General features: G+C 37.9%; 1 protein-coding gene and 2 pseudogenes across 1 annotated transcript; all 3 read left to right on the top strand.

Annotated features, from left to right (window-relative positions):
- The first annotated feature begins 27,507 nt into the window (after nucleotides 1-27,507).
- LOC109459662 (plastin-3 pseudogene) lies at nucleotides 27,508-29,567 on the top strand (annotated as a pseudogene).
- Nucleotides 29,568-32,269: 2,702 nt separating this feature from the next.
- Nucleotides 32,270-32,663, top strand: LOC148759024 (peptidyl-prolyl cis-trans isomerase A pseudogene; annotated as a pseudogene).
- Nucleotides 32,664-56,731: 24,068 nt separating this feature from the next.
- On the top strand, nucleotides 56,732-69,343 carry CLEC4E (C-type lectin domain family 4 member E). The gene is made up of 6 exons (XM_019754335.3): nucleotides 56,732-56,978; nucleotides 64,419-64,511; nucleotides 65,139-65,228; nucleotides 66,405-66,556; nucleotides 67,199-67,314; nucleotides 68,312-69,343. Exons 1-6 carry the CDS (start codon nucleotides 56,942-56,944, stop codon nucleotides 68,475-68,477), a joined length of 654 nt encoding a protein of 217 aa, XP_019609894.1. The 5' UTR covers nucleotides 56,732-56,941; the 3' UTR covers nucleotides 68,478-69,343.
- The last annotated feature ends 2,746 nt before the right edge of the window (nucleotides 69,344-72,089 follow it).

The raw sequence follows: 72,089 nt of genomic DNA on the forward strand, positions 1-72,089 counted from the left end.
GGACTCATTCCTGGTATGCAAGGTTGGTTCAATATCTGCAAATCAATTAATGTGATACACCATATTAACAAAATAAAAAATAAAAATCATATGGTTATATCAGTTGATGCAGAAAAAGTATTTGGCAAAATACAGCAGCCATTTATGATAAAAACTCTTAGCAAAGCAGGATAGAGAGATCATATCTCAACATCATAAAGGCCATATATGATAAACCCACAGCTAATATCATACTCAATGGGGAAAGTTAAATCATTCCCCCTAAGATCAGGAACAAGATAAATTTGCCCACTGTCTTCACTTTTATTTAACATAGTCTTGGAAGTTCTAGCCACAGGAATCAGACAAGAAAAAGAAATAAAAGGCATCCAAATAGGTAAGGAGTAAGTACAAGTGTCATTATATGCAGATGACATGATAGTATATATACAGAACCTTAAAGAAACCACCAAAAAACTATTAGAACTGATAAATGAATTTAGTTAAGTAGCAGGATACAAAATTAATATTCAGAAATCAATTGCATTTGTATACACCAATAGTAAATTATCAGAAGGAGAAATTAAGAAAACAGTCCCATTTACAATTGCTTCAAAAACAATAAAATACCTAGGAATAAATTTAACCAAAGTAAAAGAACTGTACTCAGAAAATTATAAGACACTGAAGAGAGAAATCAGAGAATATACAAATAAATGGAAACATAACATGCTCATGGATAGGAAGAATTAATATAGTTAAAATGTCCATACTGCCTAAGGCAATATATAGATTCAGCACAATTCCTATCAAAATACCAGACACATTTTTCACAGAAATAGAACATATAACCCTAAAATTTATATGAAAACATAAAAAACAAAAAACAAAATAGCCATGCAAATCATGAGAAATAAGAACAAAGTGGGAGGTATCACGCTACCTGACATCAAAGCATACGACAAGGTTATAGTAATCAACACAGCATGGTATTGGCATAAAACCAGACACATAGATCAATGGAACAGACTAGAGAGCCCAGAAATAAATCCATTCCTATATGGTCATTTAATCTATGACAATGGAAGCAATAATTTACACTGGGGTAAAGACAGTCTGTTCAATAATGGTGCTGGGAAAGCTGGACTGACACATGCAAAAAAAAATGAAATTGGACCACCTCCTTACACCATTTACGAGATCAAATTCAAAATGGATTAAAGACTTAAATATAAGACCCAAAACCATAAAATTACTGGAAGAAAATATAGGGAGTGTATTTGCAGACATTACCCTTAGTAGTATTTTTACTGATGTATCTCCTCAGGCAAGGGAAGTAAAAGAAAAAATAAACATATGTGATTTCATCAAACTAAAAAGCTTTTTCACAGCAAAGGAAACAATCAATAAAACAAAAAGGCATCCTACTGAATGGGAGAAGATATTTGTCACTGGTACATCTGATAAGGGGTTAATAGCCAAAACTTGTAAAACACTCATTCAACTCAACACAAAAAAACAAACAACCCAATTAAAAAATGGGCAGAGAACTTGAAGAGACATTTTCCTAAAGAGGACATACAGATGGCAAACAGACATGAAAAAATGCTCAACCTCACTAATCATTAGAGAAATGCAAATAAAAACCACAATGAGATACTCCCCCCAGGTCAGAATGGCTATTATCAATCAACGAATCAACAAACAGCAAGTACTGGCGAGGCTGTGGAGAAAAGGGATCCCTCGTGCACTGCTGGTGCTGGTGGGATTGCAGATTGGTGCAGCCACTATGGAAATCAGTATGGAGGTATCTCAAAAAACTGGAAATGGAAGTAGCCAGCAATTCCACTCTTAGGTATTTATCCAGAGAAATAAAAGATGCTAATTCAAAACCATATATGCACCCCTATGTTTATTGCAGCACTATTCACAATTGCCAAGACATGAAAATAACCGAAATGCCCATCAGTAGACGACTGGATTAACAAACTGTGGTACATTTATACAATGGAGTATTACTTGGCTATAAAGAAGAATGAAATCTTACCATTTGGAATAATATGGATGGACCTAGAGAACATTGTACTAAGTGAAATAAGTCAGACAGAGAAGGACAAATACCATATGATCTCACTTATATGTAGAATCTAAAGAATAAAATAAATGAACAAACTAATCAGAAACAGTCTCAGAGATATAGAGAAAAAACTGATCATTGCTAGATGGGAGGAAGTGGGAATGAGGAAGAAGGGGAAGGAATTAGAAAGCACAAATTGATAACTACAATATTGCCACGGAGATATGAAAGACAGTTTGGGGAGTATAATCAATAATGTTGTAAAGATTTTGTGTGGTATCCAGTGGACACTTGTCTTACTAGGGAGACTGCATCATGAATGGTGTAGATGCCTACTCACTGCAGTGTACACCTGAAGCTGAAGCTGAATGATAATGAATGTCAACTATAATTTAATATATATATATATATATATATATATATATATATATATATATATATATATATATATATACATTGTATATATACTATATGTATATTATATACATATATATACACATAGATAGATAGATAGATAGATAGATAGATAGATAGATAGATATGGTCACAGGATGTGGAGTATAGCATAAGGAATAGTCAGTGGAATTATAACAGCTATATACAATGTCAGAGGGGTAGTAGATTGGGGGAGGGGGTTTATTACTTTGTGAGGGGTATAAATGTCTAACTATTAAAATGTTTTGTACACCTGAAACTAAAAAAAAAAAAGTATGTTGTTTAATCGCCACATAATTGTGGTTTTTCCTGCTTTCTTCTTGCAGTTGATATCCAATTTCAAAGCCTTATGATCAAAGAATATTTTTGGTATGATTTCAATCTTCTTAAATTTGCTGAGACTAGTTTTATGTCCCAATGTATGGTCTATCCTTGAGAATGTTGCATGTACACTAGAAAAGAATGTATAGTCTGATGTTCTAGGAGGAAGTGCTCTATAAATGTCAATTATGTCCATTTCATCTAATGAAATTCATACATTCTTATTTAGCAACTCTGCTGCTTCATAACTTTTCTCTGTCTTGGATTTTCTTTTTTCTTTTTTTATTCTCTGGGTCCTTCCTTAAGTTACTCTTTTATGTTCCCTTTTGATGCACCCTATCCTCTTATGCACCTCCACCTTCTCTCTCTTTCAAATAGGTCATGCTCCTGTTAAGTTTATAACACATCTTGAATTTATTCTATACAGCTTGTTTACAACTTTCTTCACTCTTCCAGACATATAAAAACTTGATTTACTAGTGAAGGTAACTTGTTTCCTGTATCCTTTCTCTGTAGCCTTAGACCGTTCCAAGATGCGAGAGATGAGAATGAGTTGACCTTGTCCTATATTGGTAATCATCCATATTATTCCTACCTTATAGTAATGCTATTAAGGTTAAATAAGGCAGTGATTATAAGTGCTTACTACACAGTCTGAGACAGATTAGATAGGCATTAAAATGTAGCTCCGGTTGTTTGCTATGGAGTAAGATGGGAGAGATTGAGCTCAATATGAATATTTCATGCTACTAATACTCACTCAAATTTTGTTTTCTTCCCACTTCATACATTGGGTTCAAAGACCTATGGTTGAGCTATAAAAAATAATAATGCTAATTCTCTGAAAAAGGATTCAAATTAAGTTTTGCAACATAAATAATGAAAAACATATAAACTTTGAAAAAATTTTTATTAAATTTATTGGGTGACATTGGTTACTTAAGTTACATAGGTTTCAAGTGTACACCTCTATAACATATCATCTATATATTGCATTGTGTGTTAACCACCCAGAGTCAGTTCTCATTCCATTGTTATATATTTGACCTCCTTTTCCCTCTTCCATCCTCACCTCTTACTCTCTAGTAACCACAAAACTCTTGTCTGTGTCTGTGAGTTTCGTTTCTTTGTTTGTCTTGTTCTTTGCTACTCTCAGTTTCATATCCCACATATGAGTAAAACACATGGTTCTTGACTTTTTCTGTCAACTTATTTCGCTTAGCATAATAATCTCAAGATCCATCCATGTTGTCACAAATGGCAGTTTCAGTTTTATGGCCAAGTAATATTCCATTGTATATCTGTACCACATCTTCTTTATCCAATCATCTATCAAAGGGTACTTCAGTTGTTTCCATGTCTTGGCCTCTGAGAATAATGCAGCAATGAACATAGGGTTACATATATTTTTACAGATAAATGACTTCAGATTTTTCGGGTACATACCCAAAAGAGGAATTTCTGGGTCATATGGTAATTCTGTTAATTTTTTGAGGAAGCTCCATACTGTTTTCCCAGAAATAAACCCACATATATATAGGGAAATAATTACTAACAAAGGAGGCAAAAACATACAATGGAGAAAAGAAAGCCCTTTAAATGAATTGTGGTGGGAAAATAGGAAAGCCATGTGCAAAAGAATGAAACTAGCCTGGTATCTATCACCATACACCAAAATTAACTCAAAACAGATCAAAGACCTAAATATAAGACCTGAAACAATAAATTGCATGGAAGAAAAACTCGGTACTAAACTTGTGCACCTTGGTCTTAGAGAGGATTTTATGAATTTGACCTCAAAGGCAAGGGAAGTAAAAGCTAAATGAATGGGACTATATCAAACTAAAAAGCTTCTGCACAGCAAAAGAAACCATCAACAAAACCAAGAGGTAACCAACCAAATGGGAGAAGATATTTGCAAAAAATACCTCCACTAAGGAGCTAATACCCAAAATACATAAAGAACTCATACAACTCAACAACAAAAAAACAAACAATCTAATTTTAAAAATGGGCAGAGGACATAAACAGATACTTCTGTCAAGAAGATATACAAACAGCTTATATGAACAGATACTTCTGTCAAGAAGATATACAAACAGATATATGAAAAGATGCTCAACCTCACCAGCCATTAGGGAAATGCAAATCAAAACCACAATGAGATACTACCTCACACCTGTTAGAATGACTATTATCAACAAGACAGTAATGACAAGTGCAGGAGAAGCTGTGAAGTAAAAGGAAATCTCATCCACTACTGCTGGAAACGTACTCATAAATTGGTACAGCCACTGTGGAAAACAGTATGGAGGTTCTTCAAAACATTAAGTATAGAATTACCATACAATTCAACAATTCCTCTTTTGGGTATCTACCCAAAAAATCTGAAAACATTTATCTGTAAAGATATATGTACCCCTATGTTCATTGCAACATATTCACAGTGGCCAAGACATGGAAACAACCAAAGTGTCCTTTAATAGATGATTGGATAAAGATGTGGTACATATATGCAATGGAGTATTATTCTGCAATAAGGAAAGATGAAATACTGCCATTTGCGACAACATGGATGGATCTTGAGATTATCATGCTAAGTGAAATAAGTCATACAGAAAAAGTTGAGAACCATATGACTTCACTCATATGTGGGATACAAAACTGAAAGTAACAAATGAACAAGACAAACAAAGAAGCAAAAATTCATAGACACAGATAACAGTTTAGTGGTTACCAGAGGGTAAAAGGGGAGGTAGGAGAGGGAAAAAGGGGTCAAACATACAGTGACAGAAGATTTGATTTGGGGTGGTGAACACACAATGCAATATATAGATGATGTATTATAGAATTTTACAACAATTAAAACCTACATAATTGTATTAACCAATGTCACCTCAATAAATTTAATAAAAAACTGTATCCATGATACATAAAGAACTCTCATAACTCAATTTTTAAAAAAATATTCTTGTTTTGATTTAGATGACAATTACTTGAGTGTGTTCATACTATGAAATTTATGGAATTGAAAAATGTGACATTTGTACTTTGTGTACCTTTTGTATACATTTAGACTTCAAAGATAAATCCAAAGCGTACTAATAATGTACTCAAGAAATTAGAAAAATAATTTTAAATAAGCTAAAACATAGGAGAACATGCTGGGAATATTTCAGTCTGAATGCGTCCTGTCTCCCCTCTAATTTAAATTTCAAAGTGTTCCCCTCTCCCAAGTTGAGCAGCAGCTAAAATTACCAGTCACCAGTCCAGTAGGTCCTTCGCAGAACAAGTAAAGCTTCAGGCTCTGTAGGAATCCTCATAGAGAATGCTTGGCTTTCCAGTAACTGTGACCAAGGGTGAATGGAAAGCCCTGCTCTCTGCAGTTTTGTTTCTCGGGCTTCCAATGTTGCTGGTGGCTTTTTTCAGAAGCAGACATTGAGACAAAGTTAAAGGGGCAAAATATTTATTAGGGATTAGTACCTTTGAAAGGAAGCAGAGGGGTATGAATGTGAGAAAACAGGATGGAATAAAGGAAGAAGTTGAACTGTGACACAGGCCCCAAAATGTCTCAACCATCTTGGTAGGAAAGGAGAGAACAAGTTTTGATTATCAGAGTAGTGTAATAATAAAATGTCCTGATAATGTCTTTAATTTATAGGAGGAAAATGAATTATAGAAAACACAGAGGTCACAATAAATGTATTGAATAATGCACTCTACACCACCAGATCTGTAATTAAAGGCAAGAACTGCCTCATTCATTTTTCTATATTCAGAACTGTGCTTAATGCTCAAAACATATGTGAATTAATGAGAAATTCAAATGAGCAGCAGAATGCTATGCAAATAAAAAATTTAAGCTGCTCTCCCAGTAGAACGCAACTATATATATATATATATATATATATATATATATATATATATATATATATCCGTCCATCTTGACTGGTTAATAAGAAAGAGCTTTTGAAACTGAGGGTAAAGGGGGTCAAATATATGGTGATGGAAGGAGAACTGACTCTGGGTGGTGAACACACAATGGGATTTATAGATGATGTAATACAAAATTGTACACCTGAAATCTATGTAACTTTACTAACAATTGTCATCCCAAGAAACTTTAATTTAAAAAAAAGAATTGTACACTTGAAACCTATGTAGTTTTGTGGACCATTGTCACCCCAATAAATTATAATTTAAAAAGAAAGAAGTTACTAACTTTTCTAAATGAAAAAAAAAAGACACTGGTGGTGTGCTTTGGAAAAGTTGGCTTTAGAAAGAGCCTAAAATGACATTAGTAAGTTCAATAAAACCATCTCAGATAGGTACATCTCACAGAGAAGTGATGAAGACTTAGCTTTAAGTGCTTATACTCAGATATCTATGAGAGTTCTATGACAGTTGGAACTGCACTGTTGGCTGGAGTGGGTTGGTTAACACAGGTTGGTACATAAATTATAAAAAGAAGTAAATGATACTGAGAGTTGGTGATGAGAGCAAATAGGATAGAAAGCTATGCAGAGGGATTAATAAACAAACTGGGATGAGGAAGAGAGACTGATAAGGGAAAATTAGAAGGGCTAGTAAACGAAAAAATAAGAATTATTATTAAATGAGTGTATTTCTTTTAAACACTCTAGTAAACTTTCTTTGAATTCTCATCTTACCTAAGATAACTGAGTACCCTTGCAGAGAGCACCTATTAAGAGAGCAACAGGCTCTGTATAAATACAGCTATTCTTTCCTCCTGATGTTACTCTGCTTATGTCTTTCTAGATTCCAAGATGGCTGACAATATCAGATTTTAGGGTGTGGTGCCTGCCATACTGAAGATGAGCAAAGACCCCACAAACTTCTACATAGGGCGAACACTGTGGTTCAGTTTTACTTTTCTTTATATTTCAGTTGTATATGTAGTACAAATCACATGGCTTGATTTGGCCAAAGACTTCCAGTGCCATGGGAATATTTCCAAAGCCTGTCTAGCAGAGTGCTATGAGAATCATTTCACTAGGCCTATTCTAGGAGTTTGGTATGTGATTGGCTTTGTCTTTCCCTCCATCTTTTTTGTGATGGAGTTTTTTGTCTCTCAGAGTGTGCACAATCAAACCAAGATGTTTAAAAAGCAATCTTTGGAAGAGAAGCCCAGTGACACTGACAACAAAGAAGACCATATAGAGACAAAGGAAGACAAAATTTTCGACGTATCTCACAAAAAGTCCCTTTTGGCAATGTATCTTGTCTACTTTCTTGTACAGTTGGCCGTACAGGTGATCTTCTTGGTTATTCTTATTCACTGTCACCTACCACTGATTAAAAAACCCATTTGGTGCAGTACTCACATGTGTCAAGGACCTTACAGATGTGTAGTAATGGGGACACAGGAAAAGACGATGTCCATCATACTTCTAGCTACACTCTCAGTGGTTATCATGACTTTCTGTATTATGTTCTTCCTGTACACCATTAATGCATACCTAGCCACAGGACCTAACCTGTCTAAGAGATACAGAGGCTTTATAAAATCCTGACAGTAGCCCGGATGATCATCACTGATTGCAAAATATGGAATGGATGCAAAAGAGGCCCATTAGTGGTCTTATATTGAAGCAGTACATACTTTATTATTATTTTATGTTCCCAGAACCTTCATATCTTAGAAAAATAAACCTTGGAACTATGACAAGCCTGCTTTCTTCTCATATGGGTAATCACTTTATTTCATAAAGAAAAAATTGGTGTAGGTTTCAAATATTTTAAAGTGTTTTGATATCTTATCACAATGAAATTTTAAAGGCTATTTTTTCCCATTTAGCTGATTACTGACTTAAGATTAAGAGAATTTACATAATGAGAATTTTAGAGGGATGGATACAGTGGAAAATTACAGATAACCAAACATTATAGCTTCTTTAGTATATTAGCATAGTAGCTACTACTATTGACAGTGTTCATAAAATAATATCTTCTAGGCTTTCCTACTTAAGTAAACCTCAATACATATGTTTCAAAGAAGGTTAATATCAAATATTTTGTATAAGTAGAGAAGATAAATGAGTAAGAAAAAGGGAACTAGTATGTTCTCAGAACTTCAAAAGGAATGATTGAGTTTCAGATATGTATTAAGGACAGGGAAAGGAAAAAACAAGCAGCAAATACATTACATCTGTTTCCCTTTGGCACTTTATTTCGTTATTACCAACTTCTAGCTTAGTTTCATCAAGCTGAACTAATATATGTAGAAATGACTAAAATTTGAGAAGCCAATTCTTCATAGAACAACTGAATATTCTACATTGGCAAAAGACTTAAATTGTAAATGCAGCCATAGCTGCTGATAGTGGGGATGTGGATACATTTGGGGGCCAGAGGTATTTCATATGGATGTTCAAAGAGCAAGAGAAGTGGTACATTATGAACCAGGATGGCTCATCACAAAAGAAACAGTAACTTAAAATGTGAGATTAAATGATATTGTATAGATATATGTATTTATAGAGTCAGACATTGACAAGCAGTACTAGAATGGCTGCCTGAGAATCCCTTTTAACATGTTTTGAATTCCATCCAGAATCAACGAAGTGAATTGGCAGGATTAACTTCTGGTGATTGCTGTGCTCCTTCCTCAAGCTCCTCCTCTCATGCTAACAATAGAGTATGTTTTAGGTCCCAGATGTCTATAATTTGTGACACAGCAATAGAGGAGGCAAGAAAAATTATCTCCATGGCTAATTTCAGAAATATCTAGATATCTTCTCTTGTAGAAATTAAACACTTATCATGTTATAAATTTGCCATGTGTAGGTAAATTCTCTTCAGGTCTAATATTTATCTAATTTTCTCCATCATCACTCTCACTCCTTACTATTACATGATTGTATCTCACTTGGATTTTAATAATAGCTGCCTAATGTTGACCCCTCCCATTCTCCACATTTTTGCCACCGGTTTTCTGTGACAAACCTCACTTTGCCATCTCCATGTTTTGGTTCCTCATTCCTCTAAGAAAAAGCTTAAACTCTATTAATAATATTTACCAAACCCTATTTTGTTAAATCCCTATTAAGCAATCCAGTCTCACTCTTGACCATGACTTCCCAACACTCCACATTTCATGCTCCACCCAACTGTTAGAGTGTCTTTTACATACAATGTTCTCTTTGATCTCTCAGCCTTCACACAGTGCTCTCCTTTCAACTTCAATAATTTTCAGAACAGCAGCTCACTTCAACTCTCTTCGTCTAACTTCTACTGAGGACCTAGTTCTTAGTTTAAATGTCACTACCTGCAGAAGGACTTCCTTGCTTTATCAAATCTCAATTAAGAGGTTTTATTCTGTACTTTTACCTAATTATAGCACTTACAACAATGCCTGTTGTTTGCCTTTATCACCCATTAAGATACAACCTCTTCACAGTAGAGGAATATATCTAATTTGCTTCCTACTTTATACCCAAGACTAAAACACATCATATATGTTGAATAAGTGTTTATGGTAAAAATTCTTAAATGAAACATAACTGCTGCCCATATAATAAAATTAACTTTAGAAAACCATTATATCATTTAGAGAAGTATTAGGAGGTAAAGCAATTTTTTTAAGTTCCATATATCCATTTAGAATATTAATTGAGATCTTAGAAGCCAAGTTACACTTATATGGCATGGAAAGGGACACACAAGGTTGGACAATTAAATTTGAGAACTTGTTGCAATGATGTTGCTAACCTTTTTTGATATCAGAGGGATTATTCATTATGAATTTGCACCAACTGGACAAACAGTTAACCAAGTTTACTATTTGGAAGTGCTGAAAAAGTTGTATGAAAAAGTTAGACAACCTGAACTTTTCACCAACAATTCATGGTTCTTGCATTACAACAATACACCAGCTCACACAGCACTGTCTGTGAGGGAGTTTTTAGCCAGTAAACAAATAACTATATTGGAACACCCTCCCTGCTCACCTGACCTGGCCCCCAATGACTTCTTTCCTTACCCAAATATAAAGGAAATATTGAAAGAAGACATTTTGATGACATTCAGGACATTAAGTGTAGTCCAATGACAGCTCTGATGACCATTCCAGAAAAAGAGTTCCAAAATTGCTTTAAAGGCTGGACTAGGCGCTGGCATCAGTGCATAGCTTCCCAAGGGGAGTACTTCAAAGGTGACCATAGTGATATTCAGCAATGAGGTATATAACACTTTTTTCTAGGATGAGTTTGCGAACTTAATTGTTCAACCTCATATTGCATTATGTGGTCAAATATATGGTGATGGAAGGAGAACTGACTCTGGGTGGTGAGTATGGACATTTTAGCAATAATAATCTTTCTATCCGTGAGCATGGCATATCCTTCCATTTATCTTTGTCTTCCTTTCTATCTTCACTGTCCTACAGATTTCTGAGTACTGGTCATTTATCTCCTTGGTTAAATTTGTCCCTAGGTATTTTATTCTTTTTGATGCACGTGTAAGTGGGATTTTTAAAAAATGTTCTATGTCTGATATTTTGTTATTGGTGTATAATATTGCAGCAAGTTTCCAAGTATTTAGTTTTTACCCTGCTACATCACTGAATTTATTTATCAGGTATAGTAGTTTTTTGGTGGACTCTTTAGGGTTCTCTCTGTATAGTACAATGTCATAGTACAAAACTTTAAGTAATTGAAGTTTTACTTCTTCGTTCCCAATTTGAATGCCTGTTATTTATCTATTTTTTTTCTTGTCTGATTGTATGGCTAGGACTTCCACTACTATGTTGAATAAAAGTGGTGAAAATGGACATGCATGTCTTGTTCCTGATTTTAAGGAAAATGCTTTTAGATTTTCACTGCTGAGTATGATGTTACCTGTAGGTTTCTCATATATAGCCTTTATTATGTTGAGGTATGTTTCCTCTATTCCCACTTTGCTGAGAGTTTTATCATTAATGGATGCTGGATTTGGTCAAACATTTGTCTGCATCTGTTGATATGACCATGATTTTTATTCTTCATTTTATTTATGTGGTGCATCACATTAATTGGTCTGCAGGTATTGAACCAAACTTGCATCCCCAAAATAAATCACACTTGCTCATGGTGTATATTTTTAAATTATTGCTGAATTTGGTTTGTAATATTTTGTTGAGGATTTCTGCATCTGTGTTCATCAGGCATATAATTGGCATATAATTTTCTTTTTTTGTAACGTCTTTGTCTGGTTTTAGAACCAGGGTAATGCTGACCTTGTAAAATTAGATAGGAGCTTTACTTCCTCTTCAATTTTTTTGGAATAGTTTAAGAAGAATAGGTGTTAATTCATTGAATGTTTGGTAAAATTTGCCTGTGAAGCCATCTTGTTCAGGGCTTTTTTTTGTTGTTGGGAGTTTTTTTGATAAGTGGCTTGATTTTTGTGTTTTTTTATTAGTAGTTATCAGTCTGTTCAGATTATCTGTTTCTTTTTTATTCAGTCTTGGAAGATTTTCTGTTTCTTGAAATTTATTCATTTCTTCCAAATTGCCCAATTTGTTAGCATATAATTGTTCACAATATTTTCTTATAATTATTTGTATTTCTGTGGTGTCAGTTGTGACCTCTGTTCCACTTCTGATTTTATTTATTTGGGTCCTCTCTCATTTTTTTCTTGATGAGTCTGGATAAAGGTTTATCAATTTTGTTTATCTTTTCTAAAAACCAGCTCTTAGTGTCATTGATCTTTTCTATTGTTTTTCCTTAGATTCTGTTTCATTTATTTCTGCTCTGATTATTATTATTTCCATTCATCTATTCACTTTGGGCTGTGTTTGTTCTTCTTTATCCAGTTTCTTTAGGTGTAAGTTTGATTTTTTATTGTTTCTTGAAGTAGGCCTGTACTGCTATGAATTTCCCTCTTAGAACTGCTTTTGCTGTGTTCCATAGATTTTGGGTCATGTGTTTTCATTTTCATTTGTCTGAAGGTAACTTTTGATTTCTTCCTTGATCTCATTGTTAACTTGGTCATTGTTTAATAGTATGTTATTTAGCCTCCATATGTTTGGGTGTTTTTCAGGGTTTTTTTTTCTTTTTCTTGTAATTGATTTCTAATTTCATACCACTATGGCTGGAGAAGTTTGATATATCAGTCTTCTTAAGTTTATTGAGACTTGTTTTGTGGCCTAACATATGGTTTCTCTTGGAAAAATGTTCCATGTGCATTTGCAAAAAATGTATATTCTACTGCTTTGGGGTGAAATGTTTTAAAAATATCAATTAAGCCCACCTGGTCTAATATCACATTTAAGGCCACTGTTTTCTTATTGATTTTGTCTGAATGATCTATCCACTGATCATCAGGTGTTCAAGCCCCCTACTACTACTATGTAACTTTCTATCTGCCCCTTTATGTCTGTCAATATTTGCTTTATGTGTTTATGTACTCCAATGTTGGGTGTGTAAATGTTTACAAGAGTTCTATCCTCTTGTTGGACTGATCCCTTGTCATAAAAAGTCCTTCTCTTTCTCTTGTTATAGCCTTTGTTTTACAGTCTATTTTGCCTTATATAAGTATTGCTACTCCAGATTTTTTTTTATTTCCATTTGCATAAAATATCTTTTTCCATCCCTTTACTTTCAGTCTATTTGCGTCTTTCAATCTGAAGTGAGTTTCTAATAGGCAGCACATGTATAAAGTCTTGTTTTCTTATCCATTCAGCCATCCTACTGCTTTTGATTGGAACATTTAATCCATTTATATTTAAAGTGATTATTGATAGGTATATAGTTATTACCATTTTATTATTTATGGTTTTTATTTTCTTTTTCTTCTTTTTAAAGAAGTCCCTTTAACACTTCTTGTAGTACTGGTTTTGTGGTTATGAACTCTTTTAGCTTTTTCTTGTCTGAGGAGCTCTTTATCCCTCCTTTGATTCTAAATGATAGCCTTGCTGGATAGAGTAATCTTGATCATAGGTCCTTACTTTTCATCACTTTGAATATTTTATGCCAATCCCTTCTGGCCTGCAAAGTTTCTGTTGAGAAATCAGCTGGCAGTCTTATGGGAGCTCCCTTGTAGATAACTGTTTTTCTCTTGCTGTTTTTAAGATTCTTTTTTTTTTTTTTTTAACTTTTTGCATTTCAATTATGATTTGTCTTGGTGTGAGGCTCATTGAGTTCGTCTTGTTTGAGACTCTGCACTTCCTGAACTTGTATGTCTATTTCCTTCACCAGGTTAGGGAAGTTCTCATCATTATTTCTTCAAATAGGTTTTCAATACCTTGCTCTCTCTTCTCTTTCTGGTACTCTTATGATGTAAATATTGGTATGCTTGATGTCCCTTAAACTATCCTCATTTTTTTTGGGGGGGGGGCATTCTTTTTCCTTTTTGCTGTTCTGATCGGGTATTTTCTGCTACCTTGTCTTCCAAATCACTGATTTGATCCTCTGCTTCATGTAATCTGTTGTTCATTTCCCCTAACATATTCTTCATTTCAGTTATTGTAGTCTGCATTTATGACATTTTTTTTATAGTTTCTATCTCTTTGTTGAAATTCTCACTGAGTTCATCTAGTCTTCTGCTAAGTTCACTGAGCATTCCTATAACCAGTGTTTTGAACTCTGTATCTGGTAGGTTGCTTGCCTCCATTTCATTTAGGTTTCTTTCTTTTCCTTTCCTCTCCTCTCCTCTCCTCTCCTCTCCTCTCCCTTCCCTTCCCTTCCCTTCCCTTCCCTTCCCTTCCCTTCCCTTCCCTTCCCTTCCCTTCCTTTTTCCTTCCTTCCTTCCTTCCTTCCTTCCTTCCTTCCTTCCTTCCTTCCTTCCTTCCTTCTTTCTTTCTTTCTTTCTTTCTTTCTTTCTTTCTTTCTTGTATGTGTTCTGTCTTGTTCTTTCATTTGTGACATGTTTCTTTGTCTCCTCGTTTTGGCTGCCTCCCTGTGTTTGTATGTACAAGCTTGGACAATTAAGTTCACGAACGTGTTGCAACAATGTTACTAATCTTTTTTATATCAGAGGGATTATTCATTATGAATTTGCACCAACTGGACAAACAGTTATCCAATTTACTATCTGAAAGTGTTGCAAAGGCTGTTTGAAAAAGTTAGACTACCTGAACTTTTCACCAACAATTCATGGTTCCTGCAACATGACAATGCACCAGCTCAAACAACACTGTCTGTAAGGGAGGTTTTAGCCAGTAAACAAACAACTGTATTGGAACACCCTCCCTACTCATCTGATCTGGCTCCCAATGACTTCTTTCTTTACCCAAAGATAAAGAAAATATTGAAAGAAAGACATTTTGATAACATTCAGGATATCAAGGGTAATACAACGACAGCTCTGTTGGCCATTCTAGATAAAGAATTCCAAAGTTGCTTTGATGGGTGGACTAGGTGCTGGTGTCAGTGCATAGTTTCCCAAGGGGAGTACTTCGAAGGTGATCATACTGATATTCAGCAATGAGGTATATAACATTTTTTTCTAGGATGAGTTTGCAAAATGAATTGTCCAACCTTGTATACACACAATGGAACATTATTCAGCCTGAAGAAGAAAGTCTAATTAAATAATGAATGTGAACTGTAATTGAACAAAAATACATAAAAATTTAAAAATCTAATACTGGGGAAAGAAGGAAATCTTGCCATAAATGAACCCAGAAGATATACTATGTGACAAGCCAGTAACAGAAGAACAAATACTACATGATTCCACTTTTTAAAAATTCATTTACATGTTTCCACTTTTATGAAATATCTAAATAATTAAACTCATAGAAGTAGAGAGTTACAATAGTGGTTGCCAGGAACTAGACAGTGGAGGAAATAAGGAGTTTTTGTTCAATGAGTATAAAGTTTTACTTATGCTCCGTGAATAAATTCTAGAGATCTGCTGTACAACAAATATCGTATAGTTAACAATACAGTATTTTACACTTCAAATTTTGTTAAGAAGATAGATCTCATGTTAAGCATTATTAACACACACACGCACACACACACACCCCAAGGATCATAAGAAAAAATTGGGAGGTGTAGGACATCTCTATTACCTTCATTGTAGTGATGGTATCATGGGTGTTTGCATCATGTCCAAACTCATCAAATTGTGCACACTAAGTATGTGCAGTTCTTTGTGTATCATTTATACCTCAATAAAGCTATTAAAAATTTAAAATAAAATATGGTGGAAAGAATATCTGGCTATCTAGAGTTCTGGATTCTAGCGATATTTAGACCACAAATTAAATATGTGATTAGGTAAATTACTTATTTTCTCTTTTCAGTTTTTTTAAATTAGTTTCAGATATACAAAACAATGTTATAGACACTTCACCCCTCACAAAGTGATAACCCCCTCCACCAATCTATTGCCCCTCTGACATCATACATATCTATTACAATTCCATTGACTCCATTCCCTATGCTGAACTCCATATCCCATGACCATACATATATATATATATATATAATTATAGTTGACATACAATACTATTCAGCTTCAGCTTCAAGTATACAGCACAGTGGTCAGGCATCTACACCTTCCATGAAGTGGTCTCCCTAGTAAGACATGTACCCCCCTGACACCCTACAAAATCTTTACAACAGTATTGATTATATTTCACAAACTGTCTTTCATATCCCCGTGGCAATATGGTAGTTACCAATTTGCGCTTTCTAATCCCCTCCCCTTATCCCTCATCCCCACCCCCTCCCATCTAGCAACGATCAGTTTTTTTCTTTATATCTCCAAGACTGTCTCTGATTAGTTTGTTCATTCATTCTATTCTTTAGATTCTACATATAAGTGAGATCATAAGGTATTTGTCATTCTCCGTCTGATTTATTTCACCTAGCATAATGTTCTCTAGTTCCATCCATCTTGTTGCAAATGGTAAGATTTCATTCTTCTTAATGGCTGAGTAACACTCCATTGTATAAATGTACCACAGTTTCTTAATCCAGTCATTTACCGATGGGCATTTTGGTTGTTTCTATGCCTTGGCTATTGTGAATAGTGCTGCAATAAACATCGGGGTGCATATATTGTTTCGAATTAGCAACTTGCATTTCTCTGGATAGATACCTAAGTGGAATTGCTGGGTCATAAGGTAGTTCCATTTCCAGTTTTTTAGATACCTCCATACTGTTTTCCATAGTGGCTGCACCAATCTGCATTCCCACCAACAGTGCACAAGTGTTCCCTTTTCTCCACATCCGCACCAGTACTTGTTGTTTGTTGATTTATTGATGATAGTCATTCTTACCTGAGTGAGGTGGTATCTCATTGTGGTTTTTATTTACATTTCTCTAATGATTAGTGAGGTTGAGCACTTTTTCATATGTCTGTTTGCCATCTGTATGTTCTCTTTAAAAAAATGTCTCTTCATGTCCTCTGCCCATTTTTTAATTGGGTTGTTTGGTTTGTTTTTGTTTTGTTTTGTTTTGTGTGTTTTTTTGGTGCTGAGTTGAATGAGTTTTTAAATAAATTTTGGATATTAACCCTTACCAGATGTATCATTGACAAATATCTTTCCCATTCAGTAGGATGCCTTTTTGTTTTATTGATGGTTTCCTTTGTTGTGAAAAACTTTTTAGTTTGACGCAATCACATATGTTTATTTTTTCTTTTACTTGCCTTGCCTGAATGGATATATCAGTAAAAATATTACTGAGGATAATGTCTGCAAGTTTACTGCCTGTATTTTCTTCTAGGAATTTTATGGTTTCTGGTCTTTCATTTAAGTCTTTAACCCATTTTGAATTTGTTCTCATAAATGGTGTATGGAGGTGGTCCAGTTTCATTTTTTTGCGTGTGTCAGTCCAGCTTTCCCAGCACCATTATTGAATAGACTGTCTTTACCCCAAAGTAAATTCTTGCTCCCATTATCGTAGATTAAATGACCATATAGAAATGGATATATTTTTGGCCTGTCTATTCTGTTCCATTGATCTATGTGTTTGCTTTTATGCCAGTACCATGCTGTGTTGATTACTATAGCCTTGTAGTATGATTTGATGTCAGGTAGTATACTTCCAACTTTGTTCTTATTTCTCAAGATTTCCATGGCTATTCAGGGTCTTTTATAGTTCCATATAAATTTCAGGATTATATGTTCTATTTCTGTGAAAAATGTCATTGGTAGTTTGATAGGAATTGCGTTGAATCTATATATTGTCTTAGATAGTATTGACATTTTAACTATATTAATTCTTCCTATCCATGAGCATGGTATGTGTTTCCATTTATTTGTATCTTCTCTGATTTCTCACATCAGTGTCCTGAGTGAGATATATTTTCTGAAAATCCTGGACAAATATAATTTTGTATACTGGGCAGCAAAAAAACCATTGCTTAATAATCTCAAAATCCATCCATGTTGTCACAAATGACACTATTTCATCTTTTCTTATGGCAGAATAGTATTCCACTGAGTATACATACCACATCTTCTTTACCTAATCATCCATCAAAGAACACTTTATGTTGTTTTCATGTCTTGGCCATCATAAATAAAGTTGCAATGAACATTGGAGCACATATATCTTTATGGATAAATGTTTTCAGATATTTTGGGTAGATAACCAGGAGAAGTATTGCTGGTCATATGGCAATACCATTCTTAATTTTTTTTGACAATTGTTAGTAAAATTACATAGATTTCAGGTGTACAATTCTGTATTACATTATCTATAAATCCCATTGTGTGTTCACCGCCCAGAGTCAGTTCTCCTTCCATCACCATATATTTGATCCCCCTTACCCTCATCTCCCACCCCCATCCCCCCTTGCCCTCTGGTAACCACTAAACTATTGTCTGTGAATACCATTCTTAATTTTTTGAGGAAAGTCCACCCTGCCTTCCATTAGTCAGACAGAAAAAGTCAAGAACCATATAATTTCACTGATATGTGGTATATAAAACTGAAAGCAACAAAAGAACAAGACAAGATGGAATAGCTACTAAAATTTTAATGGATCACTGTAAGAGATTAGGTGGTTCAGCTCTTCCTCCAACTCTGAACTGTTAAAGGACCACAACAGATTTGTTCAATTTCTCTTAACCTTGATTTTAAAATCTGATGATTGCATTAAAAAAGGTGTGTGTGTGTGTGTGTGTGTGTGTGTGTGTGTAATCCCTTCAGAGCCCATGTAAATTACAACTGTTCGAGATAAAGGAGAGGATTATTACTCTGAGTGAGAGGTGAGCCAAGGCCTCTTGGCACAATCCTCAGCAGAAGAACTAGGCCATATGCTTTGGTACGGGTAAAATAGTCTCAGGGTAGTAAAGAAATCTTATTGGAACTGCTGGACACTGGTGCTCACTGTACTACCATACCTACACCTACCAATGAAAAGTGAAAGCTCTATAATTAAATTAAGAGGATATAGTGGTTCAACTGTAGAAAGTTAGCCCATGAAAGTGTGACTGAGAGAGGGAATTTATGAATTAATGTATGTTTTGCCTCATCCCTACAAAATTGTGTTGTAAATATGGATGCGATATCTGAATGGAGGACTCTTCCGTTACTCAAACCATTGGGAAACAGCTGTACAAATTTGCTCTTCATCCTACTTTAATTGGTCTTGCTAGATGGGAACCTTTAGAATTACCCAAATCCATTCAAATGTTAATTAAAACAATGTAGGATTGCAGCTTAAATTAAGGATCAGTTACATGCAGGTATATTAGTGCCCACAAATTCCTTGTTTACTAGTCCACTATGGCCTTCAAGAAAAGCTGGTGGACCCTAGATACTAATTATGTATTGTAGAGGATTGATAAAGCAATGTCTCCAATCATATCAGCAGTGTCTGATACGGTTTCAACAATTCAAGCTTTACAAAATCCTAAAGGAGAGTGATAGTCTGTAATCTATTTGCCTAAAGCCTTATTTTCTATCTCTGTTTAGGAAGAAATCATAGCTTATATCATATTCTGAGTTTGACATGTGCGTAACAATGAAGATATTTTAAGATCCAGATGCTGTTTTAGCCTAGATGCTGTTTTCACATGCCTATCTTCTCACTGGGTATATTTTTCACAAGGTCACTGGGAGTCTTACCTTATGTTATTCTACCTGGAATATTCTTTCTGTCCATCAAAAGCCCACCATTTACTCTGGATCCATTGCAAGTCCTATCTCTTCCATGAAAGCTTAACTTACTATTAAGCTTTCATGCTATTAAGCTTAACATGCTATTCTTTCTTTTCTATACTTATAGCAATAATTTCTGTTCTATCTTTTGGGGACCTATAAACTGCTTTGCAGTGTTGTATAATGAGGAAATTATTATTTGGGGAAAACATGAAATTTAGATTTAAATTCCCCTTCTTCACAATTTCTAATAAAATAAAAAATACAGTAATGTTGTATATATATCTCCATATTAAAGTGTCAAATAATGGTAAAAGTCATATACATATTTCATATGTAAACTTTATCATAATAGACAGAGACAACAAAAATACTTTTGTGAAGGGGACCAAGGGGTACAGACTTCCAGATATAAAACAAGTAAGTCATGAGTATATAGTGTACAGTGTGTTGACTATAGGCAATAATATTATATTGCAAATTAGAAAGTTCCTAAGAAGCTAAATTTTAAACAACAAATAAACAAAGTAAACAAACAAAAATGCATGGACACAGACAACAATTTAGTGGTTACCAGAGGGTAAAGGGGGGTGAAAGAAGAGGGTAAAGGGGGTCAAATATATGGTGCTGAAAGGAGAATTGACTTTGGGAGGTGAACACACAATGCAATATATAGATGATATAATAAATATAGAATTGTATACTTGAAACCTATGTAATTTCCCAGAACCTAGAATTACAGTAGTTTGTGGAAGGAGATATGATTAGAAGTCTCAATGACAATGGTGTTTCACAGAAAAGAAGTAATAAACAACGATGCATATGAGTTCTGACAATTAAGTTTGCAAACTGGTTGCAAATATGTTGCTAATCTTTTTTGATATCAGAGGGATTATTCATTATGAATTTGCACCAACTGGACAAACAGTCAACCAAGTTTACTATTTGGAAGTGCTGAAAAGGTTGCATGAAAAAGTTAGACAACCTGAACTTTTTGCCGATGCTTCATGGCTCTTGCATCAAAAGAATGAAATTAGGGGCTAGCCTGGTGGCTCAGGCTGTTAGAGCTCCATGCTCCTAACTCCAAAGGCTGCCGGTTGGATTCCCACATGGGCCAGTGTGCTTTCAACCACAAGGTTGCCAGTTCGATTCCTCGAGTCCCGCAAGAGATGGTGGGCTCCGCCCCCTGCAACTACAGTGCAACATGGCACCTTGAGCTGAGCTGCCGCTGAGCTCCTGGATGGCTCAGTTGGTTGGAGTGCCTCCTCTCAACCACAAGGTTGCCGGTTCGACTCCCGCAAGGGATGGAGGGCTGTGCCCCCTGCAACTAGACTGAAAGGACAACAACTTGAAGCTGAACGGCACCCTCCACAACTAAGATTGAAAGGACAACAACTTGACTTGGAAAAAAGGCCTGGAAGTATACACTGTTCCCCAATAAAGTCCTGTTCCCCTTCCCCAATAAAATCTTTAAAAAAAAAAAAAAAAAAAAAAGAATGAAATTAGACTATCTCACACCATACACAAAAATTAACTCAAAATTGATTAAAGCCTTAAATATACGACCTGAAACAACAAAATACATAGAAGAAAACATAAGCTCTAAATTCATGGACCTTGGTTTCATGAATGGTTTTTGTGAACTTGACCCCAAAGGCAAGGGAAGTAAATGAAAAAATAAATGAATGTGACTACATCAAACTAAAAGCTTTTGCACAGTGAAAGAAACCATCAACAAAACAAAAAGGCAACCAACCAAATGGGAAAAGATATTTGCAACAATACTCCTGGTAAGGAGCTAATATCCAAAATATATAAAGAACTCATATCTCAACAACAAAAAGACAACCCAATTAAAAAACGGTCAGAGGACCTGAACAGACCCTTTTCCGAAGAAGACATACAAATAGCCAACAGATATATGAAAAGATGCTCAACTTCACTAGCTATAAAGGAAATTTAAATCAAAACCACAATGAGATACCACTTCACACCTTTTAGAATGGCTGTTTTCAACAAGACAAGAAATAACAAGTGTTGGAGAGGCTGTGGAGAAAAAGGAACCCTCATACACTGCTGGTGGGAATGAAGATTGGTGCAGCCACTATGGAAAGCAGTATGGAGTTTCCTCAAAAAATTAAGAATAGAGACACCATACGACCCAACAATGCCTCTTCTGGGCTTCTACCCTGAAAATTTGCAAACACTAATTCATAAGGACATATGTAACCCTATGTTCATTGCAGTTTTATTCACAATAGCCAAGACATGGAAACAATCTAAGTGCCCTTAGGCCAATGATTGGATAAAGAAGATGTGATAGGTATATACACAGAGGGTGCCAAAATATATATATATACACATTTTAAGAAAGGAAAAAACTGTATTAAAACTGTAATACTCAATATATACCAGTAACAAAAAATGAATACAAGTCACGTTTGACTTCTGCAATTACAAGAGGTGCTCAAAGTGTCCACACACTTTTGATTACGGCAAACATCGTTGGGTAGACTTCTGTGGCGAGCATGTAAACTGTTCCAACACCACAGCAGAAGCAGTAGGACTTGTTACTGTGCAAGACCTCCCGGATCTTCCCTTGTGCACATCACACACAGAACCAGGCATCTCAAACTCATCATGAATGTATGCGATTCTTAGGCATGTTGGAGGTTCTCTTGCATACTCATGCCTCCATTGTTGTTGTACTTTCACCATGTTCTCGAATTTCAAATACCACTTCAAAATGGTCTTGCACTCCTGAAACAATAACGATGCTTCCTCCATTTTCTTTGACTGTCCTGCCTGTTGCATGGTGACGCTAGCATTCATTTGATTAACGTCATCTTTTGAGCGAACATCACACTGCACATTGCTATCATAATTCAATTCAACTTTAAAAGTAATACATAGATAACATCTCTTAAAATATGTATACATTTTTGGCACCTCTGGTATATACTACTCAACCATAAAGAAGTGAAATATTGCCATTTGTGTCAACATGGATGGATCATGAGAGTATCATCCTATGTAAAATAAGTCAGGTGGAAAAGGACAAGAATCATATGATTTCACTCATGTATGGAATATAAAACAGAAAACAACAAATGAACAAACAAACTCATAGATACAGACAATAGTAGGGAAGTTACCAGCGGAGAAGGGGTGTGGAGGTGGGAGGATAGAAGTAAGAAAAGTGGGTAAAGGTGGTCAACTATTTGGTGAAGGAAGGAGACTAGACTTTGGGTAGTGAGCACACAATGCAATATACAGATGATGTATTATAAAATTGTATACCTGAAACTTATGTAATATTATTAACCAATGTTACCCCGATAAATTTAATTTTAAAAAAGGAAAAAGGGAAAAAAACAAGATATAAGTTTATGGTCTTGTTTCCCCTAGAAATCCATATCTTTGATCATCAGTTCCTTGCAACTTTTGTTTTTATAAACCTTGCCCTACATTTTGAAGCGTATTCTCAGTTCACACTGAGGATTACGTTTCCTGGTTTGCGAATCATTATCTGAGTAAACTCTCTTTTAGTTTTTCAAAAATCTTCTCTGGATTTTTATTTACATTTTTGGCAACAAACATGGAATTTAAAGGGGCATGCTGATTCCCTCCATTTCTCAGGATGGGAAGTTGCTCCATTCTGTGGAGCTGGAGTGCCCTTTGAGGTTGAATTGCTTTCCTCTGCTGTCAAGAGGCATCCATGGGTAAGTCCTCTCAAATCTTTGCTCTCCCAAGCTTTCAGTTAAGATCAGAGAGTTTTATTCTGAGTGTTATTCTTAAGGGGAGAGACCTCCCCCCCATAGGTTTTTCAGTTTTCCAGGGAGAGACACCTCCATAAGGGATCACAGGATTTAAACTTAACCCACAAGGTTCCAGGCTATATAGTCTTTCACAAAGGCTAGGTAATTCTGATTCTAAGGTGACATCTGCTGGCCCTCTACTGCCTAGCACTCCTGCAGGATAGATGGTTAAAAACTGTGGGTCAGTGAGTGGCCTGTAACTGACTGGCTTGGTCTCTGGACTAAGATCACCCAAGATGATTTAAATTAAACACGCCCCCCTGAGGCTCTCTTGATATTCCTAAATTTGTTTCTTTAAGGGCCCAATTAGAACAAGGAGGTTTCCATACCTCCCAAAAGCAATGGGAAGCTTTTCCCAAAAGAAATTAGGCCACTATACCTTCTCTGCATGAAAGTAACTCTTAATTCTAATGAATTAAGAGAATTCAAAAACTAGAGGACTCCTCTGGTGCATGCTCCTTGCAACTCAGCTTCCTCTCCTTCCCCGACTCCACCTCTGTCCTCTACCCACGCAACCACTGCCTCTCCTTCTCTAGCTGTCTCCCCTTTCTCTCCTCAGAAATTTCCCCTCCTGAGTCTCCTATTCTTGAGGCAGGATAACTAACCTAGGGAATTAACCTCCCTCTCCAGGATGCAACAGGAGGCACCTCACTAATTACAGTTTCAAAAGAAACTGCATCTGGCACCTGCAGCTGACGAAAAACAAGAACCAGTTTTATCCAGGAGGGCCACCCAGACCTGACCTTTACCTAATTATAATGTCATTATAATCTCATTTACATTGTGGTTCCTACACTCCCATCATACCCCAGATGCCATGACAGTGCCGGAGCAACCAAATGAGGACAAAAGAGCAGGAAACTAAAGGTCCTAATTGCAGGACACAGATGAGCTGAAACAAGGCCATGTGACCAATTTCCACTCCTAAGGGAGATAAATACCCCTAGTCAGGACTTCCTTGGTGCAACTGGACCTCTGAGTTTGCCTGCACTTCCTTCTCAAGTGTGCACTTTATTTTCAATAAACTCCTTGCACTTTCCTGCATCTGTCTCACTGTTGAATTCTTTCTTGCACTGAGACAAGAACCTGGTCGCCACTGTTCTGGGTTGAGTCTTCTCTTGGACATCTCCGTGAGCCTCCTGCAGCATTTTAATGGCATCTTTTAAATGTCATAGAAATTCTGATGGGGTAGATACTATCTCTTATGCCCCCTGGTCTAAATCAGAACTATTGGCCATAGTGAAGGACATTCCAGACCGTAAAACTAATTCCCTTGAATTTAAAGGACATTTTATTCTTAAAAGTAACCTGGCTTCTTGGATCGTTACCAACGCATCCATATGTTAATTGGCAATGTGTGAGCTAAAGAATGGCACCCCTTACAAGATTTTAAATTGACCAGAGCCGTGGCCCTAGAAGCTAGTGAATAAATTTCTTAAGGCTATTCCCCAAATACTTCTAAGACAGATTGATTGGAAGGCCATCCATAGATGTACTCTATAGATGGATGAGCCAGTACTTGATTATTTTGACTGGTTTGAAAAGATCTTTCAATAAAACTCAAATTAAGGAATTAGTGATGAGACCCTTAATTTATTTAATCCAATTATTTGTAGCAGATCTTTCTGAAAATATTAGCACTTTGTTAAACAACATGACCTTAATTGGGCAGATAAAGGCCCTCAGGAGATCACCTTATTGGCAAATAAACTCTCTAAAACTATTGCAAAAAATAGAGATAATAGGAAAAAGAAAAAAAAAAAGGAGTTCTGGATTACTAAGAAAGAATTACTAAATAGTGGCCCTCCAACTCCAGCAATTTAATAAACCAACCCCACCAAATAATTAAAATACTCAGGGCCCAGACCTAAAGGCTTGCTTCTTTTGTAAAAGACCAGGACATTTTAAAAAGGATTACCTCAAATATTAATGGTGCATGCAACTCTGCCCCAGTAGGACCCTAAAATTTCAGACTGGAACACAAGAACAGGGATGCTCTAGGGAAATAAAGGGGACATTTCCTTTGTTAAATGCCAACAAATTAGAGGAAATATATATTAAAATTGGGGATGAATTAGTTAGAGCTTTATTAGATACAGAAGCAACACTTTCAGTCCTCACCCCCAAAGCCCTTTCAATGTCTCCTCCCCGGAGTCAAGAAAAAAAATAGAATGATTGGGGTAACTAATAACCCTATAACAGTCCCCAAATCTTTACTACTCCCTTTTTTGATTGTCCCCCTCTTTGGCACTCATTAATTTTTTTTTTCTTGTCCCTTCTGCCTCAATTCATTTATTAGGAAGAGATTTTCTAGAAACCTACCAAGCTCATATTTTATGAGATAACAAGACAGACTCAGAAACAAGTAAGTTTTAAAACCCCATCTACTCTTATTTTATTCAACAATCCTTACCCTGCCCTGCAAGGTCTGCCTGCCTATCTCTGGGCAGATAATCTTCCCTAATCTTCCACTGAAATAGGGAAAATCCATTCAGCATTCCCCATCAAAATTCAAACAGATCCTAACAAACCTCTACTTAATATAAAGAAATACCCCCTAAACTCTAAGGCACAGACAGGAATTCCACCCATAATAGAGGAATCTTTAGCTTGGGGGCTCACTGTCCCTTGTCTTAGCTCCTGCAAAACCCCTGTCTTTCCCATCCAGAAGCCTAACAGAAAGGGATGATGATTTGTCCAAGACTTTGGAACAATTAATAACATAGTTATTTCCCAGTATCCTGCAATTCCTGACCCCCATACGTTCTTAAAAAATATCCCTCCCAAGAGTTTTTTTTTCCTACCGTAGACCTCTGCAGTACCTTTTTCAGTATTCCAGTTGATTCAGAAAGTCAATATTCTGGCTTTCACTTGAAAAAATCAACAGTATACCAGGATTGTGTTACCCCAGGGGTATACTGAAAGCCCTATTTATTTTTCTCAAATTCTTAATGGAGATCTTCCAAATATTGTATTTCCCTGTAAATCTACCTTACTTCAATGTATAGCTGATCTATTTCTATGCTCCTGCTCTGAACAGTCTTCCTAACAGACAGTCTCCATTTATTATATAATTTAGTTCTAAAGGGACATAAGGTCATTAAAGAGAAGCTTCAATACTGTCAGCCTTCCATGAAATTTTTAGGATATCTCCTTATCTCAGAGGGCCTAAACTTTGACCCATCCCAGATATAGGGCATACTAGCTTTCTCTGAACCCAAAACTAAAAGACAACTTCAAGGGTTTTTAGGACTTGCAGGATACTGCTATAATCGGCTCCCTAATTTTTCCTTATTCTCCCAACCCTTATAACAGCTTCTAAAAGCCTCTTTTTCTGATCGCCTACAATGGAATGATAAGGCTGAACAATCTTTTACTATTTTAAAGAAACAACTAACTCAGGCACGAATGCTAGGACATCCAAACTATAAACTTCCCTTCTCACTTTTTGTCCACGAAAGGGAAGGAAATGCATTTGGTGTACTTGTTCAACCCCATGGTGGACAACACTGCCCTGAAGGATATCACAGCCAACAGTTAGACCTCACAGCCCAGAGCCTACCACCCTGCCTTATGGCAGCAGCCACCACTGCTGCTTTAATTAAAGCTACTGAAAAAATAATTTTTGGATCTCCTCTCACTGTCTGTGTTCCCCATGCAGTCGAGTCTTTTAAATTCCAATCAGAAAAAAGATTTTGAGAGGCAGAAGTTATTTGAATGGGTCTGTGGGAGGCTGTCAGGCCAGATCTGGTACTCTGAGACTTTATAGATCCTGAGACCACTCTGAAAAGTATTTTTTCCCAACTTCTCTACTGAGAAGTTGTCTGTCTTTAGTGGAATCTTAACACAATAGATCTTCTATAAATGGATGAGATGGCTACCACTCAGATTTCCAAAGATGAGCTTGATGAACTCAAAGAGGCCTTTGCAAAAGTTGATCTCAACAGCAATGGATTCATCTGTGACTATGAACTTTATGAGCTTTTCAAGGAAGCTAATATGCCATTACTGGGATATAAAGTGAGAGAAATTATTTAACAACTCATGCTGGATGGTGACAGGAATAAAGATGAGAAGATAAATTTTGATGAATTTGTTTATATTTTCCAAGAAGTAAAAAGCAGTGATAGTGCCAAAACCTTCCGCAAAGCAATCAACAGGAAAGAAAGTATTTGTGCTCTGGGAGGAACTTCAGAGCTGACCAGTGAAGGAACACAGCATTCTTACTCAGAGGAAGAAAAATGTGCTTTTGTTAGCTGGATAAACAAAGCTCTGGAAAATGCTATACCAATGAACCCAAATACGGATGACGTGTTCAAAGCTGTTGGTGATGGAATTGTGCTTTGTAAAATGATCAACCTTTCAGTTCCTGATACAATTGATGAAAGAACAATCAACAAGAAGAAACTTACACCCTTCATCATTCAGGAAAACTTGAACTTGGCACTGAACTCTGCTTCTGCCATTGGGTGCCACGTTGTGAACATTGGTGCAGAGGATTTGCGGGCTAGGAAACCTCATCTGGTTTGGGGACTGCTTTGGCAGATCATTAAGATCAGTTTGTTTGCTGACATTGAATTAAGCAGGAATGAAGCCTTGGCTACTTTACTTCTATATGGTGAGACTTTGGACGAGCTTATGAAATTGTCTCCAGAAGAGCTTCTGCTTAGATGGGAAAACTTTCATTTGGAAAAGTCTGGCTCGCAAAAAGTCAACAACTTCAGTGCTGACATCAAGGATCCAAAGCCTATTTCCATCTTCTCAATCAAATTGTGCCAAAATGACAAAAGGAAGGTGAACCACGGATAGATATTAACATGTCAGGTTTCAACAAAACAGATGATTTGAAGAGAGCTGAGAGTATGCTTCAACAAGCAGACAAATTAGATTGCAGATAGTTTGTTACCCCTGCTGATGTTGTCAGTGGAAACACCAAACTGAACTTAGCGTTTGTGGCTAACCTGTTTAATAAGTACCCAGCACTAACTAAGCCAGAGAACCAGGATATTGATTAGACTCTATTAGAAGGAGAAATTTGTGAAGAAAGACCCTTCCATAACTGGATGAAATCTCTTGGTGTTAATCTCCATGTAAACCATCTCAATGCCGACCTGCAAGATGCCCTGATAATCTTACAGTTACATGAACGAATTAAAGTTCCTGTTGACTGGAGTAAGGTTAATAAACCTCCATACCCAAAATTTGGAGCCAACATGAAAAAGCTAGAAAACTGCAACTATGCTGTTGAATTAGGGAAGCATCCTGCCTAATTCTCCCAGGTTGGCATTGGAGAACAAGACCTGAATGATGGGAACAAAACTCTGACTTTAGCTTTAGTCTGGCAGTTGATGAGAAGATATACTCTCAATATCCTGGAAGATCTCAGAGATGGGCAGAAAGTTAATGACGGTGAACAGAACATTGAGCGAAGCTGGAAAGTCAACTTCCATTCAGAGCTTTAAGGACAAGATGATCAGCTCCAGTTTGGCAGTTGTGGATTTAATTGATGCCATCCAGCCAGGCTGCATAAACTATGAGCTTGTTAAGAGCAGCAGTCTAACAGAAGATGACAAGCATAACAATGCCAGGTCTGCAGTGCCAATGACTAGAAGAATTGGAGCCAGGGTGTATGCTCTCCCTGAAGACCTGGTGGAAGTAAAGCCCAAGATGGTCCTGACCGTATTTGCATGCTTGATGGGGAGGGGAACGCAGAGAGTGTAAAATAACTAATTTGAATAAAAACAGCCTTGCTCCCAGGTGCTTGATTAGCAGGTCAGCTATTTCCAGGTAAAGGGCTCCTGGCTTAAGGAACTATTGGTCATTTAAAGGACTTTTAATTTTGATTGATTAACAAGACTAGCTCTTCATGAAATCCCTCAGGGGAAAGAGTTTTCATAAAAACAGCTCCTTTTCTGTAGTAAAAGTTGGATTTATCAGGAACTATTGACATGTTCTCATAGCCAAATCATTTACTTTCCTTCTAGATTGCTACCCTGGACATTTCCCACTGCTGTATGTTATTCCTTTCTATGTATCTTTTTCCCTCCTAGGATATCCACCTCTTGGGATGTGCTTAGATAACTGGATATGAATATTATTAGACAATAAATTTGCTTTCCACCTAGTATGGTAGTTCTTATTTGAGAACTGTGGTCAGAGAGTATTTAGATATGAGTATCCTTTGCTTATCTTTATAGTACTGAAAATTTGCAGAAGTAACTGGCTCTGCAGAATATAATAGAAGTTTTCATATTCTTTTATTCTTAAAATCAGTATCTTTTTATAGTATTCTTTCTACATGATCCTTTTTCGTACATTTAAGAATATTTTGATTACATTAAACAAGACTGCTGATTTTGCTACTTTTTAAAGGGATCTTCAAGTAAGATACATACATTATAGGTAGAGGAAAAATGTACCTTAAATTTGCATCTTCCCCTTTACCCAAGCTGTAAACAGTAGACATATTTTGTCTTAAAATACTTGGTTCAATATCTACTTATTTGTTTTAAAATCTGTATCATCAAACTCTCTTTCTAGATTTAAAATGCTGTTGAATATGACACTTGAGGAGAGAGTGGGCTCAGAAGTCAGAATACGGTAGGCTAAGTATGATAAGCGTACAACAGATTTTCTAATTTTACACCTCAGACAAGGTTGTGGTCACTAAAAAAAAATTAAAAAATTATGTAGGACTTATGTACTCTTGCTTTGTCAAGCTGTCTGCTATAGTTTTCAAGATCATAATGTTACTCTAACTCTGAAAAATGATGTAATTTAATAGCAATGTATTAGTTCAAATAAAGGCATTTACATAATAAAAAAAATTCCAATCATACGCAACATCTTTCTGTTAACTGTACCACCTCTCTTATGAAATACTTTTCTCTTCTCATCTAACAATCACCGGCTACAATCTTCTTAATCCTACAGCTCTCCTTCCCCTCCCTGACAGCAATCCCCATGACAGTATTTCCCTGACAGACCAGTTACGAGGACTCCTTTACATAATTCTGATTTCAGCTGGTTCACTTTTGGGTTTTATCTCCAGAGATTGACCAAGCTGATTATGCTATTGTTTCTTTAGAGGAGACTGTAGAATCAGGCCCACTCCCAAATGCTAGGCCTGCACAACAAGCTGAACTATATTTACTAACTAGAGCTTATATCTTAGCCTAAGACAAAGCTGCTAATACCTATACAGACAGCAGGTATGTTTTGGAATAGCCCATGATTTTGGTATACATTGGAAACAGTGTGGGTTCCTTACATCCTCAGTACAACCCATCAAAAACAAAGATTTTAGTCTTACCCTTTTAGAGTCTATCTTACTTCCTAGATCAATGCCTATTATAAAAATACAGAAAGAATAAGTGAATGAACTAATCAGAGACAGTTTTGGAAACATGGAGGAAAAACTGAGGGTTGCTAGAGGGGAGGCGGGGTGGGGATAAGGGGAAGGTGAGAGGTTTAGAAAATAGTCGGTAACCACAAGATGGCCACGGGGTTTTGAAAATTAATTTGGGGAATGTACAGAGGGATAGTGGATGGGGGGAGAGGGGTTCACACAGTGTGAGGGATATAAGTGATAAACGTCTAAGTTTTGCTTTGTCTTGTACATCTGAAACTAATAAAAAAAATTTTTTTAAATAAATAAATAAAAAATAAAAATAACAAAATAAAGGCTTTCAATATTAGTAAAACAAAAACAAAAACAATAAAGATACAGGATCACTCTTCTATGCGAGACAAAACTGAATTAGGGAACATTTAGCAGATGCTGATGTTAAATCAGTAGCACATCAGTCACCACTTTCCCTGCTATCGTTTCTCATACTTCTCTGCATAAAGTTGCACCTTATCTCCAACTGGTCAAAGCCCAAGCCACCTTTTCAGACTCTAAAAGGGGGAAGTAGATAAAACAAGGCTGCACTTTTGATTTAACTCAGTGGATATGGCTCAAGCCAAACTGCTGCCCTGTTCTTCCTCTCTGGCTTCAAAAAAGGAAGTGTTAACTTTTATTCATAACTTTACCCACACAGATAAAATTATTCAATGGGGAAAGCAACACTATTGGGAACCCTACCATCAAATTTATCAACTGTGCAAAATTTGCTCTCAATATAACCCTGGCAAGCTGATACATGCCAATATGGGTCATTTCCCTCTGCCACCTGGACCATTTGAAGTATGGCAACTTGATTTTATCCAACTTCTGCTTTCTCAGAATTATAAATTCATACTTGTTATGATTTGTATGTTTTCTCACTGGGTTGAAGCTTTCCCTTGCCATCAGGCTATAGCCAGGGATGCAGCTAAATTCTTGCTAGAAAAGACTTTATCAACTTGGGGAGTCCCTCAAGAAATACACAGTGATCAAGGAACTCATCTCACAGAACTGATTATCCAAGCCATTTGCAAAATCTGGTCTATTTATCAACACTACCACTGTACCTACCATCCTCAATCTTCTGGTTTGGCGGAAAGCATAACAGGCAAAATTAAAATTCAATTGGCTGGCCTTGCAGACACTGCCACGTGGGAGCTGCCCACACCCAGCCACTGTCATTCCCACCATGTTCTTAGATCTCATCATCTATGGCAAGCCCTTGGGACACATCTCCTTTTAGCTGTTTTCAAACAAAATTCCAAAGACAACAGAAAACTTTTGTGCTCTGAGCACTAGGGAGAAAGGATTTGGTTATGAAGTTTCCTGCTTTCACAGAATTATTTGGGATTTATGTGCCAGGGTGGTGACTTCACATGCCATGATGGCATGGGTGGCAAGTTCATCTATGGGGAGAAATCTGATAATGAAAATTTCATCGAGAATGTATGGGTCCTGGAATTTTGTCCATGGAAAATGCTGGACCCAACAACACAAATGGTTCCCAGTTTTCCATCTGCACTGTCAAGACTGAGTAGTCGGATAGCAAGCATGTGATCTTCGGAAAGGTGAAAGAGGATTAGTGATAAATCCGAGGTAGAACCTTTTTCTACCCTAATATTTACTTGAAAGGTAAAATTTGAAGGGGGCAAGTGTAGGTAAATGATAGGTCAGAAACATTATCAAAATTAGTTACAGAAATGACTAAAGGTAAGTATTAGTCCTCTGTTGATTGAGGGATTTGGTGGCATATCCAACAATCAGAGAGCTTGCCCTCTTTAGCTGTGCCTTGGGAGAGCTTTATCAAGACATTATTTTTCCAAGTATAAATGGTTATAAAAAAGAATAAGAAGAAAAGAATGCTTGATTTGGTTTTCATTATAACAGGTTAAAGCTTAAACAGTAAAGAAAAAAGAAGTGGAAAGACAGAGTAAATGATTCAACAATTAATGTAAGGGATGAAGGGGAGATCAGGAGTTAATATGCAGAGTTAAAGGGGAATATTAAGAATTTAGGAATTTGTACCGGGGGAAAATCATCAGAGCTCCCAAGATACTTCTAGGGGATCTTGAGTGAGGGCCTGGGGGTTTCCAGTTAGATATAAGAGGATAAAAATGGTAAGAAATAGAGTAAAAGAAATATTGTTACAGTTAGGCATTTCTGGTAAAAGCTCAGGGATCATGTATCAGTACATTAACCCCAAATGCAGGCGTATATGTGAATAGAGACATGATCAGAAACTTATCTACTACAATAGGTCAATAGCTGAAGAAATGACTAAAGCCATTTCTGCCTAACAGAAATCACTAGACTCCTTTACTTGAAGTAGTTTTCGACAATTGTATGGCCTGAGACTGCCTGCTGGTTAAACAAGGGAGAGTTTGTGCTGTTGCCCACACTACTTGCTGTACATTTATAAACATCTCTGGAAAAGTAGAAACCTGATTAGAAAAAATTATCAGCAATCTAGATGGCTACAGCAAGTAAGAAAGAATGACCCATTACATGACTTGCTTAACTGGCTACCTTCTATAATAGGAAATTGGTTCCAATCCATATTACAAATTATTGTCATGATAGTAATAAGTTTATTGATCTTGTTTACAGCATTTAAACTTATGGTCTACTACCTTTCTTGTTGTTTGAAGTCAGCTGTAAAGACTGAAATGGTAGCATATAAAATAGAAATAATTAATCAGTCTACCACAACTGTTAAACTTTTGTAGTCCTAATTATTAATAAGTGTATATTCCCTTACGTTTTAATTATCACTTTTACTTAAAGCCATGTTCTGCCACTCTAACTTCTTATGTCCCACTTGCCTAGCCTGTACAGACTTTGGCCATTGGGGTTTAAACCACTATGAAATTTTGGTCTCATTTCCCTCCTCCATGGTACAAAAAAGATCTTGAGCAGGGAGATACATCTCTCTGGCAATGACAATGGGACTCAATAAGAGAGAATCAGATTCATTACTCATTCATCAGCACTGTTGCATTCTGTGAGGTCTGATAAAAAGGGGGAAATGAGGACTTATAAGAACTTTAACATCATAACTTATGGCCCAATATTTTGATTTTTGCAGCTTTTGCTCTGAAGCAGCTTACAGAAAATAACTTTGCCTTTTGGGCTCTAAAACTGCTGTGGAGCAAGCAGCCCTCCTGTGCTGATTGCATTCTGTGAGGTCTGATAAAAAGGGGGAAATGAGGACTTAAAAGAACTTTAACATCATAACTTATGGCCCAATATTTTGATTTTTGCAGCTTTTTTGCAGCTTTTTGCAGTCTGTTTGATTACTTGTACTCCTTGCATCATTGTTAAATAATACTCCCTGTACTATAAGTGTGTGATCAAAGCAGGCTTTTTGTTCTACAGGTGTAGGCTGAAAGTAGGATTGATAAATGCTTAATCACATATTGCCCATTGTTCTTATCTCACAGCCCCACTTGCTTGACCACTGAGTCAGCTGACCATTGAAAATTCAGTTGCCAGAGATGACATCATAGAAACGGTGGCGTGAGGTGAGCCTATGAAATCTCCCTTGGAATTTACAAATTGAACATCTATAATTTCACAAAGGACTCCTTGAATAGCAGACAGGCAAGACTAAGAGATGCACAATTAAAATCATCTAAAGGTGGCAAACTGGACGAAGGGGGGAGAAGGGAAAGGGGAGGTGCAGAGACGCGGGCCGCACAGGCACAGGTTGCAGACTGGAGCTTGGAGCTCTGAGCTCCCTGTATTCCAGAGCTACCACAATCATGGGAGAGGGAAGAATTCGGACTGCTAGCACTCCCCTTATGGCCCACAGTCTTGCCTGAGGGATCAGCGTATAATACAGCTGAGCCCAACACTCACGGCAGAGACCTCGGAGCAAAGACTGAGGGAAGAAAGGTGAAAATAGTGCTTTAAGCCCTCACTGCCAAGCAGAGGATAGAAGGCTTAGGCACGGAGCCTAGCCAACCCCTCTTACCTTCCCAGAGCTCGCCCCACCACCACCTCCCCAGTGCTAGAAGCCGAACAGTAGCAGTGTCAGTGCTAGAAGCTGAAGAGTAGCAGTGTTCTTTTGAGAACAGAATATTTGCAGTTCTGAAAACTGCAGCCTGTAGCCACAGACTCGCAGCCCAACTAGTTCTGGTGAAGGGGAGAAAGCCTTGGGTGCAGGACTGGCTGTGCTGGTGGTCACTGCCATTGTTCAGAGCCACCTCTCACAACCTACTCCACCGCTGCCCCCACCTATCTGGATAAATCCCTGCAGGGGCAAACAAAGCTGCTGAAGCACACAGTCCCTGAATCTGGTGCAGGAAGAGCTTCGGAACTTCAGAAGCTCTCCACAGCCTGCAATGGATGCAGTGCCCTGAGACCCAGATGACCTGCTCACAGAGGAGAAGCCCACCTTCCAGGGAATTCCTCCCCCCCCCCATTGTGTGAGAAGCTGGAACAATGCAGAGAAAATATAACACTCCAGCATGAGAGAGAATAAAAGGCTGCAGTCAGAGAGAAAAAAAGCATTCTACCAACACCTACTAGAAAGCAGAAAAAGACCTCTTCCTACCAACCTGTTGTAGAACCCACTCATACAGATGTCCAGGAAGACAAATAACAATTCATTAATTGCTATGAATAACCAAGGTAACAAGGCAGCTCAGAAATAAAATAGAACAAAAAGCATCAGATTTGTATGGAACAACGAAAGACCCTGAATAGTCAAAGCAATTCTAAGAAAAAAGAACAATGCTGGAGGTGTCACACTCCCTGACTACAGCTTGTACTACAAGGCAACAACAATTAAAACAGTATGGAGTTTAAACAGACATGGCAGAAAAACAGACACACAGACCAATGGAATAGAATTGAGAACCCAGATATAAACCCACATAAATATGGGGTACTTTCGACAAAGAAGCCAAAAACATACAATGGAGAAAAGACAGCCTCTTCAATAAATGGTGCTGGGAGAACTGGAAAGCCACATGCAAAAGAATGAAACCGGACTGCTATCTGTCACTGTGTATCAAAATTAACTCAAAATGAATCAAAGACCTAAACATAAGACCTGAAACAATAAACTGCTCAGAAGAAAACATAAGTACTAAATTTACGGATCTTGGGTTCAAAGAGCATTTTATGAATTTGACCCCAAAGGCAAGGGAAGTGTAAGCTAAAATGAATGAATGGGACTATATCAAACTAAAAAGCTTCTGCACAGAAAAAGAAACCATCGGCAAAATAAAGAGGCAATCACCGAATGGAAGAAGATATTTGCAAACAATGCCTCTGATAAGGGGCTAATATCCAAAATATATAAAGAACTCATACAACTCAACAAAAAAAACAACAACAAACAATCCAATTTAAAAAATGGGCAGAGGACCTGAATAGGCATTTCTGCAAAGAGGACATACAAATGGCCAATAGACATATGGAAAATTGCTCAACATCACTAATCATCAGAGAAATGCAAATAAAAACCACAATGAGATATCATTTCACACCAGTTAGAATGGCTATCATCAACAAGACAAATAATAACGAGGGTTGAAGAGGCTGTGGCAAAAAAGGAATTGTCATACTCTGTTGGTGGAAATGCAGACTGGTGTAGCCACTATTAGAAGGCAGTGTGGAGGTTCCTCAAAAAATTAAAAAAGAACTACTAATAGACCCAACAATCCCTCTCTTGGATATCTACCAAAAAAATCTGAAAACTCTTATCTGTAAAGATGTTTGTGCTCCAATGTTCATTGCAGCTTTATTTGTGGTGGCCAAGACATGGAAACAACCAAAATGTCCTTCGATAGATGAATGGATAAAGAAGTTGTGGTATATATACACAATGGAATACTATTCTGCCATAAGAAAAGATGAAATAGTGCCATTTGTGACAACATGGATGGATCTTGAGATTATAATGCTAAGCAAAATAAGTCAGACAGAAAAAGTAGAGAACTATATGATTTCACTAATATGTGGTATATAAAACTGAAAACAACAAAAGAACAAGAAAAACAAATGAAGAAACAAAACTCATAGACATAGACAATAGTTTAGTGGTTATCAGAGGGTAAGGTGGGAGGGGGTAGTAGATGAGGGTAAAAGGGATCAAATATATGGTGATGGAAATAGAACTGACTCTGGGTAGTGAACACACAATGTTATATATAGATGATATATTACAGAATTGTACACCTGAAATCTATGAAACTTTGCTAACAATTGTTATCCCAGTAAACTTTAATTTAAAAAAAGAAGAAGAAGAAAGAAAATCCAGTTGCTGCCACCAATCAGAAAATGAATGATGTAAGTTTATGGTCTTGTTTCCCCTAGCAACCCCATCTCTTTGATCATCAGCTCCTTGCAACTTTTGCCTTCATAAACCCTGCTCTATCCCGTCCATTTTGGAATATATTGTCAATTCATACCAAGGGCGATGTTTCCTGGTTTGCAAATCACTATCTGAATAAACTCTGGTTTAATTTTTCAAAAAGCGTCCTCCAGACTTTTGTTTATAGCTTTTTCTCCAACTCACTGATTTGTTTTTATTTCCTCCTTTCTGTTGTTGAATCCTTCTAGTGTTTTTAAATTTAGTTATAACTTGTTTGGTACTTTCTTATATTTTTTATCTCTTTGTTGAAGTTCATCCATTTTTCTCCTGAGTGAGCATTTTTATGACTGTTCCTTTGAATTCTTTATTAAATAGATTATTTATCTCTGTTACCCTGCAGGTGTTTTTCTGGAGTTTTGTCTTATTCTCTCATTTGGAACATATTCCTTTTCCTTCTCATTTTGCTCAACTCTCTGTGGTTGTTTCTTTGTATTAGGCAAAACAGCTACTTTCTCAATCTTGAAACAGTGGCACTGTGTAGGTGATTATCCTTGTTCACCCTTGCCCTAGCCCTTGGTTGTCCTTCAAGCTGTTGTGATGGTCTACTGAGTTCACCCGAGTTAGTCTACATATGCTCCCATTGTTGAGGATGTACCAGACCTGTCTAAGGGGAGGAATTTCATTTAGCACTTAGTTTCAGGCGGTTTGGAAGCCATACCCTCAGGCAGCAGCTTTTATAGTATGCAAATTTATATAGTTTTGTGGGGCCACAATTGTTAGCCCTTCTGGCTTCCAGACCAGGAGATCTAGAAGTGTCCCCTGGACAACTGCTGCTGAAATTGAAACTCCAGACAAGTGTATAAGCTCTTTTCTGGGCAGTGCCATGGAGCTGTAATGAGGCCAAGGGGGTACATAAGGATGGTGTCTCTCTGCTTTTGTTTCCTCGAGTGCCTCCTTAGCCTCTAGGTACATGGGAAACCGGGAGTTTGTCCTTCAGGCTGAAGCTCCAGGTTAAGTAAATAGGCATTTTTCACAGGGATACTGGAGTTATGTTTCAGTCTGCTATTTGTGCAGTGTCCTGAGGGTGGTGGCCTGTCACTGTTTTTTGAATTATTACAGTCATGAAATTCAGTTACACCAGCTTCCTCAGTCACCAGCCACCAGGGTCAAGGGGTGTCCCCTGTGTAAGCAAGTGTAAGCAAGCCCACTGGTTTTAACAAGGCAGTTGTAGAGTGTAGGGGGCAAGGCTCATTCCACTGGCTTCAGGAAGGCAGCAGGAACTATCTTGACTGCAGGTGCCTTCAAGCTTGAGCAGTGCAGCGTGCAAGTTTCTCCTCTCTGTATGTATCCCAACTTTGGGCTAGGAGTAAGAGAATGCCAGGATCACATTTTTGGGGCAGGGTGTTCTTACTGATCCAAACAAAATGGAGGTTTGTTCAAGTTTCAGTTATGTCCCGGTCCTTTAGATCCACAAGGGTGGCAAAACTTTGATTCCAGGTACTGCTGGAAGTCAAAGTTCTCTCCTCTGTACATGCAAAAATAAATGAATGGGACTATATCAAACTAAAAACTTTCTGCACAGCAAAGGATACTGTCAACAAACAAAGAGGCAACCAACCAAGAGGGAAAAGATATTTGCAAACAACACTTCCGATAAGGGGCTAATATCCAAAATATATAAAGAACTCATAAAACTCAACAACAACAACAAAACAAACCATCCAATTAAAAAATGGGCAGAGGACATGAACAGACACTTCTCCCAAGAAGACACACAAATAGCCAATAGATATATGAAAAGATGACCAAATTCACTAGCTATTAGGGAAATGCAAATAAAAACCACAATGACATATGACCTCATACCTGTTAGAATGCCTATCATCAACAACAGAATAAAGCATTTGTGTTGGTATTGGATTAGAATTCTAAATAAGGGCTATAGCTACACATATAATGATTCTTAACTATTTCACGACAATTTATCTTACTTTGCTGAAACGTGCTTTTATTTCTCTCCTACCCTTTGTACATTCTTTCTTTTTATACAATCTGTACCCATCAAGGCATCAAAGCCCATTTTACCAATTCCCAATGGAGCTATTAGGTGTGCTAGAAATTTAAGATTATTACTAAGGTTGAAATTTCATTCTACTATTTGATGAAATGCAAAAACTAAAAATAAATATAGTCTTACTTTCAAAAGAAAACATTTTTAAAAGAAAATGATCACAAAGCAAATGGCAATAACGTAAATGACCTCTCACTAAAATTTCACTTTGCATATTCTGATTGCTTGGGACATCTTGGGAAAATGCTATATTACATTGATTTTTCTCCCATCTTATTCCATGATGAAATGTCATTTTACATGTGTATCTTAATTCCTGTAAAAACTTTATTTATCCTGAGATAAATGTAGTAATATAATATTTGAAATAGTATTGAGATAGGTTTAAGATTGCCACTGGTAAAGAAGTTGTGGTATATATACACAATGGAATACTATTCGGCGGTAAGAAAAGATGATATAGGACCATTTGTGACAACGTGGATGGATCTTGAGAGTGTAATGCTGAGCGAAATATGTCAGACAGAAAAAGCAGAGAACCATGTGATTTCACTGATATGTGGTATATAAACCAAAAACAACAAAAGAACAAGACAAACAAATGAGAAACAGAAACTCATAGACACAGACAATAGTTTAGTCGTTACCAGAGGGGGTGGGGGGTGGGAGATGAGGGTAAGGGGGATTGAATATATGGTGATGGAAGGAGAACTGACTCTGGTTGATGAACACACAATGGGATTTATAGATGATGTAATACAGAATTGTACACCTGAAATCTATGTAATTTTACTAACAATTGTCACCCCAATAAATTTAATAAAATAAAATTAAAAGAAAAAAAAAAGAGTTCTGGAGGTGGAAGGCGGTGATGGCTGTACAACGTGAATGTATTTAAGGCCACTGAATGGAATGCTTAAGATGAAATTTTTTTCTATGTGAATTTTACCACAACTAAAATAAAATTTGTTTAAAAAAGAAAAAAAAAAAAGAGTGATGTCTCAGCTCAAGCAATCAGGTAAAAGGGGCCAAATTCTCCCTTCCTCTGCCTTTTGTTCTACTCAGGTCCTCAAGAGATGGGATAATGTCCACCCACACTGGAGAGGGCAATCTGCTTTACTGAGGTCACCAATTCAAATGCTGATGTCATCTCTAAACACTCTCACAGACACACTCAAAAATAATGTTTAGCCAAATATCTGGATACCCCATGAATCAGTCAAGTTGATACATAAAATTAACTAACACACTCTGTTTATAGTCACAGTTACACAATACTACTATTTAGATTCTCCATGTTTATGACCGCAATAACACCCTGACAGGTGTCTCTTCCTTTCTCCTGTCCCTCTCCAGACTATTCTGAAAGTGACATTGTTTTTGAAACTTAGGTCAGCTTATATCACTCTAAAAATCCTGTAATTTCCCCCCATTTTAGTCTGACAAAAAGACAGTCATAATGGCCTCTAATTCTCCACATCATCTAGCCACCCAATTCTTGCTGTTCCTTCTCTCCCCTTCCCTCACTCTCTCCTTCCCTATGGTCTCTTTGGTGTCATTCACATCCCACTTGCTCCTGTGCACCATTACTGCTTGTTTTTCCTTGTCTGTGGTGCTGTTCCCAATATATTCACATAGTTAATTCCCCAACAATTTTCTCCCAATGATTTAAAAATCCATTGATGATTTCTGCCTGGAGCAATTATTAAAATTGAAAAAAACCACAATTTGGAATTTATTGTGGTATATGACATAGGGACTCTTTTCCACTGTTTCTCCAAATGGCTAGTTAGTTGTTCCAACTGCACTTGTTTAAAACACCATTTTGAGACAGCACTTTTACATTTTTATGTACTTGTATTACTTTCTGAATTTTTGTTTATTTCATTCACTTGTGTATCTACTATTGTGCCAGTACCATAGTGTTTTAAATACAGAGTCTTTATAATGAGCTTTAATACCCGTAAGGTCTATTTCACATTCATGGCTATTTTCTTCTCTGGGTATTAATGTGTAGTCTAGTAGGTTTTTTGCAATATGGACTTTAGAATCAAGTTGTTTTGTTCAAGGGAAAAACATATGCTATTTGTATTGAGATTGTGCTAAATTTCCATGTTAACTTAAGGAAAATTGACATTTACAAAAAAATATTATGAATTGACATTTACAAAAAAGGATTATCTTTCCATTTGTTCATGTCTACCTCCAGGAGTGTGCTAAAGTTTGTCTCATATTATTATTGTGTTGTTTTTCACATGTCTTGTAATATTTATTTCTAGGAATTGTATCTTATTTGTTGCCATTGTAAATGGGGTTTTCTCTTCTATTATCTTCTAACTGATTATTGTTTGTATACACATTGATTTTGTATATTAATTTTCTATTCTACTCTCTTATTAAACAGTTTGTATCATTGATTCTCTTGGAATCATCTAATATATCTTCCAGATCTATTATCATATCATCTGCCAATATAGTCCTATATCTTCTTTTCTAATTGTTATGTTCCTAGTTCTTTTCTTTTTTTAAAATTTGCATTGACCCATACTTCCAATGCACTATTTTAAATAGTAATGGAAATAGTGAGTATTCTTGCCTTGTTTTTGACCTTAGTGGGAATTGCATAGTGTTTCTCCTTTAAGTTAGATGCTGGTTTTAGGAATGACCAATTAATAATTTTACTAAGTGTTTTTATTAGGAATGGATATTGAATTTTGTCAAGAGCCTTAACTGAAGGCATTTATGGAGATAAATAATGTAATTTTTTCCTTTCAATGAAAATTATACAATAGAGTGTGAGACATTAAAAAATATGGAGAGCAATGGGAACTTTTTATAAACAGCTGTTTAAAGTTCAAATTCTTACAAATAAAATTTAGAAAATAATTTGATATTTCTTAGCAAAAAAATACCCTATGACACAGAAATCCCACTTCTCGAGAAATGGTACACATATGAACCAGGAGGTTTGTACAAGAATGGAAAAAACAGCATTGTTTGCAATAGGAAAAAAGAAATAGTCCAAATATCTTCTGTGAAGAGTATACATTAGTAATTGTTATATTCTTACATAGTGAGATACAATATGCAGAAGTGAAAAAGAATGAAATACAGCTCTATTATATACAATTGCACATATAAAGCCTTAAAACAGCCTTAGGAAATACAGCAAATCACAGAAGAATACATACAATATAACACATTTATATAAAATTGGCAACACAGTCAACAATATATTATTTGGGGATGGAAAACTATTTCAAAACAAAGCAGAGAAATGATTAACACAAAATTTATCATAGGGCTTCCCTCTAGAGAACTGCAGGGGGCAGAATGTGATTGGGAAAGAGCATATAGGGAATTTCAAATGTATTGATGTTTCTCAAGCAACGTGGTCATAAAATGGTGTTTATATAATAAAAATTCTTTAAACAATACATGGACATTATTTATACTTTTATTTATAATATTTAACAAACTTATAAATTTAGATACTTTGGAAAGAATTGTTAGATGATGGGTTATTCTGTATTAACCATGCATTAATTGCTACCCAGTCTACCTACTCAACAATCAATTTGTGAACATTTGGTTTGAAACATATATTTAATGAATATTCACTTAAACACTTGGTTAAGCACCTGCAAGAAGTTCAAATTTCTGCCATTTATTTGGAAAAATTTTTTAAGACACCCTATTGCTTCTATCAATTCCATGCATTTTAGTACTTGGATTTCTAATATAATGATATACAACCCCAACACAGAAAGATTTGTTCTAGAAAACATGCCTTACATGGGCATACTTGTGCTCATCTTCCTTCCAGTGTTTTAAAACTAAGTTTCTCTCTCTTTTTGAATGGTAGGTTTCTGTAAATGAATAAAAGAGTTTTGGAAACTTTCTAACACAACTTATGCAACACAATTATTTCCATTCTCATCAGGTAATAAACTGTGAATATAATTTGGTTTATTCACATCAGAACAGATTCCAGTGGGATAGTTATTTCTTTTTTCTACTAATTTTAAGGCCCAATAGAAGCAATTCAGTCCTATATGACCAAAGTGGTGAGCTATATATAGCTTAATCTTGTGAAAAGGACAGTTCCTCTCTCTCAGTATGTCAAGTTGTAAATCTATTTTGTTAGGGAAAGAAAAAAGATAGGTGAGAATTGAGATAGGCTAAGAATATTTTTAATTCAGTGTTCTTTCACTTTACAACGCTATGTGTCCAATATTATGTGCAAACACAATTCCCCTCAAACTAGAGAGCTTTGAATGACATATAAATCCTGTTCTAAGTAAACACGCGCACATTTACCTGATGTAGCAATTTCTGAGAATCAGTTCTTGCCAATGCCTCTGTTATTTTAGCCATTGCTACCATACCTCAGCAGGGATCCCTACCACCACAGCATACTCCAACTTAAGCTCCACAAATCAAGTCTGAGGAGCTTGCCCGTGTGCACCTTCAAATGATAACCGGGTAACTGAGGAGAGCTAGAAGAAGAGGAAGCCCAGCACGCTCCCTTCCCAGTTCGGCTTTCTGCCTTTAAAGACTTACATGAGAGATTGATTTATTATGGGGTAATCAGAAATGGTCTGCACAAAGGAATTTCTTTGCCAAAATTAATTAATTAATTAATTAATTAAGTGGAAACCTACATCTCCCAGAGAGAATCGTTCTACAGTTCATCCAGGTTCTCTTACTTACAACTGTTATCTTACACTCCTGGATTTAAACCTGTATCTACTCCTAACCCTTGACACATTTCACTGCTGAAAAATATTGTTTAATAAATTGTAAGTGATATTGGGTATCAGCGATGAACAGACGAAAAAGAAAACATTTGAAAATTCTGACGATATTCAAAAGCCACACTCTCCTATAAAGAACGGTTCCTCTCTCTCAGTAGGTCAAGTTTTTATGTGTTAGAGGGAATATGGATAAAGCACTGTCTCTTCCCTGAGTAGCTCCTTGTGTGTTTCCCTCAAGGATTTACCTAAGCTTTGATCCATGGTCCATCTGGGCAATGGAAGCATACAGAGCACTGTTTAGATTGCTTAAGATCAAATTTCATATTGTTTTGTGTTTATGAGTAGTTTAATGAAGGATAATTAGATATCACTAGCTTTCTACTGCCAGACTTGTATTTCCTTAAAAATTATTTTTTATTAAATAGGAAGAAAAAGACAGCTAGAGTAAGGCTTACAAAAATGCAACATATTTTTGAACACTCACTACATTTTCACATAAATTATTTTAATTCACACTCTAATCTTTTATAACTTGTAAACTTGCTATATGCTGTTTAAAGATGAGAAAACTGATTTGAAGAAAAGTTAACTGGACACATTGAAAGTCAGAGTCAGCTAATAAGGTGTTGAATTTGAACATTGGTCTATCTGACCCCAGAGCTTTCTTCAGCATGACTTGCTACCACAATGATGATAATGACACTCGATTAAAGAGCAATTGTCATTGTTTTCATGAAATACATTTATTTCATACCATACTTTGGAATCTTCATTTTCATATTATTGCTGATGTCACTTGAACACTAATTCCTTTGCCTTTGGGGAGAAATTTGTTCAAGTAATTTTTTTCCTTGAATTCTTATTGATCTTAATAGGATCATGTGGCGCTTGGGAAGAAATATACAATAAAATAAAGCAGCACTGGACGCCAAAATTGAAAAGGTTTCCAAGGCCACCATGGCTTTGCCTTGGGTGTTCAGACAGATGGGTATGAAAGAAATCCACACATTACAGAAAACCAGCATGCTGACTGTGATTGTTTTTGCCTGATTGAAACTGTCTGGCAGCCTCCTGTCCAGAAAAGCAATAATCAAGCTCAGAAGTGCTAGAAAGCCCAAGTAACCCAGAACAAAGTAAAAGGCAGTGGTGGACCCCTCATTACACACATCAAAGGATGATTTGGTCAAACTCTGTGAGTCAATGGCAGGAAAAGAGGGAGAAGTTCCCAGCCAGATTGTGAAGATACACACTCGAATGAGGGAGCCACTATAGACTATAGCATTTGAGAATTGGGTCACTATCTGCATTTTTATTATGTTTCCTGGATGTATGGCTTTGAAGACCACAACTACAACTAAGGTCTTTGCTAAAACAGCAGAAATCACGACAGAAAATATAACTCCAGAGAATGTTTGTCTCAGGATGCAGGTTACTGGGCTAAAAAATGAAAAAGCAGAAGAAGCAAAGCATTAAGGAAATGAGGAGGAGGATATAACTGAGGTTTCTATTGTTTGTTCTGACGACGGGTGTGTCTATACTGGATAAATAGTCCTAAAATCAGAGCAGTGAGAACAGAGAAACTGATGTCCATAGAGGTCAGAACAGCTCCTAGAGGCTCTTCATGGGACAAAAAAGTCGCAGTTTTGGTGAGGGACTGATTTCCCTGTGTCTTGGGATATTGGTCTTCGGGACACTTGATACATTGATCCAAATCTGAAAGGGATACAGTTTGATTTATTATAGTCCATCAGTCATTCCCTGAATATATCTATAAAACAAATATATCTTGAGCAGAACCATATAAGAATTCTGTGGTAAATGCACCCAGTTATATTCATTGAGACACTGAAAAAATAAATAAAAACTCTTTCATGGGAGAAAAAAATCATCTATTATATATTTGAATCCATAAAAAAATACAGAAAAAGTGAGTTGAATTGAACAATGAGAGAGCCAAAAATTTAGAAAATAATGTTGGTGGAAAAACACAAACTATTAAAAAATGTATTTGATAATGTATGAAAAGAAGAGAGAACACATTTGGAAGCTTGTGGGCTTTAATTATGGAAAGCCTAGGAAATAGATAGTCCTAATGTTTATTGACTATCTATGTTTCAGGAACTATTGCAAGTGCTTTCTTCTGAGTTATAATTTTATTTATTATTTATTTATTTATTTATTTATTATTATTATTATTATTATTATTATTATTATTATTATTTTACTTTTATTAGCATTTATTTGATGCTGAATTTTCTCCCGGGCCATAAGCTTTTGTTTCTTCAGTTTCTTCTGGGAGATCTTTTTCTTCTGTGCAACCTCCTCTTCTGGTTTAGGAACAATTTGTTCTTTTTCAGTTAGGATCATCTCAACGTGGCAGGGAGAGCTCATGTATGAGTTAATCCGCCTGTGAGCTCTGTACATTCTGTGCTGCATCTTGGGAGCTTTGTTCACTCGGATGTGCTCAATGACCAGAGAGTCTACATCTAAACCCTTAAGTTCAGCATTACTCTCAGCATTTTTAAGTATGTGCAGTAAAAATTCTGCACTCTTTTTGGACCACCTACCCTGCGTGCAACCCCACTGTTTGGCCTGGGCACACCTCCCAACTCCACTATTGTAACGATGGAATGGCACACATTGCTTTTGTAACGTGACATCTATTCGCCTCTTTAGATGCTTGGTGGCTTTTCGGATATGCATACCCTTGATGGCCTGGGCAGTTTCATGAGTGTTCCTAAAATGAACCTGTAGATTTGGACCTCTTGATTTGCATGATTTTGTGGGGTTCTCTGGGTCAAGCAAACCATTTTCAGAGGTCATCTCAGGCTGCTTTCGGGAAGAGAGAATGAATCATAATTTTATTTTGATTGCAGTTTAGCAAGGGATTTAGTGCTTACAGAAAAGATAATGAAAGGAAGAAGTTTTAGAGTAAATATTTTGAAGAAACTTCAAAACAAATGTTAAGTTCTATCTATTAAGGTTTGGTGTCATTCACTCTGAAGGCAATTACATCTGGCACATTTTAAATTCAAAAAATAATTACATATTCAAATGTGGTGTATACCACAAAAATATTTTACAAAAAAATATTTATTATTTCTATGTTGTTATTCTCTCTTCCAAAAAAGAAATATACATTAGTTGTCTTTTAGTAACAATGATCATTATCAAAACTAACTAGGCTTAGTGACAACCCTGCTCATTCCCCTTGTTGGTTTCTTATGTATTCCTTTAACATGAACATCTAGGCACTGGAGATTCCATGAAAAAGAACACAAGAAATCTAACTTCAAAATAGATAAGCATAGGTTATGGATTCAATTATGTCCCCCCAAACAACATGTGGAAGCTGTAACACCCAGTACCTGTGAATGTAACCTTATTTGGAAATAGTGTCATAGCAAATGTAATCAATCAAATTAAGATGAGGTCATTAGGGTAGGTCCTAATTCAATTTATCTGATGCCCTTATAAGAAGAGGAAAATGCCATGTGACAACAGGGACAGAGATTGAAGTAATGCAGCGACAAGCCAAGAAATGCCAAAGATTGTCAGCCACCAACAAAAGCTAGCAATAAGTAAGGAAAGATTCTCCCCTACAAGTTTTGGAGGAAAACTGGTTCTGCTGACACCTAGCTTTTGGACTTCTAGCCTCCATAACTGTGAGACAATAAACTGTTGCTGGCAGCAGGTCATGGTGGAAAATACAAAATAAGATTACTGAAATACATTCAAATATGTCAATAATCCAATTTTGTACGCCATTTGCATTTTTTAAAAACACAAAATTTATAAAACCCACACCAAAAATATGATAACATAAAAAGTTTGGAAATAAGAGTAAAAAACATTTTATACTGAAACTCTCAGTCAATATGATGCCAACTTTGCTCTTAAAAAAAAAGTAATAACTATTTAAAATAGCCATCAAAAATAAATAAAATATTAAAAGAGAAAGTTAAAAGGCCCAACCAGGCTCATATGCAAACATCAATGGAACAGAAACAAAGGACCATACAAAGTACTAGGTAGAGAAAAGCCACCAACCTACTCAATGGTCCAAACAGTACAAGGCATTGCCCAGGTAAGTGACAAATGCACCATAATTACGCCTAAGAACTTCACCTGAGATGTGGAAGAAAAGAGTTGTGTGAAGCCAGCGTTTGCTATTGACCATGGTTGAGAGGTAAAAAAACGCAATGCCAAGACCATGACTAAGTCAAGTTTTCTGTTGGCTCTGTCCTTGGATATGAAATATCCTCAAAACAGTACTCTCAATATCACTGTGGAGCAGAAACACCACTTACACCTTTATAAGACCTGGCTCTACAACAGGGGTTAAGGCAACTGCAAAATCACCTCCTATCCTGCCTACAAAACAAATGCACATTTGTTTTCTTCCAGAATGTTATTCCACTAATTTCAGCTTTCATTTTGTTGAGAATTAGACTGTCAGTCTAATACTGTCAGTGGTCTGTCTTTTCTCTTTGGATGTTTTAAAGACCTTTTTTGTTCTTTTTCAGATTCTGCTTTTTAAGTGTAATCTAACTACAAAATGCATAGACATATTTTTTACTTTTTCCTATTTAGAATGTTCTGATTCATAAATATAGATATAGAGTTAAGTATTTAGATAAATTTAAGTATTTCATCAATTTTTAAAAATATTCTGATACTAACTTTCAAATATTGTCTTTTCTCCATTCTCTGTAGTCTCTTCTTTTGGGGTTCCAGATCTTTTCATTCTATCCTGCTTACCCATTAAGCTCTCTTTCATTTCCTTGCCTCTATGGGCTGCATTCTGGGTAATTTCTTCATATGCATATTCCATACACTAAATCTTATTTTAACTCTGCCCAATCTGCTACTAATCCACTGACTTTTAAATCTTTAAAATTTTACTCTTCAAGAAAAAGCTTTAAAATTTTTTTTTCAAATCTGGTTGAAATAATTGATTGATAATCTGTTATTTCTTGCTCATTACTATATTTTTATACACAGCATTTTATATTTTGTATTTTGTTATTTCATATTAATTCTTGAGAATCCTGAGGGTCTAATTTGAAAATACTTCTGGAGAGAATTGCCAATTGTTTCTGGAGACAGCCAGGAGGTGCTGCCAACCTGAATCAATTTAGCCACCTTCTAGGTTTACTTGGTCCCTGCAGCAGTACAGGTATTCACCGATTTTTGAAAGGTCACTTTACGCCACTTTGATTTTATGAAAGACCTACATTAGTACCTGTTTTTACTAACTTAAGGCAATCTGAAGAAGATTTTTGCTTTTATGAATGTACAATAATATATGTAAAAGTCTCACAAGCATTTAATTTGGCGTTAGAAGACCCTTTTGCAGTAACTAGACTATCATTCTGCCAGAAACAGAAATCAAGCGTTATTCTTCAACACTGAGAACTACCAACTAGTCATTCATCTTGTGCCCTGCCTTACCTGGACTGCTTATGCCTCTACCTCATTGGTCAACACTCTGTTCTTCCTGTTGTGTTCTGTTGTACGATAGCCCCCTTCTGTATATGTAAAGACTTATTAACTGCAAATACTTTAAATAGGACGTGAAATATAGCAATTGTTCAATTAATTACTGCTCTTTGTGCTTTTGTCTACTATTTCTTTTTCTAAAACATAGTTTTATTCACTATTTTATCCTCGTTGCCTGTGACCAAGACTTTAATGTTCCCCTCAGATTGACTAAACTTTAGACAAATTTCTTTCTGACTATAGGCTCCTGACTTCCCTTTTCTTAAAGCATTTGCCTTAGAGAACTTGCAATTGTGAATTCATTCTCTGCTTCTTTGAGATGTAAATCTCCCAGACTCTTGCCAGTTTTACAACCCAGAAATGTCTTTCTCAAGGGGTTGAACCATCCTTTTGAAACGTAAACAGTTTTCCCTTCCCCAGTCTCTATAGGAAGGTTGGAGCCTAACCACAGTAAAAGCCAATTAGTGAGCACAAATGGCCTAATCACACTGGTCAATCTTTCTCCTAAAATCTTCTGGTCCTTTTCCACTTAAAAACAGCACTTAAAAACTCTTCCAACTTTTACTTGCTGGCAGTAGAATTCAGTCTCTCTCCCCAATTGAAATAGTCTTGAATTAAGTCTTCCTGATCTGTTTAATTTGTTCAATGCAAATTTCTCTTTGACGTCTAGAACAATATTTAATAGGTTTTTTAATCTGTTGAATAAATGAATGAATATAAGAAAAAATAACATAAGTAATGAAAAAGAAATACAAAAGGAAATTGAGGAAAGGTTAAAGAAAGCTGACTAAACTTTTTAAAAAGTATAATTATTCTCAAATAAACAAAGAAATGTATTGCAACTCTGAAAAAAAACAGGAATACACAAAAAGAAAATTCAGAGAATTTAAAAAAAGGTTTTAGAAGTAAACAATAATAGTAAAAATAAACAACATAAAATGATTGGAAATTAAATTTGAGGAGAATAAAATAAAAACAAAGAATTATAATATATGATATAAAAATTAAGAAATTAGAACCTTTGGCATGGATATTCACATGTATATGTGAAAACATGGAGAGGAGAAAATTATTTTAAAAATAATACAATGATAGAAGAAAATTTCTCAGAACAGATGACAGTAAATTTCAGAATGAATAATTTCAATGAATACCCAGCTAAACGAATGGAAAGAAAATATCTATTCAAGGCACATTATTTTGATCATAAGAGATACAGAAATAGATATTAATGCTTCCAGAGAGAAAAATGGCCTTTATTTTAAAAAGACAATAATGCCATCAAACTTATCAAGAGCAACTCTGGAATATACTATAGAAATGCCTACCAAACTAGAGGGATCACGAAGGTAAAAGTAGAGGTAGGATTAGGGTTAGAAGAAAAACATCTTTAACTAGTTTGATTGGAAGAGATCCAAGATGGCGGAGTAAACACTGTGCCTGCATCGTTCCGTAAACACATTAAAATTACAACTAAATTATAGAACAAGCAGCCTGGAGAACCATCTGAAGTCTAGCCAAACAGAGTCCTATAACTAAAAATAGAAAGAAGAAGCCACATCGAGACTGGTAGGAGGCGTGGAAATGCAGAACGGGCTCCAAACTTCCCTGTCAAAGTTGAGAATTAGGAGGGATACCTTGGCCATGGAGGTTTCCCTTGGAGGAGTAAGGGACCCCAGGCCCTCACACGAGGCTCCCTAGCACAGAGTACTGATGTCAGAAAGAGGAGCACCCACAATGTTTGGCTATGAAAAACAGTAGGAATTCCAACCATTCAGGTGGGACAGAAGGCTACCGGTCCTCTTAAACAGCTACCCAGAGGTCCTCTTAAATGACCACGCACAGACTCACTTACTCGCATGCAGGCACTCACCTTGGGCTCCAATGGAGGGACAGTGACTTGGGGGGCCTTGGAGACATGCGAGGGGCAGACTGAGGAATGTGGCTTCAGGGGGAGGACTGGAGGACAGTCGGCGTTTTCCTGGTGAGAGGTCCTTCTCTTGGGCAGCTGGCAGGCAGGCGCCATATTTCCTACATTGAGCCCACCCCCACAGGCCAAATCTGAATGTGATTGGCCTGGTGAGATCCACTGCTCCACTCTGTTGACTCAGCTGGGATCCCACCCCACCCAACTCACACACCACCTAAGGCACTTTCTCCAAGCAGCAATTCCCTCCTGCATTGCACTTTCTAGGAAAACTATCAGGGTTCATGGGCCCCAGGCAGAGAGCAACTGGCCTCAGTGTGCTCTGAGACTTTTGCTGAGTAGCTCCAGGCTCAGCACTGGCACCAAACCAGAGTCTACATTAATCTGGTGACCACAACTCTTCCCACACTCGTGACTCCCTGAGACCCTGCCATTTAACTTGTATACAGCATGAGCCTTCATCAGTGGCTGAACCTTAAGGAAGCTGACAAGTGGCAGCTGGCCTCTGGGTGTCCTGGCTTTTTGTGGAGTTACCCCATGTGGGGACAGAGCCAGGAGTGCAGTTTCCAGGCTCTCTGTCTCACGTGGAAAGGTGCTCACACAGGTAGTAAATGGCCATCAACTGTGATTGGATGGCCATCAGCTGTGGCTAGTTGGCCGTCAGCTGTAACCAGTGAGCCATTGGCCACTAATATAACTGCCATGGCTATGCTAGCAGAAAATGGGAGACTAGCAAGAAGATGGTGGCTGGAAGCGTGGATTGCAGTTAGCACGGTGGAGTGTGGGTTGCGGATTGCAGAAAAGTGGACAGCAGGTTGCAGACAGTATGGCTCCTGCTTCCTGTGTCTCCGACCCAGCTGCCAGCGAGACTATAGTGGTATGACTCCCCTACCTATGGCTCCATGGGTGTTCCTTTTTGGCCTCACCATATCCTGCATTCTTATGTGGGGAGCAGGAGCAGAGACCCCGCAGGCCACCCCACATGACACCCCAGGCCTGGTACTGGTGGCAGCTATGTTCAATTCTCAGTGTGGCCTTTCCCACACACCCCAGGTTCAGCACAGGCAGCAGACAACTGTGGATCACTTTGTAGCTCCTACCAGGTTGTCCCCAGCTGGTCACAGGCAGTGGCAGACCTGGGCCTGCACCAGAGCCCCTCCCAAGAGGCCTCAGAACCAACATACTTGAAAGTTGTCTTCAGACCACAGCAGAGCACTGCCCAATTAGCCCCACAAGTAGTACACACAAAAGGTGATCTCAACAGCACCAGAGCCCACTGTGGCAAATCACACTCAGTGGGGTAAGCCTCCTACACAGCAGCCCATAAGCTGTGGATGTAGCCAAACCCCACAGCCAGTCATCCTGATGGTCAGTCCTACCCACTGATTGCCAATACTCAACCAAAATAGGAAATCGCACATAATGCATACAAGAAACACTCCTGGAGCACCCAAAGTAGGTGACCAGGGAGATTGTGCCACTGGGCCTCACAGGACATATACATAAGGACACCTGGCCAAGACTGGGAGACATAGCAGATCTACCTAATACATAAAAACAAACACAGAGAGGCAGCCAAAATGAGAAAACAAAGAAATTTATCCCAAATGAAAGAACAGGAGAAAAATCCAGAAAAAGAACTAAACAAAATGGAGGCAAGCCGTCTACCAGAGACAGAGTTCAAAACAATGGTTATAAGGATGCTCAAGAAATTTAGAGAGAACGTCAACAAAAAGATTGCTAGCATAAAAAAAGACATAGAAACCATAAAAAAGAACCAGTCAGAAGTAAAGAATACAGTAACTGAAATGAAAAATGTACTAGAAGCAATCACCAGCAGACTAGATGAAGCAGAGGATCAAATCACCAATTTGAAGACAATGTAGCTGAACACACTCAATCAGAACAGCAAAAAGAAAAAAGAATTTTTTAAAATGAGGATAGTTTAAGAGACCTCTGGGATAACATCAAGCATAACAACATTTGCATCGTAGGGGTGCCAGAAGGAGAAGAGAGAGAGAGAGCAAGGAATTGAAAACCTATTTAAAGAAATAATGATGGAAAACTTCCCTAACCTGGTGAAGGAAATAGACATACAAGCCCAGGAAGTGCACAGAGAGTGCCAAACAACATAAGCCCAAAAAGGCCAACACCAAGACACATAATTAAAATGTCAAAGGTTAAAAGACAAAGAGAATCTTAAAAGCAGCAAGAGAAAAGCAGTTAGTTACCTACAAGGCTGCTTCCATAAGATTATCAGCTGATTTCTCAACAGAAATTTTGTAGTCCAGAAGGTATTGGCACAAAATATTCAAAGTGATGAAAAGCAAGGAACTAAAACCAAGATTACTCTACCCAGCAAAGCTATCATTTAGAATCAAAGAAGACTAAAGAGCTTGCCAGACAAGAAAAAACTAAAGGAGTTCATCACCACCAAACTGTTATTATAAGACATGTTAAAGGGACTTCTTTAAGCAGAAGACGGGGGGGGGGGGGGGGGGCATAAATATGAATAATAAAATGGCAATAACTACCTACCTATCAATAATTACTTTCACTGTAAATGGATTAAATGCTCCAATCAAAAGATAGGGTGGCTGAATGGATAAGAAAACAAAACCCTTACATATGCTGCCTACAAGAGACTCGTTTCAGATCAAAAGACACACACAGACTGAAAGTAAGATGATGGGAATAAGATCTTTCATGAAAATAGAAACAAACAAACTAAACAACTGGGGTAGCAATACTTATACTAGACTAAACAGACTTTAAAACAAAGTCTATAACAAGAGACAAAGAAGCATCTAGTAATCCCACTACTGGGTATTTATCCGAAGAAATCCTAAATGCTACTTCGAGGAGACATGTGCATTCATATATTCATTGCAGCGTTATTTACAATGACCAAGATGTGGAGGCAGCCTCAGTGTCCGTTCATGGAAGAGTGGATAAAGAGTAGGTGGTACATATATACAATAGACTATTGCTCAGCCAGAGAAGGGAAAGGTTATTGCTATATACTGCGGCATAGATGGACCTGGAGGGTATTGTGCTGAGTGGAGTATGTCAGACAGAGAAAGATAGATGCAATGTGATTTCAATTATTTGTGGAATCTAAAGAACAAAATAAGCAAACAAAACAGAAACACTTATAAAGAGAATATTTTGATAGTTGCCAGACCGGAGGGAGTTTGGGTGTGGGCGAAAAGAGGGAAGGAATTAAGAAGTACAAATTGGTTGTTACAAAGTAGTCATGAGGATGTATAATCCGTCTTAGGGAATATAGTCAATAATACTGTAATAACTATGTATGGTATCAGATGGGTACTAGATTTATTGGTGATAGATGAGAGAGGAGTTGGGAGCAGGGTGAAAAAGTTGAAGGCATTAAGAAGTACAAATTGGCAGTTACAAAATAGTCATGGGGATGTAAAGTAAAGCACAGGGAATATATTCAATGATATGGTAGAAAGTATGTACAGTGCTAGGTGGGTATTAGATTAGTCACGGGGATCACTTCTTAAATTATAGAATTTTCTAACCACCATGCTGTACACCTGAAATTAATATAAAATAATACTGAATGTCAACTGTAATTGAGAAAGTTAAGAAGGGGGGAAAAGATGATGGGGAATAAGAGGTTCAAATTTCAGGTATAAAACAAATAAGTCACGAGGATGTAATGTACAGCACAGGGAACATAGTCAATAATACTGTAATATCGTGGTACTGTGGGTGTCAGATGGTTGCTGGACTTATCATGGAGATCACTTCTTTAGGTGTATAAATGTTGAATAACTATTGTGTACACCTGAAACTAATATAATATTGTATGTTAGCTATGTTTTAATAAAACTCTTTTTTAAAAAACACCCACATATTTTGTCTGGTCAAATATTTGTTTATTAATTAGTAATATCTAGTTTATTGTATATTTATAAAATTAATATAAATGTTTATTAATATTGATTATTGCTGATTGATCATAAAAAATTACTATTATCATTATGATTTACCAATTAATAATTCACATAACTCATCCACTACATCATTTCTCTCTTTTTACCAGTCAAAAGCCATTTGCTGATAATACAAATATTAAATATGTTTATATTTTATATTACATACATGTATAATTTTTAAACATTATTTAATAAATTTTATAACTGTAGAATGGAGAATGCACAGGAAATTGACCAATACATTGAAAAATTGAAAAGTCCCTTTGAGAAAAAGGGTATTTTCTAACACATGGAAATTCTGTGAGTCATTGCTGTGGGGATTCCCAGGTCATATATATATATATAACTAATGCCCCCTGACACTTGTGACTTTAAGTCAGCTGAGTCCTGTTTGATCTTATTCTTAAGTATTTTTAAGGAAGGAGATGAAACATTACTATATCTAACTAACCTGCCAAAAAAGCATATTTTGATGTCTAACCGAATATCCTTCTAATATTCAAATTCATTTCTTCTAATGTAGGCTACAATATAATACAAAAGTCCCCAAATATTTAGAACAATAGAATTAAACCTGCTATTGAGTCTCTAAGTTTCAGAAGCTGTGTTATGATGTAAACAGTGGGCTGAGTTTCAAAGTAGTCAAACCACATGAGGCTGTTCAACTGAGGTAGAGCTGTCAGGTGTAGTCAGCACTTTGATAAAAAGAATATAAATCCACAAATCTAGAATATTCAAGAGCTGCAGATGAAGAAGGAAGAAAAAAACATGAAAAATGAAAAAAATTCACATTGCTAAATTATAAATACATATACTATGTGCCCCGCTCTGTGCTAAGTCCTGTGAAGATTTGGAGTCTGTCTCCTTTCCATTTAACAATTGTGTGGTAGTAAAGATCAAAAGTGCGAGCGATTGGAAGTGCAGAGGTAGGCCCCAGAAGTGTCAAGAAAACATTTAGGGATGAGTTAGGCCTGGCAGAAAGCAGAGAAATTTTACCCATCAAAATGGTCAGCCTATTTCTGCTGATACTTACCATTTCATCATTTCCCCATTTTGTTGTTGTCTGGAGTGAGGAGACTGATTTGCTGCCCAGTAAACACTTTCATCCTCCTTATGCAAGAAAGGAAGTTCTGACTCGAACACCCAGCCACAGAGCAAGTTAATATTCTTGTGTGCTAGGGTTGAACTTCCTAAACTACAGATAAAGCATTCATTCTTCCAGATTCATTTTCCTTGAATCTTACCAACAAAACATTCAGAAACAGAGGAAAGACACAGAGAGAAAGAGACAGCAAGAAAAAGTGAAAGAGAAAAAGAATGAATTCATCCAAGTCATCAGCATCACAATGCATGGGTAAAATTTGCATTTCTCCTTTTTCTTTCATAGATTTTTTTGCGGGAAGGGGAAGAGGCAATAAATATGTTGAAAGACAGGAAAATAGAAAAGCATGCAGTAAACTAAAAGAGAGTCAGAGATCGAAAGACAGAGAACGAAAAGAAGAAAACAAAAGAATGGTTAGAAGACTATGTTATACTGGAAAGATTGCTGGACTTGCGTTCATGGAGAGCTACGAGACTGCTGTCTCTACCCTCTCTATAATTCACTGTGTCCCATTGGGCAAGTCACTTCACTTCTCTGGAACTCACTTTCCTTGTCTGTAAAATGTGTATGAAGAAGGAGGAGGAGAGGAACTACTGGATGATTGTCAATGTTTTATCTGGTTGATTTACAAAGGTTTTGGAAAATGAAGCACTCAAATGAGAAGAGCAGGAAAGAGAAAAACAGAGGGTGAGAAAGAGAAAGGGAATGAAGGGGAAAATGTGGGAGATTTAGAAAGGAAAAATTGCACACCTGTCCAACATCATGAGTCGGTCTCAGAATTAGTAATGGATTACTCCAGTGGTTCTAAAAATTTGGTCCCCAGACTAGCATCATCAGCGGCTCCTGGTGTTATGGATACCAGGACCGGAAAGAACCAAAGCAGCACTCAGAGAGTTAGGAAGGTCAGCTTTATTACGCCGGTGGGCTCAGTGGGATCTCTCTCAAATACTGAGCCCCTAGCAAGGTTTTGAGCAGGTTTTTATGGGTTAGGGATTTCCTTGAGTCAGGGAAGGGGTAGGTGTCGTCTGGTGATTGGCTCGGGGTGTGGCTTGGAGGGAGTTATGCGGAGGTGAGCTGGGGCTTAGGCTGGGGATTTCTCTCTTCGCTCAGGCCACCATTTTAGGTCAGTTCCACGTGGCAGGGAACCATTTTATGTCAGTTTCCCCACCATGTACCCCCTATCGATGATCGTAAGTGGTAACAACTTAGAGATCATCATATTGGCTAAGAGGACGATAACCCCGTAGGGCAAGGATCTGAGCTGTAGCCCAACGGGTGATGGAGGTCTCTATGAAATGTATGACAGCGTTAACTATGCATGGCCCGATGGTAGCAAGGAGGAGGATGCAATGAGACCAGCAAAGGCTAGAAATAGTAGGAGTCCAATGACAGCGAAAACGGAGGCCGGGCAGACGCCGCCGAGGCTCATCCGGGCTGTTTCTTGAGGGTCAGACGGTGTGATGGGCTTGGTCAGGTTGGGTGATCCAGGCGTCGTCCTCCAGCTGGGCTCTTTTAACCCGAGAGTGATGGATCCATGCCTGAAACTTTAAGAGAGGTGGGAGTAACAAGTATGATAGTGTGAGGGCCTGTCCACTGGGGTCGGAGTGACTCGCGCTTACAGTCTTTGACCCAGACTTGATCTCCCGGGGTGAAGGGGTGTACCGGGGCCCCGAGAGAAATGGGGGCCCTTTCCAGAATGTAAGCACGTACATCTGTGAGGACCTTGCCTAGCACGGCCATCTGGTTTTGGAGGCTGGAGTACCCCAGCTAGCGAATGTCACCAGGGAGGCTGGTCAGCAGGGGAGGGGGCCTCCCCAACATAATTTTGACAGGAGAGAGTCCAGATTTGCCAGGGTGTGGTGCTCCTGAAGGACGGCTAGTGGTAGGAGGTCCACCCACCCTAGGGAGGTCTCCTGGTGGAATTTAGCTAATGTTTCCTTGAGGGTATGGGTCATACATTCAACTTTCCCTGAGCTTTGTGGTCGGTATGCTGTATGGAGTCTCCAGTTGATGCCCGTGGCTCTGGTTACCGTCTGGAGGAGTTCTGCTATGAAAGCTGGCCCATTGTCACTGTGGATAGAAAGTGGAATCCCGTAGCGGGGAATAATCTCCCTGAGGAGGACCTTGGCTACTTCGCAGCTCTTCTCAGTCCGAGTGGGGAAGGCTTCGACTCACCCGGAGTAGGTACAGACCAGGACCAGCAAGTACTTAGTACCGTTGCAGTTTGTCATGTCAGTGAAGTCGACTTCAAGGTCCTCAAAAGGTGCGGTACCTGAATCCCAGGGATGGGGCTAGGGCCAGACTTTGGATTGTTCTTTGCACAAGTGAGGCAGCATTCTCCAATGGACTTGCAAAGAGCTGATAGATGACTAATGTAGAAGTTTTTGGCTAGGAGGTCTTCAAGAGCAGTTTTCCCTAAGTGGGTTAACTTGTGATATTCAGCGGTTACTTGAGGACCTAGCAGGGCTGGGATGAAGAGTCTTCCATCGGGCAGTTGCCACCACCCTGTGGCAATCTGGTGGCCCCTTCTGGCTTTGCCCACCTGAGTTCTTCTGTGTACCACGGGAGGGACGTGGTGGTAGTGTCAGTGACCAAGAGTAGTTCACTAGGGCTTCCCATCGCCGCTGATTTGGCCGTGGTGTCGGCGACCTGTTCCCGACTGCTGAGGGCTCGTTGCCTTTCTGGTGGCCCCGACAATGGAAAACCGCAACCTGCTAGGGAAGCCAAATGCCTTGTAGGAGCTTAAGGATTTCTTGTTTATTTTTAATAGTTTTTCCCTCCGCGGTCAGAAGGCCTCTTTCTTTGTATATAGCCCCATGGATATGGATGGTTGCAAAGGCATACCGAGAGTTGGTGTAGATGTTGATTTTCCGGCCCTCGGATAGAGTAAGGGCTCTTATTAGTGCCCATAGTTCTGCCCGTTGGGCTGATCATCCTGATGGAAGTGCCCCTTCCTCGAGTACCTCATCTGTGGTAGTTACAGCATACCCTCCGTGACGTTTTCCATCCATCAGGAAGCTGCTGCCATCAGTATACAGAGTAAGGTCCGGGTTAGGCTGTGGGCTGTCCCAGAGGTCGGGTCGGGTGGCATAGACCTTGTTGATAACTTCTATACAGTCATGTTCTGGATCCCCTTCCCTGGTTGGCAGGAAAGTGGCTAGGTTCAGGGTGCTCCCAGTTTCTAATGAGATCCAAGGGTTTTCCAGGAGTAACCCTTGATACTGAGTCAGCTGTTCATTCGACAGCCATCAGGGTCCTTGACTGTTCATTAAGGTGGTGACAGAGTCGGGTACTTTAACTGTGAGTCTTTGGCCTAAGGTGAGCTTATCTGCCTCTTTGATGCGAATCACAGTAGCTGCTAAGGCCCGCAGGCATGGCAGCCAACCCGCTGCTACCGGGTCTAGTTTCTTTGAGAGGTAGGCGATGGGATGGAGCCATGGTCCAACTGTTTGGGCCAGTAGTCCTAAGGCTACTTTGTCTCTTTCATGGACGAATAAGCGGAATGGCCTCTCAGCATCAGGTAATCCGAGGGCTGGGGCCTGTCCAAGTGAGCTCTTGAGCTTCTGGAAGGCGTGTTCTTGATCTTCTGCCCATAGCATGGGGGCCTTTTCTTGACCAGTTAGAGCCTCATATAGGGGCCGGGCTATTGCCGAAAAGCCAAGAATCCAGATCTGGCAGAAGCCGGCAGCCCCGAGGAACTCACGGAGCGCTCTCCTGTTGGTGGGCCAAGGGAGGGAGGTGATGACTCTTCCGCTCGGTGCTGAGGGCCCGCTGTCCTTTGGAGATGACAAAGCCCAAGTATTGTACTTGTTTTCTGCAGAGCTGGGCTTTCTTCCAGGAGACTCTATACCCCGTCTCAGCTAAGTGGGAAAGGAGTGCCCGCGTTGCTGTTTGGCACTCGGTTTCGGTGGCACAGGCTAAGAGCAGATCATCCACATATTGCAGTAGAATGCAGTGGTATTCTTCTCGAGGGAAGGTGGCTAAATTTGAGGCTAGCACTTCCCCAAAGAGGGTTGGGGAGTTTTTGAAGTCCTGTGGGAGCTGAGTCCATATCTGCTGGAGCTGCCGGCCGGTATCAGGATCATTCCATTCGAAGGCGAGCAGTGATTGGCTCTGGGGTGCCAACCAAATGCAGAAGAATGCATCTTTCAGGTCCAGGCAGGTGAACCATCCAGACTCCGGGGGCAGCTGACTGAGGAGGGTATATGGATTTGGGATGATGGGGTGTAGGGAGACTGTGGCTTGGTTTACCGCTCTTAAATCTTGTACTGGCCGGTATTCTCCATTGGACTTCCTTACCGGCAGGAGGGGCATATTCCATGGTGACTGGCACTCTATGAGTATCCCTGATGCTCTGAGACGGGCGAGGTGTTTTTGAATCCCTGCCCAAGCTTCCGTGGAGATGGGGTATTGGCGTAGCCGTTGGGGTTGAGCTCTGGGTCTCAGTTCCACCAAAACTGGGGCCTTATGTTTTGCTAGCCCAGGCGGTTATCTTCAGCCCAAACCTCCAGGATATCAGCCCTGTAGGCTTCTGGGTTTTGTTCTACACTGCTGGTCCCGTAGAGCCTCTATTCTTCCCTCAGGGTGGTGATAGACAGAATAAGTCCCTCTGATGGGGGCTGCAGTGACATCGTGGCTTGGTCTGATGGTTCAAAGGAGATTTGGGCCCCTAACTTAGTAAGGAGGTTATGTCCCAGGAGCGGGATTGGGCAGTCTGGTAAATAGAGGAACTCGTGCGACACGGTGTGGCCTCCTAATTTACAAGTCTGAGCCTGGCAAAACGGTTAGCTCTTAGCTTGATCCCCAGTGGCTCCCATTATGGTGACTCTGCAGTCCCCGAGCGGTGCCACCGGCGTGGTGACTACCAAGTGTTCTGCTCCAGTATCTACCATAAAAGTCACTGTTTGGCCCCCTACATCTAAGTCAACCATGGGCTCATGGGGGCTGAGTTTGAACAAGCCTGGTCCTCTTCAGTCTGACTTGATTCCCGCTAATCCTATGAAGTCGGGCTCCGGGCTGGTTGGGTTGGGACCACTGGGAGCCTGAGGCTTTCCTTTCCGACGGTGGGGGCACTCATTTTTCCAATGGCGCAGTTGTTTACAATACGCGCATTAGTCTTCTTTTAGCGGGGCACGAGGACGGGGGCCTGCCTGCCGGCGGGGAGGCCCTTTCCTTCCGGGTCCATCACCTCCTTGTTGGAGAGCAGCCATGAGGAGGGTTACTTTCTCCCTCATCCTTTTATCAGCCTTTTATTTAGCTACAACCTCACGATTCTGATAGACCTTGTTAGCCACCTCCAAGAGCTGGGCAATATTCATTCCTGTGAACCCTCGAATTTCTTGAGTTTTCGGCAGATATCAGAAGCTGCCTGAGCAACAAAGGTGGTGTTTATCATCCTCTGATTCTTGGGGGCTTCTGGATCAAACGGGATGTAGACACGGAACGAACGCCTCACAGAGATGTTCATAGAAGTCGCCAGGAGTTTCCTCCCCATTTTGGGTTACATCAGCTGTTTTGGACATATTGCTTGGTTTTCGGGCTCCTGCCCATAACCCTTGTAGGAGAGCATCTTGGTATCAGAGGAGTGCGCCTCTCCCTACTTCAGTGTTAAAGTCCCAATTAGACCATGCATCCGGAGCAGCCTCGGTCGCCCAGGTGGCAGCATCCAGGACTCCTTCGGGGGCCACTTCTTCTAGCCACTGCCTTGCCCCCTGTGTGATCCGCCGGCATTCTTCGGTGTTGAAGAGCATTTGGAGGAGCTGCTGACAGTCCTCCCAGGTGGGGCAATGAGTGTGGAAGATAGATTCCATAAGATCTATCATGGCTTGCGGTTTCTCCGAGTAATCTGGGGTATGATGTTTCCAATTCAACAGGTCAGTGGTGGAAAAGGGCTGGTAGTTGATGACGGGGCTTCCTGGCTGGAGGGTCCCATCATCTCCAACTTGGTCTGGCCCTCTGGTCTCCCGGAGGAGCAGCTGAAGTGGAGGCAGGTCCTTGGACCAAAGTCGACTAGCAGGTCCCGGTGAGGGTTGGTGTGTAGGATCAGGGGTTCCCTGGGGAGGGCTTGGGAGGTCGGGTGTCGCGGTGGGGGCCGGACGGAGGCAGAGTGTCTGGAAGTGGTGGGGCCACACCAGCCATTGGCTGTGGTGCTGTGTAGGGAGGTGGTGGCGGCTCTTTGTCAGGGTCTCCCTGGAAAATGGCCTTAGCCATGTCTTTCTGGGCGTGGCCTCATGGGTTCTATGCAATGAGGACCCTGGACTGTCCCTTACTATTGGAGCTGAACCGTACCCAAGGAGGAAGGGTTTCGGCTATTTCCAACCATGAGCCAATGTAAGGGAACTGGTCTGGATGTCCTGGGGTCCCAGTGACAACTATGTAGACTTGGCGAATAGTGGGGAGGTCAAGAGTGCCTTCTGAGGGCCATCCCACGTCAAAACTTGACCACTCCAGTTCACATAAAGTATGGAGATGTCCGGGGGTCATTTTGACCATGTAGTCTCCTCCGAAACCCTTCCTGAAATTCTTCAACATGCAGTCTAGAACCGTGGGCTTCCCGCAACTCCCTCCCATGATGTTCGGTGTTACACAGACAAGGCGCCCACCTGGCTGTGTCCCTCATGGGAACTTTGGGTACGTCTTGGCTAAGGTGTGCCCATATAAGCCCTGGGCTCGGTCGCACTCCGAGAGTGCGAATCACCATTATGCCGCACGACGCTACCATGGAATGCAGGTTGGGGCTCACTCGGGCTCCGTAGCCGACAGACCATAGATCCGCACAGAATCCCGTTGGTGACGAAGCACACGCATGTTCATTCAGAGAGAAAAGACGCCTTCCCCTAGAATGGCCCTAACTAGAGTCCAAAATGGGACTTAGTGGGAGGTGATCAGGCTCCCCTTCTGTCCTTAGGCAGGCCTAACTGGGTCCGGGCTCTGGGGTCATAGCATGTCCGATCTCCTGGTTGACTGTCCATCCTTTCTCTCTAATGGGATCCAGCAGGGAGTCACAAGCCGGAGGTGGCAGGAGGTCGCCGGTCCCGAGCCTGCCAAAATCAGCAGGGCACGCCTAGCCCTGTCTTGGCTCTCCCCCCACCCTACGGTCCCCTCTTGCCCAAACCAGTACCTCAAGGGGCCAGTGCAGTTGGGTTTCCTGGTCAGGGAACCAAGAATGTTATGGATACCAGGGCCGGAAAGAACCCAAGCAGCACTCAGAGAGTTAGGAAGGTCAGCTTTATTACACCAGTGGGCTCAGTGGGATCTTTCCCAAATACTGAGCGCCTAGCAAGGTTTTGAGCAGGTTTTTATGGGTTAGGGACTTCCTTGTGTCGGAGAAGGGGTAGGTGTCGTCTGGTGATTGGCTCAGGGTGTGGCTTGGAGGGGATTATGCGGAAGTGGGCTGGTGCTTAGGCTAGGGATTTCTCTCTTCGCTCAGGCCATCATTTTAGGTCAGTTCCCCCATCACTGGGAACTTATTTGTTCCATACCAGCTCTAACTGAATTCTTAACTCTGGGGGTGAGGCACCATAATCTGTCTTTTAATAAGCCCTCCAAATAATTCTGATACATGCTGAAGATTGAGAATTAATCAATATAGACAATAAAGTGGAAGGAAATAAGTAAGGTTAAATAAGAATTTTTTATACCTCTTTTGTATCTTGCTTAGGGAAGATTGACCATATTTGTGTCTTTCTACAGAGAGAGAATGCTTCTCTTCCCAAGTATTCTTATGGACCATTGCTGGAATTTTCATCCTACTACTCAGTGCCTGTTTTATCACCAGATGTGTTGGTGAGTTCTGAAGGTCAAATTTAATCTCCCTGGTGAATAATTAGGGTACATTCTTTCTTGCTGTCTGTGGATTCTCTTCTCCTACAAGGTATTTCTAGTCCACTCCCCCCCCTACCCCCTGCCCCCCATTTATCTCCAGGTTATTCCTCAAGCCAGAAATCCCAAATTAGTATACTAGTCCCAAATAGAACTATTACCAAATTTCATTGACCTCTGACACATTTTTCATGATAGACATTTTTCATCTCCATGACTCTTTGAGTCCTTCCCTTTGTACACTTATCATTAGTGTAAAGCTTTCTAGGAGATCCCAGCCAAAGACATAAATCACTTTTTGGAAGGAAGAGTAGAGAGGGTGAGACTTGGCATAAGAAAGAATGCAAACACATTTGTTTTATCTAAGTCTTTGGGCCTGAAATAAAATACATTCTTATTCATAAATCAGGAAAACCATGAAATGTGAATTCCTTCTTCCTTCTTTAAGTAAATCTCAGTGCTTCTCCATTTAGAAGGAAAAGTAAATAGCAAGAAAATAACATAATATTTGGCACTTTAGTTATAAATACAAAAATAATTTATTTTTTATCAAAAGAGTAATAAACATTAACTGTGCACCTTTCCTTACAGTGACGTATCACATCTTTCAACTCTGTGATGAAAATAAGTTCCAGCCACATGAAGATCTCATGGAATTCTCCTGCTACAATGATGGATCAGGTATAATAGTCCTCAAATTTGAACATCAAAATGTACACATCAACATTTTCTGGCTTCTAGATTGATTTGGGGATAAGTAAAGTAGTTGGAGTAGGTCCTGTTTTTCAAAAGCAAAATGTAAAATCTTGCCTGTACTGGAAGAGTATTATGAGGAGTTGGTTAAGAAGACAGGAATAGACCTTTGGAAATGCAATTAGCATTGAGGCAGGAAGTCTTGGGGACATTATAGTAAATTTTTAGAATAAATTTGAGGTATATGTCTGAACAGTAAATCTAGAAGTGCAAGGGTATCACCATGATACACTCTTTTTCCTGTTCACCACCTGCTTTCAAAATGAAGGAAAAAGTATATATAGACTCTGGGTGGTGAACACACAATATGGTATATAGATGATGCATTATAGAATTGTACACCTGAAACCTATGTAACTTTTGTCACCCCAATAAACTTTAATAAATTTTAATAAACTTATATATATAAGTTTAATAATATATATAAGTTTGATAAACTTATATTATATATATATATATATATATATATATATATATATATATATATATATAATGGGGATTTGGAAAAACTTCAGAAATATACTTTCTATGCTCTTGCATATAGTCCTATTCTAAATCTTAGAAAAAAGACATATGATACTAGAAAATGACTTCCTTCTCTTGGCTATAATTTCCTCACCATTAAATTGAGAGAGATTGGACTATTTCTTTTTAATACACCTTTAAGTCTTAACTTCTATAGTTCTAAGAAATTTAACCCATCTGTAAATCCAGTTTGGAGAGTTTGTTGAGGGTACATCATTTGGACAACATGAGAGATGGTTGCTTAGATAAAATGCATAACTTTCTCTGACCTTGGCAGTCTGAAAATATATAATGGAGTCCCATAAAAGTAGCATAACTGAGATAGATTGTATATATGGTTGCATTTACTGGTATATCTAGAAAATAAAAATTGTGTCTCAAAAAGACAAGAAATTTGCTATTTGTGTTTATTGACATACGAATTACCTTAAGTCTTAGATAGTAAGATGGGGGTGGGGGTACAAACAAGGGATTCCAAGGCTTCTAATTGTAAATGATGGACTTCATGGGACCAGATGGAACTTTCTGTTTTCTTACTTAGTTCATGTGGGACTCTCATGGAAACTTATCTCCTCCTAGGTTCAGTCAAGAATTGCTGTCCATTGAACTGGGTACATTTTCAATCTAGCTGCTACTTCTTTTCTACTGACACCATGACCTGGGCAGCAAGTTTAAAAAACTGCTCAAACATGGGAGCTCATCTGGTGGTTATCAACACACTGGAGGAGCAGGTAATTGAAGTACAGTCTTCCCCAGTTTCAATGTAACATTCTTCACATGATCTATCCCTTTTTCCATACGTGTATACAGTGTTTGGACCACAGTTAATATGTTTTAAATGAATGTACTGAAATGCATGCTATTCCTACTATTCCTCTAAGTCAATACCTACTATAATTTATTTTCATTACTTGAAGAGACTAAGAAAAAATACATTTCCATATTTAGTTCCTTCATTAGTAAGGCAATGAAAAAGAAGAGTTGGGAGTCCATTTTAGAATGACCATTATGTTTACCAACCTAGATGAAAGAAGGAAAGCAAATATTGTCCATTACTTTTAAGCTGTGATTAATAATATTTTGTGCTAATCTATATAGTAGATTTTGCGACAAATAACAGTAGATACTTGTAAACTTTGAATGAGTTATTGAGCTGTTGAAGGTTCTTTTTTGTTGGTTTAATTTTATGTTTTGTGTATTTTTACCACAATAAACAAAATCAGAAGATAATTCCCCCATGATTTCAGGGCTATTTATCTATCATTTTTAGTCCAGATCCTATATTATCTCTTTTAATAACAATTACCTTCAGCATGTGTTCAGAATTGAAATAGTTGATCAGTTGTTGTTTTTTCATTGTGTATCTTCCATAGGAATTCCTTTTCCATTCGAAACCTAGACAGAGAGAATTTTACATTGGACTGACAGACCAGATGGCTGAGGGTCAGTGGAAATGGGTAGATGGCACACCTTTCATGGAGTCTCTGAGGTAATTTCTTTCTTGTAGGAAAATTTAACATTACCCCAAATCCTAAAGTTAGACCATTGTTGAGGGGAGTTCTCAGAAGCTCCTTCAGCTCCATGACATATATTTAGGGTTATTGTTCGTGATATTAGATACAAGAAGAGAGAAAAGAGAAACATGTGGATCTACTGCTATCATTTCCTAAGACTATCTCAAGAATACAGGGCTAACAGTGAAAATTGAAAGAGGATTAGAACTGAAGTTTAATTCTTTGGAAATGCAGCAGAGGCAAAGAGTGGAATTCAGTCTTATGCCCCTATACTATAGTAAATGAGACAAAAATAGTGATTTGAGAAAGAAAGAAGATGCTTATGGTGTGAAAAAGGGAACCTCTTTGATAATGTCTCTTCTCCTTAATAATTTTTTACAGCATTAGAGCACAACATTTTGGAGTTTTCAAAGTTTTGATCTCATTCATGATTTCATCTAACCTAAGTTACACCTTTCTGAGATACATCGATATTATTAATCTTCACTGAGCTTTGGAGGAAACTAGAGGTCAGGGGGTATCAATCAGCTCTGAGAGTACAGTCCACATGCTTTGCTACTTTAAAAAGTTGCTTCACTACAACACTATTCAAGTGTGCACAGAAGTAAATACAAACTCTGTGTAGAATAAAGGGAAACAAACATGATATGAGATACGAATACAAAGGAAACAAATCCATCAAAACATCAGTCGTTCCCATAACTTCTCATTCTGGGTCTAATATATGAGGAAGTATGACAAAATAGAAAGGAAGAGAGATCCAGTTCAGCTTAACTACTCACAAACTCTATGACTTAGACAAATCGTTTAACTTTTCAGAGATTCCTTTTCTTCATCAATAAAATGGAGAATATAATATCTGCCTCACAAAATTGCTGTGAAGTTAAATAATGCAAAAGTAATTTGCCTAGTATATTAGGTCACTATCGCTTGTAGTTGGGATTTAAAATCTCCCATGTCCTTTCCTTTCAGCTTCTGGGATGTAGGGGAGCCCAACAACCTAGCTACAGTGGAGGACTGTGTCACCATAAGAGACTCTCCAAATCCGAGGAGAAATTGGAATGATATGACCTGTTTCTTCAGAATGTATCGTATTTGCGAAATTCCAGAAATATATGATATGAAGAATAATCTCTAAGAAGACACAACTTAAATGTATAAATGAGGAGGAAGAAGAGTGTGAACACAGCCACAACTCCAACATGAGAAAAGTGTGCATTGCACTTCTTAAGGACTTCATAAGTGTTTGCCACTTTGATATAAATAAAAATAAGTAGTTTTGAATGTTATAATTCATGATACCGATTGAAGTGTATTTTTCTTTCTACTAGTCTCAGGACTTCTCAGAATTTACCAAGCAATTCTTTAGCAAATGCTGTGAGAAAGAAGGAATTCTTCTTTTGGTACATTTTCTTCATTTTGTGAGTATTTATAAGAAAATACAGGGAGATAGAACAAGTGCAAAGTTGGACAAAGAAGAGGATTTTGGAAAGTGCCTTGAACAATTGCCTGAATTCAGGCTCTGTGTCAATTCCTCTTCTTTCTAGCTCTTGAAAAATGTATCTTCTCTTCTTGGTTTCATACTGTTTTACCGCCTGCCTAAGTATAGTTCTTCAATATGCTTTGTACAATGAGTAAGAAACTTTTTAAAGTCATGAAACTTATCCCCGTTCAAAAGACTGGTGTGGACTTTCTGGCCAAAGGCCTTTACTGCACCTCTTTATGGAAAGGACGTGCTAACCGTCAGGTCCAAACAGACTGTCATTCAGTCCACTCATCCCAGGAACTCCCTTTTCTCCATATCCTCTCCCACTGACTAATGGAATCTCACCTGAATTTGTGTCTATTACTCAGCCAGGGCCAGAGTGCAATCTCAAGCCAATCCATTTGTTGCATAATATTCTAACCATACAGATAAGGTTATTCAAAAATATGTATATAACATGGCAGCTTTTATAAACATGTTTCTTTCACACAGCACCATAAAGAGACCCTCAAATTTCATACATTGGAATTAATGTGTAATTATTAAGTGGGAAAATTCAACTGAACATATATTGGCTTTCTTTACAAATGTTTATTTCCTTTAGGCATAAGTGAAAATCTGTGGTTTTGAAATCAATACACCTTTAAGCCAAAAGTCATTCAAACTAAAAGTAACCCTATAAATATATTTTCAATTTTCTCATTCCCATTTTTCAAATCATAAACATGAATGAGAAAACATTGAAAGATATATGGAGATGTTTTTGATCATCATTGTTTCCATGTAGGTAGCTATAATTTGATTATTCTAAATTTTATTTTGATATTGAAGGACATATGAAAATATTAGTGTATATTATTTCACTATATATTTATAATTTAAGTTATACAACTAAATTTGTCTTTAAAATTTGGCAAGAAAAGAAATAATTACTAAGGGTTTAGTAGTTAAAAATCATTGGAACCTAAATTATTTATTCTTGTTTGAGAAGTAGATCATCCAATTGAAACTGTTTAAAAAAAACTATATATATATATATATATATATATATATATATATATATATATATATATATATATATTCCCCCTTATGCATGGTTTTGCTTTCCGTCATTTCAGTTACCTATAGTCCAAAAATATTAAATGGAAAAAATTCCAGAAATAAACAATTCATAAGTTTTAAATTGCTTACTGTTCTGTGTAACATGATAGCATATCTAGCCATCCCACTCTGTCCCGCCCAGGACATGAATCATCCCTTTGTCTAGCATCTCCACACCACATACACTAGCTGCCCATTAGTCACTTAGCAGCCTTCTCAGTTATCAGATCAACTGTCATGATATCCCAGTGCTTGTGTTCAGTCATCCTTATTTTACTCCATAATGGCCCCAAATCACAAGAGTAGTGATGGTGATAATTCAGATATGCCAAAGAGAAGTCATAAAATGCTTTCTTTAAGTGAAAAGGTATGTATGTATAGGAAAAAAAACATAATATATATAGGGTTTGGTACTATCTGCAGTTTCAGACATCCACTGGGGGTCTTGGAAAGTATTCCTGTGGATACGGGAGGACTACTGGGTGTGTATATCTATCTCTATCTCTATCTCTATCTCTACATCTGTCTCTATCTCTATCTCTCTCTACCTATCTCTATCTATAGCTACATCTATCTATATTTTTATCATCTATATCTATCTCTATATACACATACAAACATTCAGAAAGAAATCATACAACAGATGATGCTTTTTTTTTTCTTTTTTGCTTGCTATAAGTTTTTTTTTTATTTTATTAGTTTCAGGTGCACAAGACAAAGCAAAACTTAGACGTTTATCATTTATATCCCTCCCACTGTGTGAACCCCCCTAGATGCTTTTAAAATATTTAATTTTACTTGAATTAAACAAATGAAAAATTGAAGTGAAATTAAAGAATTGTGGAACTTCAGGAATTTTTTAGGCTTTGTAAGTTACCACAAAAAATTATTTCCTAAAAAGTTCTTCTGAAGTAAAGGAAAATTATGAAGAACCATGTAAAATGTTCTTGCTTTTTTATTTTCTCTTTTTCCTAATCCCCATTTCCTTTTGCCTTTCTTAACAATGCAGTCCTAAAATCATTCATCAGATGATGCAAAGCAAGTTAGTTTTTACATGTGTATGCATGAATGTATGGGTGTGAGGGTGGGGGGAAAGGGATGCATAATTACCACCACAGGGATTTAGAGCCTAAGCAGGGTGAGTCTGTGTAAGCAGAAGGGTGGGGGTGGGAAGAGTTGTAAGGGTGTCCCACTGGATTCCAGGGCGCATCCTGGTGGAGTGGCAGACTGGCCCAAAGTGTGAAAGCGTGAGCTAATTTGAGGAGTGCAGATGTTGAGCCCAAGTAAAAGGACCAAACAGAAGAGTCGCAGGGCACATAGTGGGGTGAGGGCCACACAGCCATGCTGTAGTAGGATGGCTTACAGGTCTTGCAATCAAGTTTTGTAATTTTTCTCCATAAACTTGCACATTTGGTCAAGTTTATTCTTGGGTATCTTACAGTTGTATTGCTGTTGTGAGTGTAACATTTTATATAAAAATACATTTTCTATATTTTGCAAGTATTATATAGTGTTGATCTTTGTATATTGATAATTTATCCAGAAACATTACTAAACTCTATTATTTTTAACACTTTAGCTGTATATTCCCTTACATTTTCTATGTAGATAATTATATTGTCTATATACTTAGCTCTCCAGAACTGTAGCCACTGAACATTGATCACTAGTCTTAGTTGAGATATGCTGGGAAGTATAAAATACATATCAGATTTTGGAGAACTAAATTGGAATAAAAAATAAAATGTCACTACTAATTTTATACTGATTACATGTTAAAACAATAATATTTTGGATATATTGGTTTAAATAAATTAAAAGAACTTTTTTTTCATGTGTTACTGAAAAATTTAAGCATATATGGCTCACATTTTTCACTTGCTTTATATTTCCTTTGGACAGTTCTGATCTGCAAATAATGATAGTTTGGGTTTGTTCCTTTCCAGTTCTTCTGATCATACTAAGCTAGCTAGGATTGCCAATAACTGTCACATAGAAGCTGCTATAGTGAGCATCCTTGTTTTGTTCTTGACTTTAAAGAAAATGTTTATAATGATTTATTGTTCAGTATAATAAATGCTACAGATTTGGAGTAGACCTTCTTGGAAAATTCCTTTTATTCCTTGTTTGTTAAATGTTTTACACTAAATCGTTTATTGATTT

Source organism: Rhinolophus sinicus, chromosome 1 (genome assembly GCF_057876585.1).
Source record: "Rhinolophus sinicus isolate RSI-liver-muscle chromosome 1, RSI-T2T, whole genome shotgun sequence".
Lineage (NCBI taxonomy): Eukaryota > Metazoa > Chordata > Mammalia > Chiroptera > Rhinolophidae > Rhinolophus > Rhinolophus sinicus.

Coding starts and splice junctions, on each gene's coding strand:
- CLEC4E (XM_019754335.3), top strand. CDS start 56,942: ATGAATTCATCCAAGTCATCAGCATCACAATGCATGG. Junction 56,979..64,418: donor ATCAGCATCACAATGCATGG/GTAAAATTTGCA, acceptor GTCTTTCTACAG/AGAGAGAATGCTTCTCTTCC. Junction 66,557..67,198: donor TCAACACACTGGAGGAGCAG/GTAATTGAAGTA, acceptor TATCTTCCATAG/GAATTCCTTTTCCATTCGAA.